Source organism: Cryptomeria japonica, chromosome 3 (assembly GCF_030272615.1).
Source record: "Cryptomeria japonica chromosome 3, Sugi_1.0, whole genome shotgun sequence".
NCBI classification, from domain to species: domain Eukaryota; kingdom Viridiplantae; phylum Streptophyta; class Pinopsida; order Cupressales; family Cupressaceae; genus Cryptomeria; species Cryptomeria japonica.
In genome coordinates, this window is record NC_081407.1 from 248,505,425 (window position 1) to 248,577,513 (window position 72,089).

Sequence of the window (72,089 nt, forward strand, 5' to 3'; positions counted from 1 at the left end):
ATATATTTTGAGTGTAGGTTGGTTATGAACAACTCTGGAAGTAATGCACCAAGATCTAAAGGAGTTGTCCTGAAACTTCCTATGAACTAGAACCCAAACTGGTACAGAACCTATGAACACCGGTCAAATGGTTATGGAGTGGAAACTAGTGGGAGAGCAACCTATTTTATTTGTCGTGGTAGCTGTCACACTGCTGCAACATGCAGAAGGAAGAATGGAAATGTGAACACCGAACTATGGAGAATACCTGGAATTGTTGGCATTTGGCATTATAACAAACAATGGGAGATTGTTGGCATTTCAATAAGGATATTGAGAAGGTTATTGATGATTATGGATATAACTGATTAAGGATGTTTACTGTCTTCATATTATTATTTTGTCATTGATGTCAAGAAATTGATTTTCTAATTTAGTATGATGTTGCCATATCTTGAGAAGTATGATTTAAAGAGTACAAAGATGTCGGTAAAAGACACAGAAAGAATATGATGAATAAGGAGATGAATAAGGTATTCAATGGGCAACTATTACCGAGTCAGACAATGATGAGATCATGATGTTTAGATTGTTTTAACATTATACATATGTTGTAAATTGTAAGGTTAATACTATACTATGTTACTGAGCAAAGAACCTAGTCGGTAAACCCTAAGGTTATCGCTATCGGTTAATGAAGGCAGAATGTCTACCAAGTGAAGTTTAGTATTTACTGAGTTGTTACTGAGTTGTAACCAAGCTGTAACATAATACATTAAATGGTTACATGCGTTATTTAATGAAGGAAGTTGATGATCTGGAACTGATTAAATGATTGGTATTTCGTGCATGAAGTTTGTTAATGAATCTATGGCAAAGGAAAATTGACATGAAGATCTATAGCTCAGATTGAACCACAATACCCTAGCACAAGTTCCAAGAAATGTATGCAAGTTCCTAGGCAGGGTAAAACATTTTCAGATCGAAGGATACATTGAACCTGGTCAAAGTTTGAAGATCTGATGGCTATGATTGATCATGGGAAATGTGATCAAGGAGATTAAGCGGTTAGCTAATTGTTTATAAATAGGGAACTATTGATAAACAAGGCATGCGAGCAAATGTATGCACAGGGATGCTACATAGTGATTACCGAGCAAAAAAGCTTGAAGACCTATTTGAATAATAGAGTATAGAAGCCCAACAGATGGACAAGATTAGTTCTATATCTAGATTGTATTGAGAAAATAAGAATCTGCTTTAGCATTTTAGATGTGAAGTTGCAGATAGATTTTTATTACTGTTATTTTGTGAAACTGATAGAAAATATCTTAACCAAGTGGACTTAACAGTCTTATTTGTAAAACCCTCTAGCAAGGTGACATTCAGATTGAGTGTTTGAAATCCTTTAACAATGTCACTTCTAACAAGGTGAAGATCCTAACAGATCTGAGGGAAATCCCTTGACCGGGTCACATCTAGCAATGTGGTTTGTAATCTTTAACAGGATTTGCTTTTAACTGAGCATACTCTAGAAGAGTATATTTCTTAGTGGGTCTGAAATCCCACAGTGGTTTTTCCCTATTTGGGTTTCCACGTTAAATATGGTGTTATGAGTTTTATGATGTTTATATGCTTTTGAGTTTGCATGTTTAGCAGTTTTGGTTATATTACTGAAATATATGTTACCGAGGTTGAATCTGATATTTTTATGGAAGATTAAGTTTGTATGATTCACCCCCCCTCTCATCTTGTTGGCTATTGGATCTATACTTACATTAAGTATCAAAACTATCAATTGGTATCACAGCTTTGGACTCCGAAATAAAAGTTTAAAGGTACTTGAGGCAAAGATCCGAAGATGTATAAGAGGGATGCACCGAAGCTGAACAAGTCAAGTTTCTCTACATGGCAGAAAAGGATGAAGCTGCACCTATCAAGAGTTGGAGAATGTGCTATATATTATTTGGAGAATGATTTGATCACATCAAGCACCTATCCATTGACAATGGAAGAGATAAAGGCAAAGCAAGAACATATCCAAGCAATGATTGAAATAACATCTACATTGACCGACTCAGAGTTTAATGATCTAGAAGGCTACAATGATGCAAAGGCTATGTGGGATAAGCTCATATTAGTATATGGAGGAGATGAACATGTTCAAAGAGCAAAAGTAGATAGACTAAGAGGACAACTTGAATCTATGAGGATGAATGAAGGTGAGAACATAACTCAGTACAGTACAAGACTAAAGGAGATTTTCAATCAAATCAAAGGAACAGGTGGAACTATTGAAGAAAAGGATATAACAAGTAAGTTGTTAAGAACCCTTCTACCGGCTTATGCAATCCGAGTCTCTACAATCAATGAATTGAGGTCTGTACCTAATATGCCAGTTTCTTTAGATGCTACTATTGGTAAGCTACATTCATTTGAGTTAAGTAACTTTGATAATAGTGGATCTTTGGTAAATAAAGTTGAATCTGCATTTAGTTCTTTTCATCTTGATGAATCTAATGATTACAATGAAAGAAAGTACAAGTACTCTGAAGGAGATCATAGTGGAGCAAGTGAAAGATTTTGTAAGAACATGGAAGAAGTACACAAACTGTATGAGGAAATCAGAAAGTAGGAAGAGTTTGAAGCACTATTAGCCAGAAGGTTAACAAGAGGCAAAGGTAAGTATAAAGGAAAACTACCTTTGAAATGTTTCAATTGTGATAAAATAGGACATATGGCTTCTAACTGTCCTGACAAAGATTCTACTGAAAAGAGAGATTACCGAGATGATAGACAGAAAGACAATCATTATACAAGACACTGAGACTTCAGAAGAAGAGATAGAAAGACATGCTTAATAGCTGACGAGGAATCCAATGATGATAAATCAGATGAAACTGATACAAAGGAAGTAGTTTATGTGGCTATCAAAGATGGATCAGATGAAGAAAGGTATGAAGAAAAATCCCTAATATCTCACATAAATACTAATGATTCTTGGATCATAGATAGTGGATTCTCACATCATATGACAGGAGATAAACACAAGTTTGTTATGTTAGAAGACTATGATGGAGGCTATGTAAGATTTGGTAATGATGCACCATGTCTGGTGAAAGGTAAAGGATCTATAACACTTATTGACAATGCAAGATGCAATGATGTTTATTGGGTTGAAGGTTTGAAATACAATTTGTTGAGTGTAGCACATCTAAACAATATAGGTTACCGAATAGAATTTCAGAAGGGAATTGTCAAATTTCATGACAAGAATGGAAAGTTAGTTGCTACCGGGACACAAACAAAAGGTAACACATTTCACCTTGACTCAACTCGGAACAAGTGTCTGTATGCAAAGATAGATGATACCTGGTTATGACATAAAAGGTTTTGTCATGTAAATTTTGATAATCTGATCAAAATAAGTAAGAAGCACCAAGTAAGAGGTCTACTGAGTCTTGAAAAACCTGAGAATGCTATGTGCCGAGGATGCCAAATGGGTAAGATGACAAGATCAATATTTACAAGTAATTCTTACACTTCTAAGGGAATTTTAGATCCTGTGCACACTGATCTTTGTGGTCCTATGAAAGTTCAAAGTTATTATGATGATAAATATTTCATATTATTTATGGATGACTATTCAAGGATGATGTCAGTTATGTTTTGAAAAGAAAAATTAGAAGCTTTTCAAATGTTTAAATGGTACAAGGCAAGAGTTGAAAATGAAACAGGAAGACAACTGAAATGTCTTAGATTAGATAGAGGAGGAGAGTTCACATCTGATGAGTTCAACTTATTCTGCAATGATCATGGTATTAAAAGACAAGTCTCTGCACTGAGAACTCCACAACAGAATGGAATAGCTGAGAGAAGAAACATATCTATTGTGGATTGTGCTAGAATCCTGATGATTGAAAAGAAAGTGCCACAAACATTTTGGAGAGAAGCAATAAGCACAATAGTTTACACCCTGAACTGAGTACAACTGAAGAAAGGTACTTTGAAGACACCATATGAAATCTGGTATGATAAGAAACCTATTGTAAGTTATTTTAAAATCTTTGGAAGTAGATGTTATGTACACAAAGATGATAGAAATGGCAAGTTTAATCAGAAAAATGAAGAAGGAACATTTCTAGGTTATTCTTCTAGAAGCAAAGCATTTAAATGTCTGATCAAATCATCTAACAAAATAGTAGAAAGTGCAAATGTGAAGATTGATGAATTTGCAAAAAGAAATGATGAAGGAAATTCCAAAGAACTAGAAGATTATGATGAATTTGTCTATGTTCAACCGACAAGTCCTACCAAGAAAACTGTTGAAGAAAATGAAGAGAATATCCAGTTACCGAGTGATGAAGAAAATCATACAGAGCCTACCGAGCCTGTATTAGCCAAGTATGTCAGAAGACATCATGCACTAAGTTAGATTATAGGAGATAAGGATGATCCAATAATGACAAGGAACAAACTGAGACAGAACACATGTCTGATATCTGAATTTGAACCGAGAATAGTGTAAGAGGCATTTAACAGTGAAGATTGGATAAATGCTATGACAGAAGAGATTGATCAAATCAAGAAGAATGACACATGGACACTGGTCCCAAGACTGAAGGACAAAAATGTAATCGGTACAAAGTGGATTTTTAGAAACAAGATAAATGAAAAAGGTGAGGTCATTCGAAATAAAGCAAGACTAGTTTGCAAAGGTTATGCTCAAGAAGAAGGAATTGATTATGGTGAAACTTTTGCACTTGTGGCTAGACTTGAAGGAGTAAGAACATTGTTGGCATATGCTGCTTTCAAAAACTTCAAGGTATATCAAATGGATGTCAAATCTGCATTTCTGAATGGAATATTAGAAGAAGAAGTTTTTATTGAACAACGTAAAGGATTTGTTGAAGACAATAATAAAGATCAGGTATGTAAATTGAACAAAGCATTATATGGTTTGAAACAAGCACCTAGAGCATGGTATGAAATATTGCACTCTTATTTGATTAAGACTGGTTTTATAAGGACAAGTGAGAATAGCAATATGTACATGAAGAATGATGAAAATGGAATACTGATCTCAGCCATATTTGTTGATGATATTATATTTTGTGGAAATGACTCTTTATGCAAGAACTTTGGAAATGAAATGAGAAAAGAATTTGAGATGTCATTAATCAGTGAGATAAAGTATTTTATAGGTTTACAGATACTGCAAAAGAAAAATGAGATTTTTATTACTCAATCCAAGTACATAAAGGAAATCTTGAAGAAATTTGGAATAGAGGATTCAAAACCAGTAAGTACTCCTATGACTACCAATTGTAAAATATCAAAGAATGATGAATCTGCATCTGTTGATGAGACACTTTACCGATCCATGATTGGAAAGCTACAATATGTTGTTCACAACAGACTAGACATAGCACATGTAGTAGGTATAGTTGCAAGATTCTCTGCAGATCCTAAGGAAACACACATGACAACAATCAAAAGAATTTTTAGATACTTGAATGGCACAGAGGATTATGGCTTAGTATATCAGAAAGGAAATGATTTTGATTTAAAAGTTTATACTGATGCTGATTGGGTAGGCAACATTGATGACAGGAAAAGAACAAGTGGAGGAGCTTTCTTTTTAGGAGAAAGACTAGTGAGTTGGCTCAGCAAGAAACAATGATGTGTTTCACAGTCAACAATAGAAGCTGAATACGTTGCTGCAACATTGAATTGTACCAACATTGCATGGATCAAACAATTGTTGGAAGGTATAAATGAGAAAGTTACCAAGCTAGTAGCTATATTCTATGAGAATACTAGTGCCATTAACATTTCAAAGAATCCTGTTATGCACTCTATGACAAAGCACATCTCTATCAAATATCATTATCTTAGAGAAGAAGCTCAAGAGAAGAAAGTGGTGTTGGAATATGTTAGCACAAAGGAACAAATAGCAGATATCTTTACCAAGCCACTACCAAGGGACACTTTTGAATATCTCAGAAGTAAGTTAGGGGTCCTACCCCTATCTTCTACTCACTGACCGAGTTCAGTGAAAGCATCAATTCGATGACTCTACAAGATATCTTTTTAGGAGTTGATGCTGATTTACACACTTTAGGATGTTTTCTAAAGGTGTACAGGAAATAATATAGGGAACATGAATTGAAGACATAAATGCTCTGACCGAGACTAAGTTGACACATAACAACATGAAATCACTTCATACAGGAAGAAATTATGTTTTAGTTCTTTACTTTTTGGAATTGTTGTCAAAGGGGGAGAAGACTAATATAAGGGGGAGAAGACTGATTGAAAAGACTGAAACTGCTGATTAAAAAAAAAGGAGGGAGAAGACTAAAGGAGCATTTTAGCATTTCAGAATCACAACAATCCAAATCTTTTTAAGGTCAAATCAATTGGTTTTTCCATCAATGCCAAAGGGGGAGATTGTTGGCATTTGGCATTATAACAGACAATGGGAGATTGTTGGCATTTCAATAAGGATATTGAGAAGGTTGTTGATGATTATGGATATAACTAATTAAGGATGTTTACTATCTTGATATTATTATTTTGTCATTGATGTCAAGAAATTGATTTTCTAATTCAGTATGATGTTGCCATATCTTGAGAAGTATGATTTAAAGAGTATAAAGATGTCGATAAAAGACATAAAAAGAATATGATGAATAAGGGGATGAATAAGGTATTCAATGGGCAACTATTACCAAGTCAGACAATGATTAGATCATGATGTTTAGATTGTTTTAACATCATACATATGTTGTAAATTGTAAGGTTAATACTATACTATGTTACCGAGCAAAGAACCTAGTCGGTAAACCCTAAGGTTATCGCTATCGGTTAATGAAGGCCGAATGTCTATCGAGTGAAGTTTAGTAGTTACTGAGTTGTAACCGAGCTGTAACAGAATACATTAAATGGTTATGTGCATTATTTAATGAAGGAAGCTGATGAGCTGGAACTAATTAAATGATTGGTATGCCGTGCATGAAGTTTGTTAATGAATCTATTACAAAGGAAAATTGGCATGAAGATCTATAGCTCAAATTGAACTGCAATACCCTAGCACAAGTTCCAAGAAATGTATGCAAGTTCCTAGGCAGGGTAAAACATTTTCAGATCGAAGGATACATTGAACCTGGTCAAAGTTTGAAGATTTGATGGCCATGATTGATCATGGGAAATGTGATCAAGGATATTAAGTGGTTAGCTAATTGTTTATAAATAGGGAACTATTGATAAACAAGGCATGTAGGCAAATGTATGCACAGGGATGCTACATAGTGATTACCGAGCACATAAGCTTGAAGACCTATTTGATTAATAGAGTATAGAAGCCCAACTGTTATTTTGTGAAACTAATAGAAATCTCTTAACCGAGTGGACTTAACAGTCTTATTTGTAAAACCCTCTAGCAAGGTGACATTCAGATTGAGTGTTTGAAATCCTTTAACAAGGTCACTTCTAACAAGGTGAAGATCCTAACAGATCTGAGGGAAATCCCTTGATTGGGTCACATTTAGCAATGTGGTTTGTAATCTTTAACAAGATTTGCTTTTAACCGAGCATACTCTAGAAGAGTATATTTCTTAGTGGGTCCGAAATCCCATAGTGGTTTTTCCCTATTTGGGTTTCCACGTTAAATCTGGTGTTATGAGGTTTATGATGTTTATATGCTTTTGAGTTTGCATGTTTAGCAGTTTTGGTTATATTACTAAAGTATATGTTACCGAGGTTGAATCTGATGTTTTTATGGAAGATTAAGTTTGTATGATTCACCCCCCCTCTCATCTTTTTGGCTATTGGATCTGTACTTACATTAAGTATCAAAACTATTAGGAATGGTATTCTATCATTGCAACAAATTGGGACACACTTCCAGAGCATGCAGATTGAGAAAGAATCCATTGGGAGACATACCAATCAACCCAGAAGGGAAGATTGATGTTGAAACCATTCAAGTGGATATGGATAAAACTTGGAAAAAGAAATTTGAAGAAAAGCCACAGGATGTACCAGTGTCTGCACCCAATGTGGAGATCCTTGAATTGACAAACTGAGCTTCGAAAAGCTTAGGGGGAACATATCGATAAAGTTCTTTTTATCGGTATTTGTTACCTATCAACCGACAAAAGAAATGAAGCGGTAAAAGGTAAAATTAAGGTTTGAGCCCTAATGGTGATGCATTTATTATGGTAGGTGGGAGCATGTTTAAAAGTGACTTTTGTCATCATTGTTACTTACCTATTTTCAAAGAAGAATTTTTTCTAGCTTGAGCAACACAACCAGAGCGATTCATCTTGCATTCGAAAGAATTCAGAAAGGAATCTTGCACAAGATTTTGCAACCACCTCAAGCTATCAGTGTGGAAGACAAAGTGGTAAACAAGCTTCTAAAGAAGTGTGTTGTGCTCGATATCGACAAACCCTAGTTCAGAGTGTTAAGGTATTTCTCGTTGAAACATTCTTATCATTTGGAATCTTCTAGTTATGGCTTCTGCATCTACAATCCCTTCTAGTTCTAATGAACCCGAGGAATCACCTGAGTTTCTTAAAAAGAAGATGAAATATAATGCTCTATCTCAAATTCCCATCAGAGTCATTGTCAAAGGTGATGTTTCAGGATATATTGATTACAAACTAGAAGACCTAGGGTCCCTAGTGATTCACTCCCAGCTGAGTCTGTTCTGTGGAGATGATAAGAAGATTAAACCTGAATACAACATAATAGAGAAGAAGAAATTACATAATGCAGTATAATTTCTCAAAGAATTTATAGAAGAACACATCAAGATTATCCTTAGTAGGGTTCATGGTGATAAGATGTACCTTGAGAAAACCCATGATATTACACCAGAGGCAATTCATGTTGTGACCAGTTTCTGCAATATTGGAGAAGTCCCCGTTCTTCGCAAGATCACCAAAACCAAAGTGACAGAGCTCATCGGTTCTGTGAGAGACCAATGGGAAATGACTATTAACACCATTAAAGATGACTTGGTGAAATATGCATGCATGATAATTGGGTATAGAGTATTCTATGCTAGCAGAATGAACTCTGTTCCTACAGCTATAGTGCACGCCGCTTATAGGATGTTCAAGGATAATGCAGAATGTGACTTATGTACCTGCATGCGGAAACAACTCATGTAGAACCTGAAGTCAATCAAATTGGACAAAAGTCTGAGGTTTAACTTTGGTCAACTGCTTGTCGGTTTATTTTCTACTTTCAAGGATATTTTTCTGGAGTCGGTAATGTTCAATGGTCAAGTGACATATCGGTTTCTAGACAAATAAAGGAGAGTCTGCAAGTAGTGGGAACTACATATCCGAAGACTCTCAACATGTATTTTGATGAGTTCAAACTAAAGTTGAACCAGAGAATAAGAATATCTAGTGATCTAGTTAAGAAATATGAAGATGACTTCTGTTTCACAATCAAAATAGATCACTGCATAATGGAAGCGGTCGAACCTAGAGAAGATGTAGTTGAGCCTATGGGCTATGAATTGGTAAATGATATACTGACAGGGTATGCCTCTACCCTACTTGCTTCACCACTAGATCCCAAGAAGAAGAGGACTGATACTTACTTAGAAAGGATCAAGCCTATTTTGGTATCGAAGCAAAAAAAGAGTAAAGTAGTGCTATCGACATTGACACCGGTTACATCTGCTGCCAGTCCTAAAGTGACCAAGAGGTCACTAGCTAAAAAGAAACTGTAGGCTATTCCACCAAAAGTATTCGAAAGGAAGAGGAAAACTAGGAATAACTCATTGGATTCATAAGGCACTGAACTGGAGGTAGAAATGAAGAAGACAAGACAATCAAGCAAGAAGACGAAGTCAACAGGTAATGTACTAGCAATCTCTGCACCGATAAATATAGATATTTCATCTTACAAACCTATGACACATTGTTAAAGGACCATAAAGAATATTAGAAGGAAAGTTCTTGATGATTTAAAAGAATATTTTGATGATTTCAATGACAGTGAAAAGGAGGATGTTGAACAAGAACTTATTAAATATTTTTGTATTAATGATCGGTCACCTACCAAAATTAAATCATTTACTTCTAAATCTTTGTATGATTCTTTGGACAACAAATGGCGCATTTCCATTGAAAAGGAACAAGACATCAGGGAGATAATTTTTGCTCAATATTTTCTAGATGCCTCAAATTCAGAATTGTTTGAGATTATTGACAAGTACAAAGGCATTTTCTTCATGCGGAGAAGAAGACTTCAGCTACTCGGAGGCAAAACTTCTGAAGTGGAAAAAGACACCCATCTGCAGGTTAAAGCTGCTGTCCAAGTGCAACAAGTATCCAAAGCTAATCGAAAAGCTCAACAAGAGCTAGACCTATCCACAACCAAACTGGATGAAGTCTTTGACAGTCTGGGTGAAAGAATAGCAGAACAAAATGACCCCATTGATATTGATGCACTGGATATTGAGGATATCACTCCAAGTAAGGAAAAAGATGAAAAGGAGAGAATGGAGAAAGAAAAGGATGTGAAAGCGAAGAAAGAGAAATAGGAAAAAGAGAAAGTAGAGAAAGAGAAACAGGAAAAAGAAAAACAAGAGAAAGAGCAAACAGAGAAAGCAAGACAAGAGGAGAAGAGGAAGGAATAAGAGAAGAAGAAGAAGGATGAAGAGAAGAAGAGGAAGGAAGAATAGAAGAAGGAGGAAACAAAGAAGAAAAAGGAAGAGGAGAAAAAGAGGGAAGAAGAATGGAAGAAAGAAGAAGAGAAGAGGAGAGTGGAAGAGGAGAAAGAGAAGGCTGCCAAGGTAGCCCAAGAAAAAGAAGAAGAGGAGAAGAAAATACAAGCGGAGATCAAGGCAAAGGAAGGAGGATAGATTCCTAAGGAAATGAGAGATCAAGCCAAGTAGGTTGATCCCACTGGTCCCACTGATTTGACTCTTGCCTATCTGACTCAATTAGTTGATGAGACTGAGCTACTGCGGAGCATTCAACTAGCATAGGAGAGATTGGAAGAACTAAGGAAAAAGAAAGAACAAGATGTCATTCAGTTTGATGTTGACACTCTTTCCAATCTAATCCTCGGTACTAACCTCCCTAGTACCGATTCCTCGCTGGCCAAGCTCAAACTTTTTTGCACAATAGTGGATGATCAGGTACAATGTTTAGAATATGTTGCCTAGGCCACTACAAAGAAAAACCATGAAAAGGCACTCGAAGTTGCCTTAGTAAAGAAAATGGATGAAGACAGGGAAAAACTGATTAAGCAAGAAGATGATATAAGTTCAACTATGGGTGAAGGTAACCTGCTCTTGAGTAAAATCTGCCAACCTCACGTATTTTGTGAAGATGCTCTGAAACAGAAGACTCAACTCCAATCAGAATTACAGAAGTATATCAACAAATTCAAACTGCCCTATGATCTGTTCATAGTATATGGACAAACTGTTCATACTCACCAGCAACATATTGCAAAGCTTGACTCAGAGATCTGCAATCGGACTTGAGATCTACAGGAGCTCCAGTTGCTTCTACTACCAAAATTGCAGGTTCTTCAGAAGTGCTTCCTGAACTTGGAGGCTATTACTATGACACAGGAGATGAGCACCATCGATGCAATGGAAGAATTAGCCTTCCAGATGAAGACCGAGAGTGAAATTTCTGCCTCAATTCTTGAGTCATGGTCTTCAGACATGAAGAATTTTATGCAAAACTTTTAATCTCTTTTTGAGAGGTTTTACTTTTTATTGTCATGAACATATACTCTGTTTTAATATTATGCAAATAGGGAAAATTTTGCATTACTTTGTCATTGTTGGCAAAGGGGGAGTAGTGTATATTAAAATTTTGGTGAGTACTAAAACTTCATGGACATACTTGTAATTTTTTGCAAAGGGAGTAGTGTATATGCTTAGGGGGAGTAATTTTCATTATGACATCTATTTTTGTTTTGTAAGCACTTAGATGTTGAAATTTTCCTAAGTCTTGCCATGAATGCCAAAGGGGGAGATTGTTGGTATTTTGATGATGTTTACTTGTAATTGTCATTGATGGACACACACTTATTTGATGTATGAGTTATTCTCAACTGATAGTTGTTCCAACCGGTATTGTATGTCATTAAATGTATAGTCTTTTTTTGTTGAAGACTGTCGATGTTTTTCCAGAAGATTCTTACCGGACAAAACATGACCAAAGACCCCAAGCGGTATGAAGACCTCAAGCGAAACGAAGACCCCGAGCAGTAGTTAATCTTTTGATCGAAACACTGTGTTCCAGTTTTACATTCTTCATTTGCTAACCAGTAATTGGTATAATTTGTTAACCAGTATAATTGTAATGTGTGATGAGTTATTGTCCACCGACACCTTGGCGGTGTTTCTGTGCCGTGTTACCAAATGTGTCTAGATGCAATGTACCTAGGAAATTGTAGTTTAATCTTATTGGACCGACATGAAATCAAGTTCCTATATGAGGACATCATGTCTAGGGTTTTAAAGTTGTTGATGTGTGTTAGAGAGAAGATTAGGTCTGTGCAAGAAAAGGTATCTCACGATAGAGATTGAGAGTGCAAAATATAGAAGACTGAAGTAATGCTGGAATGCATTAACAGGGAGTTGTCAAGGATCTAATCAAGCATTCTGTGCTACTGTCTAGATCATTCACTTGTTCATTAATAATATCTTCGACAAGTCTAAAACCCTTAACCGGGTAGGCCCAGCCAAGCCTATTGTAAATCCTCTAACAAGGTGGTTCACAGTTGTGGATCTAAAATCCTCTAACAGGGTAGTCTTTAACAGGACTTATCTCCTAACAGAGATCTGAATTCCTAATAGGATTTGTTCTGGTGAAGAACGTTGTAAGACCTTAACCGGTCTAGTTACTATTCTGCAGATAGTTGACTTGTGAGTTTTACTCACCGTGGTTTTTTCCATTTGGGTTTCCATGTAAAAAATTCTTGTGTTATGGTGATTGTGCTTCTGTGGGTGAATGCTTTATTTGATACTTGGCTTATTTTTATTTTAACTGGTTTATTGTTTAATCTGCTACACCGATCTACAGTTAAACTACTTAAGAGTTTGTTTAAGTTTTTGGGTATACTAATTCAACTCCCTCTTAGTATTCATTAGCATTTACCTTCCCATTTGTATAAGTTGGAAGTTTCATAGATCACAAGTTCAAGCAATCAAGCATTCAAGCATCCCTTTCAAGCATTGAGCATTCTCAAGTCTCCCTTCAAGTCAAGGATTTAACCATTGAAGAGGATATCCCTTTCAACATTCAATTTCACACAAGCAATTGTATCTAAAACCTCCCTTGAGGTGAATTAGATTTCAGTGTTTCATTTACATTTACTTGCAAGTACTTTCTTTCATCATTTGGTTATTCCAAAATTGGAGTTTGACTTGACGACAAACCCCCAATCCCAACCCCTTTTCCTCTCTTTTCTGTATGTAGGTTGTAGGTGTGCAACTGTATTTGTAGATTTGGACTCTATTCACAGAGGCGGAAAAACCCTTTGTTTCATAGATTGTTTGGAGGACCATGTGCACTTTCAACATGGTTTTGACAACTTTTCCTCAAATTCGTAGGGCAGCTTTGTCTCGACATATTATAGCCAGATCCAGGTGCACAACTTCATCCCACGCTTCCATTTCAAGTTATAATAAGTTCTTTGCTACTTTTACACTTAGTCTCAAAATACATAATTCAACCATTTTCCATTCTAAAAGAGGGGTTAGTTTGTCATTTCTACCTCATTATCAATTCATTTAGTATTCAATCCCTTTCCTCAAAGATTGGATCTAGTGAATTCCCTCCCTCTTTTAAATGTAATGTGGATAAAGTGTTTGAAGGGAAATCCATAGTGAAACTTTCATATCTCCTCGGAGGGAAAAAAATATTTCCTCTTGATCTCTCCATCATTCACTTTCCACCCCATTACACATCATTTGGGGGCCAAACATCAGATTATAGGCCACTTGAATGGGAACCACAAACGATCGATTCTAAATTCACTGAGACCAATTGGAGGGTGATCAAGAGAACGTATCCTGAGAAGAGTAATGTCCTTAACTTAACCAAAATAACCACAAACTTTGACAACTCCGTCATGATCATTGAAGTCTTTGAAATTAGCCAATTAGATGATCCTTTACCTTAAATACATCTAGAACTTATTGACTGGGAAACCATTGCAATCAGTAAAATCGATACCTTCCTAAACAACCATGCTATAGCCGTGTATCTCAATGTCATTGAACCCATAACACCTAAAAGAGATTCCACAAGTGAATCTAATAACACATCTTCTAGTCAGGGGGTGCCAAATCTTCCAGTCGCAAAAGTGAAATTAAAGAATTAAAAAGAAGGTCTAATGGTGAAAACCATTTTATGGCAACATTAGACCAATCAAAAGATAAAATAAAGGGCGTATCTAAGGGTGAAAACCTCTTGGAGGCACCCAAAGATGGAAGATTTGACACCATAATGTAACATTTTCAAGAGAGATCAATTATCCTGATTGAACCTATAGAAGAAGTCAACATTTGTACTCTAGAGAATCCTAAGATTCTCCACTCTGCAACATCTTTATCAGAACAAGAGAGAAATGACTACAATGACTTCTTCAAGTGAAGGCAAATCAACTTCGCCTAGTCATACGTAGATATGCCAGGAATAGATCTAGACTTCATTATGCATCAACAATAGAAAGAGAGAAAACTAAGAGGGGGGGGGTGAATAAGTTTTCATTGGATTAAGACAATTAAACTCAATTTGAGATCTGATCAAATACAACAAAAAGAAAGATAACAACAATAACAACAACACACATAACACAAATATTGTTAGACACAATGCACCACTGAGAGAGGGAGGGGGTGAATCAATGGTTCTCAAATCTCTTTCCCTTTTGCAATCCTATGTGAGCATACCGGTTGATAGATTTAACTCAATGCAGACTTATCGGTTAAGGAGGAGACTAACTTAAATGCAAACACACTCAAAAGGGGACATCACATAACACCAACATATACTAGGAAAACCCAAGATGGGAAAAACCTCGGTGAGCAATGTTGCTCGAGTCTACTGCTCCAATCCAACCTCACAATAAAAAACAGTTATAAGTTTAGGGCACCAACCCAAGGAGCTACAACTCCTGCACCAAGCTACAACTCAGTGTTCACAATGTAAGCATCAAATACATAAATAGTTATCTTGTTACAAGTGTATCTTGCAACCATTATATATATCTTACTCTGTCGGTGAGATACTTTCTCTGCTTCACCAACTCACTTCTCTGCTTCTCTTCACCTACTGCTTCACTGTTGGTAAGCCCTACTAGTTTATCTCTCTTCTATACTACTCTCACTGAATCTTCTCCTTACAACTCTGCTCTTCACCAATTCTACTCTTTGTCGATTGCCTGTTTATCTTCTCTACAACCTCCTTCACTTCTGTTCTGCCGGTATGAATACCACCAGTTCTTCTCTCTAATTGGTTGAATGCTTCAACCAGGTTGTCCCTCACTCCCACTCTCTTCACAGATGCTCATTGAGGACTTGGCTGATTTTATCTTACTTGCAGAAGTCTTTCACTTCGCAATCACACAATATTCTTCTATTCAACAACAACAAATAATCTTTGGCCTTCACACTTATACCCCAGACTTCCCGCCAAAACTCAATTCAAAACCTGGGCGATTAGGGTTGTTGGCATATGTACACTCTAATGAGACATTGTATGTGATTGAAGGTTTTGTCATTGATGGAAACCTTGCAATCCTATGGTACCGACAAAAGCATTATACCGGCATCAGTAGATCACACTCTACACCGGCACAAAGAAAAGAAGTATATCGACACAGAGGCCGATAGGATTTTGTTATATTATATTTTGTTTATTATTGTAAAAACTTTGTAAGCCGACTTGGAATATTGTAGAATGACTCTTATATATAAAAAAGATCATTGTAGTCATTTGGGAGTGAGTGAGGAAGCATTAAGGAAAAATATTAGGCAGACCTATTATGCGAAATATAGGCTAAGGGTTTATGTAAGAAGCAGAGCAACAACGGGTACTGGATCAGGCATTATAGATGCTATTGTAAAGCAGTACAAGATATTGGATTTGTATAATCCTCATTGTAAGTCAGTGAGACTTCTCATTGAGCAGTGAGCTCTAGGCAGTTGGCCTTCCTACATGTGCAGGCCCCTATTGTAAGTAATATTCTCTTATTGGCCAGTGAGTGAATATTGTGGGTCACAAATCCCACCGAGGTTTTTCCCACACCGGGTTTCCTCATTAAAATCTTGTGTTATGGTGTGCTTTTCATGTGGATGTTCTTAATTCTATTTATTGCATTATTTCTTTCATACCGGCACACTGTTATAATACGTTCTGCATGTTTTAATTCAAGAAATTCTAAACACCGGTCAGATACTAATTCACCCCCCCTCTCAGTATCTGTGGGATTCCTAACAATTGGTATCAGAGCTTGGTCCTCTATTTTCAGAAGCCTAATAGCTTGAGGAAGATCTTCACACTGGTAAAGATGGAGAATCTGATGAAGTAACTTGAAGGAGCTCTTATAGACTATGATGCAGAGAAATTGAAAAATATCAAACTAGAAGATGATTTAAGGGTAGCTTAGGATATAATTCAGGCACTTCAAGAAAATTTTACTGTTGCAAGAAATAAGAGAAGATAACTTTGTGAAAAATTGCAAAATGAGAATGATGAAAAGGAATCACTTAATGATATGATAAGCAAGTTGAAACAAGAGAACATGACAACAAAAAATGAGATGCAGGATATGACTATGAGATTTTGCAAAGAGATTGAGGATAAGAAGAAGAATGAAGAAGAATTGACCAGAAGACTAAGTGATGCAGCAAATGAGAACATAAGACTTAGCTATGAAAATGACATGTTGAAGACAGATCTGATGCATACTCAGAATGACTCAAATGAACTAATGAGACAAAAAGAAGTCTTAGAAAGAGAACTAGAAACTGTAAATTAACATAAAGAAAAATTCAAGAAAAGCTTAGAGGAACTTGGCATCTTGCTGAAGAATCAAAAACCTAAAGGTGACACTTCTGGAATTGGCTTTGAAGTTGGTGAAAGCTCCAGTACTGCAAATACTCAGGATCACAACAAACTGGTAAGACAACCTAATGTTTATAAATTCAATGGAAAATGCTTTAATTATAATAAGTATGGTCATAAAGCAAATGAATGTAGATCTAATCAGAATATCAACACACCCACCGGTCAATGTTCTAAATGCAACAAAGTTGGTCACAACTCTAAAAATTGCAGAATGAATGTGAGATGTTATGTTTGTGGAAGATTTGGACATTTATCCAATCAATGCAGAACACAAACCGTCATAGGTTATGGGAAAGCTATTCAGAAGAATAATGTAACTTGTTATGCATGTAACAAGATTGGGCATATTGAAAAATTCTGTAGAAGTAAAGGAACACCAGTAGACAACAAAAGTTCTAGCTTGAAAGGTAAAGAAAAAGTTGAAGAGGTTAAGCAAGAATTCTCAAAACAAGGGATTAGAAAAGCTGATCTAAATATTGGGAATACTCCTCCACCGGTAGAACAAATCAATGCTCCACCGGCAGGACAAAGTGATGCTTCACTGATAGGACAGAGCAGTGCTCCATTGATAGGAAGTTCTTCATCTAATTGAAGAAAGTTTCCTTGAGGGTTTGGAAATCTAATGATACATGTGCTATTATTCCCTCGGTTAGAGATAAGAAGTTGAAAATTACTTCTTACCGACAAACAATGTTAGGAGAATACTTAACCAGCATGCATTTAATGTGGTAGATGGCAAAAAAACACTATAAAATTGAGGTTTTGGCTCCATTTCATTTCACGGAGATTTCAAACCTATGAAGAGCGCAAAGATTTCGAGCTAAGGCATTTCGAGCAAGAGGCAAGAACACTCCAAGCAATCATCCATCCTAAAGGTAGTAAAAGGTATTTAATCATGGCATCCACCTCTGCAATTGAATATATAGCAAACCCTACATATATCGAAGTAATAAAAAGACCTAGGCCCGTATTTCAGTTAGTTCCTAAGGTAGCTAAGAAAGATGATACCTTAGGTGCTTTTTCTCAAATTCCCAAGGGATTTGTTTATGCTGAAGACCCCAAAATTTACATCCACTACAACATTGAGGAACTAGGAGATGAAGAGATTAAAACCATGTTTAAAATTGTGATATGTGATAAAATCGGCAATGTAAAAGATGAACACAAGATCATTGAAACCCTAGGATTTATAGAGATCCTTAACATTTCTGAATTCCCCAAGGATGTGATTAGGATAATCTTAAGTAGGGTACATGGTGAATTTTTCTGGTTAGATGCAGTCCACAAAATCACTAAGGAAGCCGTGAAAGCTGTCATAGGGTTACCGACCACCGGTAAAAGGCTAGATAAAACCAAGAAGGTATCCAATGACCTAGTTACAAAGCTAACTGGTGCAACATTCGACAAAAGGTCCCTAAGAGTTAATGATGTAACAGACATTAATGTGAGATTTATCAGCATGATATTAGGATATAAAGCTACTCATGCAAATAGACTCAATTTAGTTTCAAGTTTATGCATTAAGAGTGCTTATGATATGGTCATATATAATGCTAAGATTGATATATGTGAGTGGTTAAAAGATGAATTAATTGACAACCTTGGAAAGATTAAGAAGGACAAGAAATGAGCTTTCAGGTTTGGAAATCTGTTAGTCTGATGCTACATATAACAAAACAGGTTCCTGGTATAGGCTACAAAGAACTTGGATATGATATACTGGTAGGCAAACAGTTAATAGAACTATTAAATAACATGGGAGAAAACAAGGAAAAAAATATTCATGACTTCTTTCAAGCCATAAAGGCCAAAATGAAGAAAAGAATCAGGTTATCACAAAAGATTGTCGATAAATACAAAGATGAAATATGCTTTGTCATCAAGAAGGATGAAATCTGGATGGAAGCAGTCATCCCTAGGATAGTTTGGGTAACCGAGATGGGCTATGAAACAGATGATCATATAGTTGAAACATATGCTAAAGCACTTCTAGAAGCCCCCAGAGAACCTAAGGAAGAAATATTTGGTAGTGCAGAAACTATTGAAAGCCAAATACAATCAAAGAAAAGAGTGAAAAAGGTTGAGGTAGTTGTAAGGAAAGGTTCTAGACAAGCAAAGGCCATCAAAGAAGATGTGTTGAAGAAAACCGGTATTACAGAGGATGAGTTAGCAGCTCCACAACCTGAAACTCACCTATCATTGGTAGGTACTTCTTTGGGGAGTGACATGCCTGCAACTTTCAAAAGAGTTGTAAGGAAAAGAAATCCCTCACCGGCAACCACAACCTCACCCAGGAGGACAAGACAAAAACAACAAGCAGTGAGATCTCCGGTAAGAAAGGCTACACCAAAGAAGAAGAAACTGACACCCAAAAAGAAGAAGAGGACAAACAAAGACTTGGCCCCTCTTGATATACTGCTGAATGAAATTACAGAGGAAGGTAAATTGAAAAATATAGAGAAAATATATGACACTTTAACAACTGATGAAAAAGAACAAGTTGAAAATAGTGTTATATTGCATATGGATATGTATAAGAAGTTTTTGATGGAAGTAGTAAATGAAATTCCAGATGAACTATTTAATAGACTGGAAGCAAGAAGACAAGCAGTAGTAGAACTGGACAAGAAGGTAAAGATTGAAAAGCTACTTGATGTTTATCCGGTAAATTCACCCAAAGAAATTGATGACCTAATTGCTCAAGCCAACCGGTCAGTATTTTCTACTGTACACTAGCACATTGCTTTAATGGTTGGAAGAGTTAATGAGGTGACTGATGAAACAAAAAATGGATGGGATATATTCCTAGTTGAAAAAGAAAAACAAGAAGAATACAAGAACCCCAAACCCATAAAAGTTTATCAGAAAGATAGAGACAAGGGTAAAGGTAAAGTTGGTTGACCACCTAGTATCAAGGTTAGAGACAACTTACCCCCACCTCCTTTGATTACTCCATCGGTAAAAACAACAGCTATAGAAGATCAACCAGTAGCTGAGAGTATGGATGTAGAGGATGGTAATCCTAATCCTGAAGTCTTATATACTGTGGATGTGGATACTCAAAAGATCAACATAGTGGTAGACAAAGATACAACTGATAAGACTGACATGGCTAGTGAGCCTCCGGTAGCTGAGCAAATTGAAAACACACAGGAGAAATTGATAGAAGACAAAGAGCAAAAGGCAGAGACTCTGATTGAGACAATGCAACAAACAGAGCAAAAGGCACCGAAACAGGAACAACAACAATAGGAATAGGAACATAAGGAAATAGTGCCACTGGCAATAGGAGAAATAGAAAAACCATTGCTTAAAGAAATGCAGACACAAATAGACCTACTAGAGGTCAATACAAGCTTGGTTACTTCCATTGATGGTACTCAGAATGTTGGTTCATCATCAGCATACAAATCAACTAATGTGACTGAGGTACTATTAGATTCAATAAAAAAGATAACAAACTGTAGCTCACAAGCTTACAAGGCAATTGATGATACCATACCGATTTTGAAGGTAATTGCTCCTAACTATAATATAGACAATAAAGATTCTTTAGGACAACTTGATACACTGTGTAAATATATCACATAAAACATTGAGAAAATAAAGGAAGAGTCATTGAAGAATAAAGTAGAAATTGAAAAATAGAAATTCTTTGATGAGCAAATAAAGAAGTGTAACAGAGATTTTGACACACTTCTACCAAAATTGTGTAATTTATTGAAAGAGTACAAAACTTTGTACAAAGACACCTGTAAGACAAACTTTTTGACTGTAGATATAGACAAAAAGATGAGCAAGGTACAGGATGAGATCAATAAACTTGCAGATAATTTTGTTAACTCACCTGATACACTATCAGTTTTTGAGGAGAAGATAACAAATTTTGAAGAAGATTTACTTAAATTGGAAAGAGAGAGAGAGAGAATAGTGAATAATGCAAAACATTTGAGACTAAAACTAAGTCCAAGATTGGACTATCTAGCATCACTACGGAAGGAAGTATCTAAGGCACTAATACAGGGACAAAAAACACCAGTAGAGCATTTGCAGCATCTCATTGGTACAATGAAGAGAACAGAGACAACAATAAAGGATAGCAAGAAGTTTATGGATAGTATAAACTTGATTTTGGGAGATCTTTTTCAAATTGTAACCACCCAGTTAAAAGGTTGAAACTACAAACTCTACTGACATCTTGACAACCTTTGTCATTGATGCCAAAGGGGGAGTAGTGGGATGAGAAAATTCAATATCACATGAATCATATGCTTAGGGGGAGCACATAGAAAACAAGTATACCGACACTCAGGACACCAGCACTGACACAAAGAAAAGAAGTATACTAGCACAGAGGCCGACAAGATTTTGTTATATTATATTTTGTTTATTATTGTAAAAACTTTGTAAGCCGACTTGGAATATTGTAGAATGACTCTTATATATAAAAAAGATCATTGTATTCATTTGGGGGTGAGTGAGGAAGCATTAAGGAAAAATATTAGGCAGACCTATTATGCAAAATATAGGCTAAGGGTTTATGTAAGAAGCAGAGCAGCAACCGGTACTGGATCAGGCATTATAGATGCTATTGTAAAGTAGTACAAGATATTGGATTTGTATAATCCTCATTGTAAGTCAGTGAGACTTACCATTGAGTAGTGAGCTCTAGGCAGTTGGCCTTCCTGCATGTGCAGGCCCCTATTGTAAGTAATATTCTCTTATTGGCCAGTGAGTGAATATTGTGGGTCACAAATCCCACCGAGGTTTTTCCCACACCGGGTTTCCTCGTTAAAATCTTGTGTTATGGTGTGCTTTTCATGTGGATGTTCTTAATTCTATTTATTGCATTATTTCTTGCATATCGGTACACTGTTATAATATGTTCTGCATGTTTTAATTCACAAAATTCTAAACACTAGTCAGATACTGATTCATCCCCCATCTCAGTATCTGTGGGATTCCTAAAAAGGGTTTCCTCACCATCATCGAGGCAAACCAAATCCAATAAGATCTTATCGGATCTTGTCTGATCCGATCTTTCAGACTATCAAGCTGCACGACTCTGCCATTTACGCATCTCCTAGATCACGCCTTTCATCTCTGGTGACTTTCTTTTTACCCAAATAGCCGATCTCTTGGTCAAATCAAAAATATTTGTCATGATATTTCCTCCATTGCCTCGATCTTCTCAATATCTCTTAGCTGATGTGTAGCTGTCTTCAAGACCTCTAGACTCAAACCCCTACAATAGCTCTGCAACATGTCCCATGACTTGTGTGACCTTTTATTAAAGTCAACCAACCCTGCAAAAACCCTGCCGATGTACATTCCATCTTTATCCAAATGCATGTTCTCCACATTGACTCCATGTGGCATTCATATCGACCAACTGCCATCTTGGCACTTCATGTTTTTTTAGATAGGATCACTGACCATCCACTCTACCAGTTCCTCTTTCTTGCCAGTTTGCAAACCCTTCCGGTATCACACACTGTACCGGTAACCTCATCATGTCTGTATTCTCCTAAACTATGGGTGGAACATCTTGAGCGGTCGTCAGACAAGTCTTTCTTGCGCAAGCTCATTTGCTCATTTTCCCAAGGTGGAGAGTCATCTACATCTACACCTTGCTAATATTACCAGTGGGCTTACACACTGGTTATCACTCATGATGAAACCAGACATCAACCTTCACTAGACTCCTTCATCAGTCAAACCATTCTCCTCTGACTGTATCTTCTCAGCCGGTTTGTCTGAATGACAAAGATGTTGGCAAATGCACACTCCAATGAGAAATTGTAGGTGATTGAAGGTATTATCATTGATGGCAACCTTACAATCCTATGGCACCGGCAGGCACCGACATCGGCACCGACAGACTCTACATTGGTATACAATTCACTGATAGTGAAAAGATGTTCATCGACACCCTGGCCGACAAGATTTTGTATATTGTATTTGTATTAATTGTAAAATATTTTTGAAAGCCGACAAGGTGAATTGTAATAAGGCTCATATATAATTATGAGATCTTAGAGAACATTTGGTAAGAGAGGAATATGCGAGATAGATAATATGTGCGAATATTAAGGCAGATTGTGGAATAAGGTTTATGATTGTTGCATGAGCTTAAACTGGTACTGAACCTGACATAGTAGATGTTGATCCAGAGTAGTACATGAAATTGGATTTATATAATCCACTTTTGTAATTTAGTGTGACTTCTCTTTTATATTTAAGCAGTGAGCTTTAGGCAGTTGGCCTTCCTTCATGTCCAGGCCCCTATTGCAATAGTAATATTCACTTATTGGCCAGTAAGCGAATATTGTGGGTCACAAATCCCACCGAGGTTTTTCCCACATCAGGTTTCCTTGTTAAAAATATTGTGTTATGGTGTGCTTTCTATGTTGTGGTTGTTGTTCTTATTTACTGCATTAATTTTGGTTTACCAGTATACTGTTTTGAGATGCAATTCATTTAATAAGTTAAGAAAATCCATTAATCGGCAAGATACTGATTCACCCCCCCTCTCAGTATCTTTGGGAATCCTAACAATTGGTATAAGAGCCTAGTCCTCTATTTTAAAAAGCCTAACAACTTGAGGAATATTCTGACACTGGTATAGATGGATAATCTGAGAAAGCAACTAGAAACGTCTCTTGAAGATTATGATGTAGAAAAGTTGAAAAATATGAAACTTGAAGATGATTTGAAGGCTGTACAGGAAATCATTCAAGGATTTCCGGAGAATCTTATTATTGCTAGGAACAAAAGAAGAGAACTTCATGAGAAGATACAGAGTGATGATGATGAAAAAGAGACTCTTAATGATTTGGTAAGCAAACTGAGACAAGAGAATATGTCTTTGAGAAATGAGATGAAAGACATGACCATGAGATTTTGTATAGACACTGAAAATAGAAAGAAGAATGAAGATGATCTGGCTAGAAGAATCAATGATGCTACAAATGAAAATATAAGACTCAGTCATGAGAATGATATGTTAAAAATAGATATGATTCACTTGGAACATGATAAAACTAAACTCATGAGATAAAATAATTTCGTGGAAAATGAGTTGGCTACTGCAAATCAACACAAGGATAAATTCAAGAAAAGTTTAGAAGAACTTGATGACATGCTAAAAAATTAGAAACCTAATGGAGACACTAATGGACTTGGCTTTGAAGTTGGTGAAAGCTCCGACACTACAAACAAACATGATCATAGCAAATCGGTAAGACAACCTAGTGCTTATAAATTTAATGGAAAATACTTTAATAGTAACAAGTATGGTCATAGAGCAAATCAGTGTAGATCTAGAAACTATCAGAACACCAATGCACCCACCGGTCAATGTTCTAAATGCAATTAAGTTGGACACAATTCAGAAAATTGCAGAATGAATGTAAGATGTTATGGTTGTGGAAGAGTTGGACACTTATCTAATCAATGTAGAACACATACTGGAATAGGATATGGAAAAGCTATTCAGAAAAACAATGTGACTTGCTATGCTTGTAACAAGATTGGACATATTGCAAAATTTTGTAGAAGTAAGGCATCATCGACAAATAACAAAGGACCCAGTTTGAAAGGTAAAGAAAAGGTTGAAGAAGTAAAGAAAGAATTTTCAAAACAATGGATCATAAAACTAGATATGAATGTTAATGAAGCTATTCCTTCACTGGTAGAACATAGTATCACTCTACCGGCAGGAGATTCTTCATCTAACTGAGAAATAATCCTTTGGGGGTATGGCAACAAATTGAAAAACATGCTAGTTTACCCTCGATTGATGGTGAGAAGTTGAAATGCTTCTTTACCGGTAGACGAGTTAAGTTTTCACTTAACCGACAAACATTAAATATGACAGTTGAAGGAAATAACACTATAAAGCAAGAGTTTTGGCTCTTTTTTCATTCATCGAGCATTCAAATTTCCTGAGAGTGCGAAAATCCTGAGCGAAGGCATCCATAGCGAGAAGTGAAGCAAATCATTCAAGCACTCATACCTAAAGGCAGATTAAGGTATTTATAACTATGGCTTCCTCCTCTGCACCATAATTCATTGCAAACCCTACTGTAGTTGAAGTTGTTAAATGCCCTAGGCCCGTATTTAAAATCATTCCTGAAATTGTGAAGAAAGATGATACTCTAGGAGCATTCTCAAAAATACCTAAGGGAGTTGCTTATGCTGAGGATCCTAGAATCTACATACATTGTCATATAGATGAACTAGGAGATGATGAGATTACAAACATGTACAGGATGGTTATATGTGATGAAAATGGAAATGTTAAACCAAAACACAAGATAATTGAAATCCTAGGTTTTGTGTAAATTCTTAGTATCCCTAATTTTCTGAAGGATGTTATAAGGATTGTGCTAAGCAAAGTACATGGAAAGTTCTTTTGGTTAGATTCAATTCATAAGATAACCAAAGAAGCAGTTAGGGTAGTGACAGGCTTACCTTCCATCGGTAGCAGGCCTGACAAGACTAAAAAGATTCCAAATGACACTGTAATAACCCTAACCGACGCAACCTTTGATAAGAGATCCCTAAGAGTAAATGATGTTAAGGATATCAATGTAAGGTTCATAAGCATGATTCTTGGATACAAGGTTACTCATGCCAACATATTAAACTCTATTTCTAGCTTATGTATCAAAAGTGCCTATGACATGGTAAACAACAATGCAAAAATTGATATTTGCGAATGGTTGAAATATGAAACGATAGACAATTTGGGGAAGATAAAAGGTGATAAGAAAGGTACCTTCAGATTTGGCAACCTGCTTGTATATTTAATGTTATATATTACCAAGGAAGTTCCCGATATTGGAAGAAAGGACTTTGGTTTTGACATCTCGGTAGGAAAACAACTTCTGGACATACTCAACAACATAGGAGATGACAGAGAAAAGATCATAAATGAATATTTTCAAACACTAAAGGCTAGAATGAAAACTAGGATAAGGCTATCTCAAGCTATTGTTGATAAATATCAAAAGGAGATATGCTTTGTAATTAAGAAAGATGAAATCTGAATGGAGGCAATGGTCCCAAGGACTATTTGGGTTACTAAAATGGGATATGAGGCAGATGACAATATAATTGAAAGTTATGCAAAATCCCTCTTAGAAGACCCTAAAGAACCAACAGAAAAAGTATTTGGCAATGATGAAACAATTGAAAGCGGTATTAAATCTCAAAAAAGAATAAAGAAAATTGAGCAGATAGTGAGGAAAGGAACAAGGTAGGCTAAAGCTATCAAAGAGGATGTATTAAATAAAACTAGTATTAAGGAGAGTGACTTAGAAGGACTACAATCGGAAACACATCTTTCACCAGTTGCTACCTCCTTTGACAGTGAGATACCAACATAATTCAAAAGGGTAGAAAGAAAAAGAAAACGCTCACCGACACCTGCTCCTAAACCAAAAAGAACAAGACAGAAACAACAGGCAGTTAGGCCTCAGGCAAGGAAGTTGACACCAAAGAAGAGGAAACAAAAACAAGTTGTTCCTCCACTTGACAAACTTCTGAGTGAAATAACTGAAGATGGAAAATTGGCTAACATCAACAAGTTGTATAACACACTATCAGATGATGAAAAAGAAAGTATAGAAAATAGTGTTATTTTACATCTTGATATTTATAAGAAATTTTTGATGGAAGTTGTTGATGATATACCCAATGACTTGTACAAAAGATTAGAAGATAGAAGGGTAGCAATTATGGAATTAGATAAAAAGATCAAAATAGAAAAAAATACTTGCATTTCACCCAGTAAACTCAACTCAAGAGATTGATGAGTTAATCAGTGAGGCTAACCAGACAATATTCTCAACCGGTCACCGACATGTAGCACTAATGGCAGACAGAGTAAATGAAATATCAGAAGAAACTGTAGACAAGTGGGATATATTCTTTGTTGAAAAAGAGAAACGAGAAGAGCTTTAGAGACCAAAGACTTTTAATTTCTATCAAAAAGAAAAGGACAAGGATAAGGGGAAAGGAAAGGTAGGTGGACCTCCGAGCATAAAGGTGACAGATAACTTACCCCCACCTCCCTCTGATACTCCATCGACACAAACTGCTGATACTTCACCGGCAACAGAGAGTATGGAGACAACACATGAAAATAAAAATACTGATTCTAAAGTGTTGTACACAATGAATATCGACACACATGAAGTAAACATTGTGGTTGATAAGGAATCTAGTGAGAAAAGGGATGTGGAAACTGAGCCACTGGTAGAAGCGACAACAGTTTAAATAAATGTTGAAGATACAGTTGAAGACATTGAAATTGGGAGTGAGCAACAAACTGAACAGACAACAAATACAAGAAAGGTAGATACCACAGGTATACATACTGATGTATCTACTAAGCAACTGACATCTAATGAGACTGAAAAACCTACTGAGTCACTGGCAGTAGATAGTACTGAGGCACCATCAGAGAAACCAAAAGACACACACACATAGAGAAATAGGTAGAGCAACAAGATTCACAAGTACATACATAGACAACACCACCGGCTACATCTAATAAACCTAAACCCTTGGTAGTGGAAATGCAAACACAAACTGACCCTCCAGAGAAAGAGGAAAGTAAAGCTATTACTACCACCAACAGATTACAATTGTGAAGGTAGATGGATAGTCATCCGAAAACTCTATGACTGATTTCAGACCAACCAATGTGACAGAGGTATTACTAGATTCTATCAAGAAAATAACAGACTGTAATGCACTAGAATATAAGGCTATAGATGACACTTTACCAATTTTGAAGAGGATAGCACCTAAGTGTAATATAGAGAATAAATATTCATTGAGCCAATTAGACACATTGTCTAAATACATAACCGACAACCTACTGAAAATTGATCAAATCAATGAGGAGATATTCAAAGAGAAAATGAATAAAGAGAAGGAATTTTTTTTTGAGGAGACAATCAAGAAAAATAAGGAACATATAGATACCTTATTACCGGTACTAGGCAAGACAATTTTGGACTTCAAGAAACTGTATAGAGATACTTACAAGACAAACATTTTGACAAAAGATATAGATAAAGAGATCAACATAGCTCAAAAGGACATCAATGATATTGTTGACAACTTGATAGGTTCATCGGATTCAATATCGACAGTAGAATAGGAAATTACCGAATTTGAAGACAAAATAGAAAAACTTGAAAAAGATAAGGAAAGATTAAGGTTTAAGGAAAAAGAACTGAAGTGCAGACTAAGTCCTAAATTGGATATCCTCATCTCTTCAAGAAAAGAGATTTCTGAGGCTCTTGTTCCAGGACTTAAGACACCGAAAGAGCAAATGCACTTTCTCACCGGTACAATTCAGAGGATTGAAGCAGCACTGAAAGATAGTGAGAGATTCTACAGCAGTCTAAATGTTTCTTTAGTAGAGTTATATTAGATCGTAACCCACCGGTTATAGGAATCATAACATGAACTACACTCAATTGCCATTAAATTACAACCTTTGTCATTGATGCCAAAGGGGGAGTAGTAGATGAGAAAAAAAGATATGACATAAGAGATCACCAGCTCAGGGGGAGCACATAGTTTTGACAGTTTTGGTAAGACAATTTTGGATACACATTTTGGCTTTTTTTCTCATGAGTGTTGCCATCAATGCCAAAGGGGGAGATTGTCGGCAAATGCACACTCCAATGAGAAATTGTAGGTGATTGAAGGTATTGTCATTGATGGCAACCTTACAATCCTATGGCACCGACAGGCACCGATAGCGACAAACTCTACATCGACATACAATTCACCAACAGTGAAAAGATGTTCACCGACACCCTGGCCGACAAGATTTTGTATATTGTATTTTGTATTTAATTGTAAAATATTTTTGAAATCCGACAAGGAGAATTGTAATAAAGCTCATATATAAGCATGAGATCTTATAGAACATTTGGTAAGAGAGGAATATGCGAGATAGATAATATGTGTGAATATTAAGGCAGATTGTGGAATAAGGTTTATGATTGTTGCATGAGCTTAAACCGGTATTGAACCTAGCATAGTAGATGCTGATCCAAAGAAGTACATGACATTGGATTTATATAATCCACTTTTGTAAGTCAGTGAGACTTCTCTTTTGTATTTAAGTAGTGAGCTTTAGGTAGTTGGCCTTCCTGCATGTGTAGGCCCCTATTGTAACAGTAATATTCACTTATTGGCCAGTAAGAGAATATTGTGGGTCACAAATCCCACCAAGGTTTTTCCCACACCGGATTTCCTCATTAAAAATATTGTGTTATGGTGTGCTTTCTATGTTGTGGTTGTTGTTCTTATTTACTGCATTAATTCTGGTTTATCGGTATACTGTTTTGAGATGCAATTCATTTAATAAGTTAAGAAAATCCATTAACCGACAAGATACTGATTCACCCCCCGTCTCAGTATCTTTGGGAATCCTAACAAAAGACATGACTCTTCTTTAGCATGCCTTCTCTATCGGTCCAATGCATAACCCTGATCTCATGCACTTAAGGCATTCCCTCAATTCACCGGTGGATCTAGTGTGATCCTTCAAGTCCTTGCCTTTACCTCTTCACTTTTATCTCACCAAACTATAATGCACTCAATGCATATAGGAGATAAGCCCCACTTACTTGGTGGAGTAACACCTTATCATCTGCTCATGTGAGTTCCCTGTTTGTGCAACATATCTTCAAACAGGCACATGTGAACTGGTGTGGACACACTCACTATTGGTCATTGCTTTTGAAGATGACTGCATCTTCATCTAGTGGGAGTCCTATTGTTTTGTAGCCTCACACCATACCAGTGACCTGTTTTCAATCTTCTCTTTCAGTGTGGATGTGATTCATATAACATTTTGCCTCTTCATCATAAACAACCACTCAAACACCTCTCTATCTCATCACACAAGTCAGACACTAACTTGTGTACTAATGAATCATGAGGTCATCTTCCTTACCTTTACCAGTGTTTTGCAACTCAAGGTGATATCCAAGATATCACATCTTGTACTCCTTCACAATAGTGTTGCACATACATCTCTTCTACCGGTGGTCATCCCATACTGGTCACTAACTTGTGTACTGATGACTCCTGAGGTCATCTTCCTTACCTGTATTGGTGTTCTGCAACACAAGGTGATATCCAAGATATCACATCCTGTACTCCTTCACAACAGTGTTGCACATACATCTCTTCTATCGGTGGTCATCCCATACCGGTTGATATCAATGACAACACAATGCCAACAAATATTTTTGACATGGAAAACCCGGTTAAGGGAAAAACCATGGTGGGAACCTACCCACAATAAGATGATACTCTACAATGTTATGTGAAAATATTACAATGGGGAATGCACATGCATTAAGGCACACTTCCTAGAGCCCACTGCTCAAATTACAATGGCCCAAAAGGCTCCAACCTTGAGGGAAGGTCCACTACCTTACAAAAATATTCAAACTTCAATTCGGAAAGAATGAACTACAAAAATAGCATCTGATAATGCTTGATAATAGTTTTGGTTAAGCTCAAATGTCTACCCTTCACCAATCTCTGCTCAACACACCACACCAAAGGATGATTTCTCTTGTTCACACATTCACCATTCTCTGATAATGTATACTAAACACCATGATACCTAATTACATGAATATTGCACCCATTTATACAAATCATCAACCTTGACTGCAAGGTCGACCAAACCCATAACACCTAATTACAAATTACATCACAGAGTACATAAATCAACCACCAGACCAATACAATGACATAGATAACATAAAATGGACCTAAATCAAATATCCAAACACTTATCACGACTAGAAATCGCACCAAGACCAACCACAACATGTTACACCACCAAAATACCTCATAACACAAAGAATATCACCAGACCATGAAAATCAACAAAAAATCACACAATAATTCATGTATACCACCAAGACAAATAGAACATGACTAGGAAACACCAAAAAGAACATTAGAACCATCCATAATAGTTGCACCAACACCACTTATGCAAATCTTCATTGATTAACACATTAACATCCAAGAACACTCAACAACAATAAATCGGATAAGAAACATAGCTTATGGAGCACCAAATTATGAACCACTTGAAATGAAGATACACATGAATGTCGAAAACATTCTCCCAAATATGCAACACAAGATATGATCATACCGAAGCTCACCGGATCAAAAAGTAGACTCTGCCAGCCACTAAACATAAAAATAGAAACCTCACATGCAGTCACCGAATCAAGTGATATGATCAAGAAGACTTTCGGATATCTAAAACCAATTATCTGAAACACTAAAACACAAGAATATGTTGACATCAATGACAACATATCCTAGCAGCAACAATGTCCAACAGTCTCCCCCTTTGGCATTGATGGCAACATATGAATGTAAAAAACAATCAATGCAAAGGAATGAATCAACATCAGCAAAACCCAATAGGCTCCCCCTGTTACTACTTATGAAATTGCCATTAGTTTTTATATTCAAAGTCATGCTATATATTCTAGTCAGTTAGCACTACCGAATCATGCAGTCGGTACACATAGAGAAGTTGGTATGAACAGTCTAGTCGGTTACAGAAGAAAGCAGTCATAGAACGCAGTATACACTGAGCTGTCTACCGAGTATCCTTTTGAGACTATCGAGCAGCAAAGATGACACACCGAGTTGATATTCACTGAGTGAAACGTGTTACCAGATACATTGAACCTAAACATGCATATGAAATGTGTTACAAGGTCAAGGCACATCTAACTATTATTACATTGGAAATTGCACTAGAAGATTGTGTATGATTACAAGGACAATCTAACCAATGAAATATTTTGTTTAGTTATTCATTCAAGGAATCTTGTTTGTAAGATCGAAGCAATGAATTGGATCATCATTTTAAGAGATCTATTTATACAACATTAGTGAAGTGTATGTATGCATGAAGGAAGACTGTTATAGAGACACAAAGGTCATCGAGAAGGTTTTCAGTGAACAGTCGAAGAACAGAGTAAACAGAAGGGTTTACCGAGTTACTATATGGGTTACCGAGGTATGCTATAAGCAAGGTAATCTATTCTGAGCACATAGAATCTGCTATAACATTTCAGATGTAAAGTTGTAGGTATTTGTAATGATTTTATTGTAATATTGTGAAGTTGAAAGAGAAACCTTTAACAGGGTAATAGACTCTAATCAAGTCTATAAATTGTAAAGCCTCTAACTAGGTGCAACATTCAGAATAAATGTTGTAAAATCCTTTAGCAAGGTAGATCTAACAGATCTTATTACTCCTAACAGGTTAAGCTATCAGAAATAGCTAAATGTAGGTCTAACTGAGCATTCTTTATTATTGTAGTAGTGAAGTTGTGGGTGCCATCCCCACCGTAGTTTTTCTCTCTAACCAAGAGTTTCTGCGTAACCAAAATATATGTGCTATGGAGTGAATCATGTATGATTGTTATCTATTTGTTTTAACTTTATTTTATGTTACTGCACTATTCTGTTTATGCATAATAGTAAAGTTATTATTCAAGAAAAGTTTTGGAGTACTGATTCACCCCTCCCCTCTCAGTACATTAGCTTTCCATATTGGGCCTAACAATTGGTGTCAGAGCTTGAATCTTGGAAAAAGGTTTAACTAGCTAAAGAGAAAGATCTTATCAATGGAAGGCTATAAACAATGTCGGAGGATTGTATATGATAACAACAACTTGAAGTCTTAGTATTTGATAAGAATGATGAAATCATAACGTTAACTGGGATTCAACAAAATATGACAGATCAACTAGGGTATGCACATTATGAAGCAATTCTGAAGAATGATGAAAATCAAGCATTGAGACTTGAAGTATCAAGATTGATCAATGAACTTGAAACAGAGAAGAAATCCAAAGAAACATTGAAGAAGAGTTATGAAGTAGCAAAGATGTTGGATGAGCAACTGAATACAAGAAGACCCAACAAAGATGCAGGATTCGGTTACAAAGGAAAAGACTCTACCGAGAAAGGAATTCATACTACCAAGAGAGGAGAATCATTAAAGCAAGCTGGAAATAGGAATAACATCAAAAGAAAGAAGCCTATTTGCTACTACTGTGGAAATTAAGGTCATAGTACCAACATATGCCAGATCAGAAAAGGTAAGCAACCGAATATCACTAAGTCCAATGATTATTGTTACAATTGCAATAAATATGGTCACACATCTAATCAATGTAGGACAAAGTCTGTTAACAACTATCAGAAGGCAAAATTCAAAGGGTTTTGTAAAAACTGCAATAGATATGGACATAGTACTGAGAAGTGCTGGTTTAAGCAAAAGAACTACATGTGGTCTGCACACCGAGCAAACACTAGAGGACACTGAACTCACACAGATCCTTACCGACAATATGTAGCAGTACCATGGGATTACAATACAAGGATATGGTGTGAATGTTGTGGAAGATATGGACATATAAGTGCCAACTATTTTATAAGGTTTGGAATGAAAAAATGAAGATCATGGAGAAATCCTGGTATGGCATGTTTTCATTGTCACAAAGTTAGACACTTGGCTGGAGACTGCAGAGATCAACCTAGAAGAGACACTGAAGAGGTAAAAGAAAAATTAAAGATGATTTGGAAAAAGAAGGAAATTGTGTCAAATGAAGAAAGCACCTTACCGACCGAGTTAGGTGCACCTATTCCAAATTAATCAGAAAAGGTATGAAGGGACTGCATTCTCTGAAGGTTAAAATCATAACAGTTCCTATTCTATTATGTACTAAATCCAAAATCTGCATAGTTAAGATGCATTAGTAAGTTTGAAATTCTATCAAAAGTACTTTACAGGAAGCTTGTCAAGTCGGTAAATGAAGGAAATTTGGTTACTCGATTAAAATAAAAAAAAGGAGTAAATTGGTTAAAGGTGAACCGAGTGCATTTAATGTTTTGACCTAACCTGCACGGAGCCCGATAAGGTATTTTGTGTACTTAAAGGTGTTTTCGCTGTCATTTTCATTCACCAAGTTTTCAAGAGAGAAAAGAAAAGCAAATCAAGGTGATCAAACCTCATTCAAAGAAAATCCAAGGTATTTACATCAAATCTCATCACACTGTTGAGCTAGTTTTCCGATCTTGTCAAATTGCTATTATCTACGAAGTGTGAAACATCTGCCATTTGTAAACCGTCAAACCCTAAGGATAGTTTGCTAGTTTTATCTGAAATTTACAAATGGCACCTAATATCCAGGATCCCATAGTTGTCAAGAATGTCGAGAAGCCCTCACTGAAATACACTTTGACTCCTAAAGTCGCCTCTGAACCGGATGACAAAACTACCTTTTCACTCATCTTGGAACGAGTCTTGTTAGTCGAAGATGTTAGATTCTTCACCAAATGCCGTGTTGAAGAACTCAGTCATGTTGAGATTAGTGACACATATGATAAACTATGTACCGATGGTAAAATGGATAGCAAGTACGAGCATATCAATATCAAGGGATTAACTGAAGCCCTAGCCTATCCCCATGTGTTCAAACCCCAGTGGGTTAAGTTTGTTTTGAGTAGAGTTCATGACGATTTCATGTGGCTAGAGGAGCAACCATTCAAAATCACTAAGGAAATCATTCATGTGATCACCGGGTATCCTATCTATGATCATACATGAGCACATAAATGATATCATAGAAGGAGTTAATCAGTTTAACTGGAGTAGAATTTGATTACCGAGGACTGAAACTGAACAATGTCACTGATGCAGAACTCAAGTTTGCAATTAGATTAATTGGTTACTGTTTCTTCCAATCAGGAAGGGAAAACAGTGTACCTTGTGCAATAGTTGACTTAGCCTATAAAATAGTGAAAAAGGGTATGAAAGTTGATTTATGTGAAGTATTATTGAAAAACTTGTTTGAGAACCTGAACACAATAAGGAAGCCGAAGAAGAACAACTTGGCAAATACACTGAAATTTGGTTCACTTCTTGTATGCATGTTTTTCTACTTTAAGAAATTCTTTCCATTAGTTGGTAAAGTAGTTTGGGAGCTACATCGACCAATCACCCATCAAATTAATGACTTTATCAAGAGATTGGGAGATAATTTCAATGATATCATGGATGACTACTTCAACAAATTTCAAGAAAAGATGCACAACAGGTACAAGATTCCACCACAGCTGGTAGAGAAATATAAGGATGATATATGCTTTGAGGTAGACACTGATTACTGTTATGTGAATGCTGTAGAGCCAAGGACTCAATCTTTACCACCAATGGGTTACGAGATTGACTACAATATCACACAACAAAAAATTGATGCATATCTTTCATTGCCAAGGCATGCTACCGAACTGAGATATGGGACTTAGGAAGAAGTTAAGGAAAAGGTGAAAATGAGCATTGTAGTACCTAAAGCTACAAGAAAGGCTACAAAGATGATTAAGACATTATCTGAGAAATTCAGAGAAGAATCTTCCTCCACACCTATCAAAGGCACTCTTGCCATCACCAAAGAGGAATCAGAAGCTCAAGAGACAACAATAACATTGAGCACCGAACTACCTAAGGGTAAAGTATTGAAAAGAAAGAAAATGGACATTTCAAAGGCCCTACCGACTCCACCTCCAACAAAGAGACCTAATACAAGAGCATCAACTGCATCACCGAGTAAGAAACAAAAGAGTGTTACTATTCCCAAGGTAACCAAGACCTACAAGAAATCTACTCGGAGACTCATTTTGGCAAAAGAGTCTAGTGATACAGAATCAGAAGATGCCAACAAATTCCAGATTGGAAAAAGCAAAAAGATAAATATTCATAGTGTTGAAAACTTTTCTGCCAATCTAAAAGAATATGGTGGATTTGGTTCCTTTAGATATGTCAAGTATGAGACTAGAAATAATGATGAGAAGTGACAAATTGAAGAAGATATCATTTGTACACTTCTAAAGTTTTGCCTAGCTCCATTAGAACTAGTAAAGTCACTTCCGAGTGAACTATACTTACATATTGATAACAGGTGGAAATATGCAATGGACTCAGAAAAACAAATCAGAGAAAGAAGTCTAGTCCATCTATTTCCTGATATGTCTATAGCAGAAATTAAAGAATATTTGACAACCTACAATTCTAAATTTCTTGTCAAACAGAGAGCCTTAAAATTGATGAATGAGCTATATATCGATGTAGAAAATGAGACAAAAGCAAAATGGCAGGAAATCTTCAAAATAAAGGATGTCAGTGAACAATCTCAAGTTGAAATTGTTGATGTCACTGAGCAAGATCCTGATGTCACCGAGCAAGGTCCTGATGCTACCAAGAAAGACTTGGCTGACACTATTCAAATTGATGAAGATGTCATGGATGCAGAAGCACCAGAGCAGGAAATGATAGAAGGCACTACCTATGCAAAACTTGTATCTAGTGAATTTGTCTTAGAACAAGTTCAGCCTTATCTGTCATTCAAGCCACCTGTCTCTACCGAAGCACCTAAGGATACAACACAAGGCACCAAAGGTCACAATTCTGAAGCAGTAGAAGGTAAAACTCAAGAACAGACCTCTCAAGCACCGTCAAGCACTGACAATGTTGCAGTTGAGACCCTTGTACCGAGACACCCAAGGACACCACAATGGCTACAGGAATAGACCAAAGTGTTGCATCTACCGAGGGTCAGCAAGCCTCACAAGCTATTGTCTTGGTCCAACCAACCAAAGGTAAAGAGAAGAAGGTGAAAAAGCATAGTTTTAAAGTTGATTTGACTAAACCGATAGTGTTGCCCAATGTGGATATCACAAAATTAAAGGGGCAAGCACTTATTGATTTTGGTGAACTATGCAAAGCAAAGGCCAAACAAGAAAAATAGATGGCCATTCAAAAGAAGAATAAAGTACTTCAGAAGGTAAAGACACTGCTAACAAATATGCTACCTTCAGCAACAGTGTCAACCGATGCAACCATCCATATTCAACTGGATGAATTCCTTAATCAAATAGAAACATCTAGAGTGAATGCATTTGAGTACTTGAACAAGCTAAAAGATAAAGAGATTACTGCAAAAATGATAGAAGAGGTATAAAAAGCTCTAGCTATAGGGAAAGTCAAGCTTGTCAAATTCATTGCTGAGTTATCCCCTCAACTCAAGCATATTCTTTATTTATTTCAGAAACTTTGTACATTTTCCATATTCATTAAAGATATCAAGAATAAAACTGATGCAATTGAGAAAGAGATCATCAATCTCTCAAATAAGTTGACCACAGAGCCCAATTCAGTTCAAAATTTTTACACCAAGCTTCAACAGCTCATGGCTCAATAGTTAGAAGTCAAAAATGAAGAACATAAGATCAGGATGGATATAATGACCCTCTAGACATTATTCCTTCCTCATCTCTCATTAGTTTAGGAACAGATTAATAGAGCTACACGCCTCTCTACTACACAAGAGGGAAGCACTCTTGATGGCTTAATATCACTATTGGCTGATATTCAAGCACAAAATTCTTTAATGGAAAGTGTAAAGGATGCACTCTCAATCGCACTCACTGACACCTGGAAAAAGTATAAATCTATTTTTGATCAGTTATCACCCCCGGATGGAAATTAAGTTTTTGATGTTTGTCAAAAAAGGGGAGGAATATACTATATTTAGGGAGTGATATAGTTTTGATACAATTTTGAGTATTGTATACATGGAAGTATACCGAGCAGAGTATGCAGAGCACAAGCACAGAACTGAGCATGCAAAAATCAGAGTTATGTACAGTATAATGATAAGGAGAGTATATCTGAATATGCTATTTCATTGACTATTGTATATATTTTCAAGTATAGTCATTTTGCAAAATATATAGATTTTTTGAGTTATGACTTTGAAAGTAGTTTTTGTCAAACATCTCAACTAATGTCAAAAGGGGAGATTGTTACTACTTATCAAATTTCCATTAGTTTTTATATTCAAAGTCATGTTATATATTCTAGTCGGTTAGCACTACTGAATCATGTAGTCAGTACACATAGAGAAGTCGGTATGAATAGTCTAGTCGGTTACAGAAGAAAGCAGTCACAAAATGCAGTATACACCGAGCTGTCTACCGAGTATCCTTTTGAGACTACCAAGCAGCAAAGATGACACACCAAGTTGATATTCACTGAGTGAAACATGTTACCAGATACATTGAACTTGGATATGCATATGAAAATGTGTTACAAGGTCGAGGCACATCTAACCATTATTACATTGGAAATTGCACCAGAAGATTGTGTATGATTACAAGGACAATCTAACCAATGAAATATTTTGTTTAGTTATTCATTCGAGGAATCTTGTTTGTAAGATTGAAGCAATGAATTGGATCACCGTTTTAAGAGATATATTTATACAACATTAGTGAAGTGTATGTATGCATGAAGGAAGACTGTTACAGAGACACAAAGGTCATCGAGAAGGTTTTCAGAGAATAGTCGAAGAATAGAGTAAACAAAAGGGTTTACCGAGTTACTATATGGGTTACTGAGGTATGCTATAAGAAAGGTAATCTATTCTGAGCACATAAAATCTGCTATAACATTTCAGATGTAAAGTTGCAGGTATTTGTAATGATTTTATTGTAATATTGTGAAGTTGAAAGAGAAACCTTTAACAGGGTAAAAGACTCTAATCAAGTCTATAAATTGTAAAGCCTCTAACTAGGTGTAGCATTCAGAATAAATGTTGTAAAATCCTTTAGCAAGGTAGATCTAACAAATCTTGTTACTCCTAACAGGGTAAGCTATCAGAAATAGCTAAATGTAGCTCTAACCGAGCATTCTTTATTATTGTAGTAGTGAAGTTGTGGGTGCCATCCCCACCGCATTTTTTCTCTCTAACCAAGAGTTTCTGCGTAACCAAAACATATGTGTTATGGAGTGAATCATGTATGATTGTTATCTATTTGTTTTAACTTTATTTTATGTTACTGCACTATTCTGTTTATGCATAACAGTAAAGTTATTATTCAAGAAAAGTTTTGGAGTACTGATTCACCCCTCCCCTCTCAGTACATTAGCTTTCCATATTGGGCCTAACACCCCCTAAGATCATGCACACAAATCTCCAAAGATAAAGCAGTTTTTCACATGATTCTCTCCCCCTTTGACGACAACGCCAAAGAAATAAAATGATCAAGCTCTCTCCCCACTAGAAAGAACAATATCTCCCTCTTAGAATAAAATCATGGCTCTTAAAAAACTCACTAACTACTCTGGCTGAGTAGCAGCATCAGCTCATCAACCTAGATAAAGAGATAAGACTATGAATTCCACCATATTGATGCATCTCAATGTACCTAGTTCTCATTAGGAGGGGCAGAGACCCCTAATTTGTCCCTCAAATACACAAATGTATCTGTAGGCAAAGGCTTAATGAATATATCTGTAATTTGATCTTTTGTAGATACATACTCCATTTTTACTTCTTCATCACTAACTTTCTCCCTCAAGAAATGATACTTAATTGATATATGCTTAGTTTTAGAATGTAATACCATATTCTTGGAAAAATTAATAGCACTTGAATTGTCATAGTAAATAATAGTAGGCTCATCATACACAACTCTAATGTCTCTTTCAACATTTGTTTTATCCAAACTACTTGAGTACAATTTGTATCAACAATAATGTATTCAACTTTAGTAGTAGATAGAGATATAGCATGTTGTTTCTTGGTCGCCCATGACACCAACTTCTTCCCCCAAAAGAAATCTCCATCGGTAGTGCTCTTTTGGTCATCTACATCACTTACCCAATCAACATCAGTATAGGCACACAACATAAAATCATCATTCTTTGGATACCACAACCCATAGTCAACAGTTCCCTTCAAGTATCTAAAAATTCTTGTAACAATAGTAACATGAGTTTCTTTAGGATCAACTTGAAATGTGGCACAAAGACACACAGCTTGGTCTAGTGCGAGTTAAGTACAACAGTCCACCAACCATAGATCTATGCAAGGTCTGATTCACTTTCTTAGATTCATCATTCTTAGATAATTTTCATTACCTAACCCAATTTTCTTCAACAATTCCTTCACATAGTTAGATTGAGAAATGAAAAGACCTTTACTGGTTTGAGTAATTTGCAATCCTAAGAAGAATTTCATCTCACCTATCATAGACATCTCAAATTCCTTTTGCATATCATCAAGAAACTTCATACTAAAGTCATCATCTCCTCCAAAAATAATATCATCCACAAATACTTCAACAATCAAAATGTTATCATTTTCAACCTTAAAGTATAAGTTACTATCAATAGTACCTTTAAAAAATCTCAACTTCATCAAATACTTATCTAAACTTGCATACCAGGCTCTAGGGGCTTGCTTCAGTCCATACAATGATTTCTTCAACCTGCATACCATGTCTCCTTCATCTGATAAAGAAAATCCTTTCACTTTCTCAATGCAGACTTCCTCCTCAAGATCACCATTCAAAAAGGCTGACTTGACATCCATCTGATAAACCTTGAAATTTGTATAGGCAACAATCTAACAACTTCAATTATTGCTATAGGAGTAAAAGTTTCTTCATAATCAATAGCTTCCATCTGAGAGCATCCCTTACATACTAATCTTGTTTTGTTTCTTACCACTTCACTAGTTTCATTCCGTTTATTTCGGAACACCCATTTAGTGCCAATCACATTTTTGTCCTTAGGTTTCAGAACAAGCTCCCAAGTGTTATTCTATTCAATCTAATTCAAATCCTCCTCCATATATTTTATCCAATTCTCATCCAAGTACATGCTTCAACAACATCTTTAGGTTCAATCTTAGAAATTAAATATATCTCTTTAGCAGCAAGTCTTCTCCTAGTCATCACACCTTTGTTCTTATCACCAATAATCTGATTCTTAGAGTGATTCAATTTTACATACCTTAGATTCTTCAAATTACTCTGATTCTTGGGCTCTTGAATTCCTTCACCGACATCAAGAATATCCTGATCAACTGTCTCTACTAGATTAATCTGCTTAAGGATCTCAGTTTGTGCAAGATTAGAGACAATATCCTATTCATCAATTTCATATTCGCATGCTCTGATCTACTTGCCAAAACATTCATTAAATTTTACCTTTACACTTTCCACTACCTTTTTCAACCTTTTTGTAACACCGGTAGACCTTTCTCTTAGTAGAATATCCCAAGAAGATTCCTTCATCACATCTTGCATCAAACTTTCCTATATCCTCATCTCTTTTTATATAACATTTGCTTTTAAAAAGTCTAAAATATCTAACTGTAGGAACATGACCAAACCATAGCTCATAAGGAGTTACTGTAATCACCTTTTATATGCACTTGGTTGAATGTGTGAAAAAAAATGCTAACAACTTCCTTCCAAAAGGTTTGCGCAACATTTCCTTCAATTAGCATCATTCTAGCAACATCCAGAATTGTTTTGTTCTTCCTTTCAACAACTCCATTCTGCCGAGGGGTTCTAGAAGAAGATGATTATCTTTTAATTTAATTCCTCTCACAGAATGTATCAAACTCATTAGACATGAATTCTCGTCTATCAGATCTCAAACACTTCAACTTCAATCTGGTCTCAGTCTCCACCTTTTCTTTGAATATCACCCTATATGCTTCTTACTCTAGTAGGGCCACACAAGTTAATATGCACAAGATCTAATAGTCCATTAGATGTATACAATTTTATTTTAAATGATGTTCTTGTTTGCTTTCCCAACTGACATTCTTTACATATCGGAGATGGCTTCACAATATTAGGCAAATCGCTAATGACTTGAGTAGAACTTACCCTTATCATACAGTCAAAGTTAACATGACACATCCTCCTATGCCACAACCAAATTTCATCTATTTGAGCATTCAAACAACTTTTCTCACCGACTTTCAAGTGAAAGATATTACCTTTAGTTTTAGTCCTTGTTGCAATCTCTACACCGAAGACATTCAAAGTATTGCATTTACCATTCTTGAATTGCAAATCATATCCCTTTTCAACCATCTGTCCAACACTCAAAAGAGTATGCTTTAATCGTTCAATGTATAAAACATCATTAGTGTCATTCTTACCATCAAAAGATATAGAACCTCTACCAGAAATCACAAAATCTTTATCATCTCCAAATCTTACTATGCCACCATCGTACTTTTCCATACTCACAAATTTACTTTTATCACCTATCATATGATGTGAACAACCACTACCAATTACCCATTCATCTCTCTCCTCAATCTTAGTAGCCAAAGCTTTCTCCTCAACAATGGGGATTGTAGGATTCACTTGTACCAGATCATCTTATTTGATAGCAATAAATACAAACTCATCTCCAGAGTTATCATTATCTGATTCTTCATCTATCACAGCTTCATCATCAACATAATAACATCTCTTCCGATTTCTGTACTTCCGGTAGGGATTGTAGGGCTTATCATTCTTATCATGCTTCTCATATCTATCTTGCTTATCAAACCTATCATGTCTTTCATGCTCATCATAACTAGACATTATTTCAGGACACCTAGAAGAAAAATGTCCTATCTTATTACAAGAGAAACATTTCAAAGGTAACTTTCCATCATACTTACCAGCTACCTTAGGCAATCTCTGAGCAATTAGTGCTTCAAGCTCATCCATCTCTCTTAACTCTCTTTCATATCTTGAAACCCTAGATGAAATCTCTCTAGGATCATACAGTTGCTTCCCGGATATAGAGGCTTTAAATGCAGTCTCAGTTTTACCATGTGATTCTCCAAATTCTCTCAACTCAAATGCAACAAGGTTACCAACCGACATATCTCTTGTCATAGTAGTCACACTCCGGATCTCATCAATATAAAAAACTTTAGCTTTATAAGAAGGCGGAAAAGATATCAATACCTTAGCAGCAATCTCATCTTCCTCAAGAGTTCCACTTGCACATATGATGTTTATAATAAGCTCATTCACCTTAGCCATAAAAGTAGTTATGTTCTCATCTTCTCCCATCTTTAATGTTTTATATTTTCCCTTCAAACTTTGTAGCTTATCAACTTTTACTTGTGCATCTCCTTCATATGAGATCTCAAGCTTCTTCCATATCTCAAGTACAGTTTGAAGTCCCATTAGATTAGTCATCTGCGAATCGGTCAAAGTACTCAACAATGATTCCTTAGCCCTTATGTTATTTTTGGCTTCCTTGATCTCATCAATAGTAACCGACCCATTCAGAGGAACATTGTAAACACTCTTTGTAATCTTCCAATAATCTTCACCAAGCTGATACTTCAAATTCACTTCTATCCAGTCCTTCCAAACAGTACAATTATTTCCATCAAATCTAGGACTCTCCTTCTTAAACACATAGGTTTCCATCCCGGATCTCCTCAAGCGGTTAAGACTCTTCTGGAGGAAATAGCTCTGATACTACTTGTTGGCAACAATAAGAGGGAAAACTAAGAGGGGCGGGGTGAATCAATTTTCACCGGATTAAGACAATTAAGCTCAATCTCAGATCTGATCAACTGCAGTAAAAAGAAAGATAACAACAATAACAACACACATAACACCAATATTTTTGACGTGAAAAACCCGATTAAGGTAAAAACCACGGTGGGAGCCTACCCATAATAAGATGATACTCTATAGTAGTATGTCAAATTATTACAATAGGGAATGTGTTAGACAATTAAAATAACCAGAAGATAACTGAGAGGGGGGGGGGTGAATTATTTGTCACAGATTACAAAAACCATTATAAATTTAAACTCTAATACCGAAACCCAAAACAGTAATACTAGAATAGTAGTTAATCCAATTAAGCATAAACAATAATCACAAAAAAAAATCCATCCACACAACACCAAGATTTGTATGTGGAAAACCCAGTAAAGGGAAAAACCACGGTGGGAAGCCTACCCACAGTCAGATAATACTTCTGCAGTAAGTATGTGAATTACAATTGAGGGGCATGCCTTTGGATGAAGGCCAATAGCCTAGAGCGCACTGCTCATCACAAAAGGAGCCTCACTGACTACATATAAATCCAAACTACAATCCAGAGAAGTGTTGAACTGCAAAATATAGCATCTCTTATGCCTGAGTACAGTTCTGGTTAAGCTCAATACTGGAGGACTAAATCCTCTTACATAAACCCAATTCGATCTCCAATGATCAACCAACTCCTCTTCCTGAATGATATTACATTATTTGTACATTACATTCCTTGACCATGACCTCTTACATATAATCATGATGATCTACAATGAGATCTTTCATCTATTTATACAAAATTGTAGACCATAAACAATTAGGTCAGCCACAAGACAATAAACCGATTACATAATTATAAACCATGTTAGCCTTAGACCAAACAAATAATATAAAAACATAAGACATCCTAAAAATACATCCATAGGTCCTATCCACATGTTACATTAAAGTCGATCCATAACCTAGATCAAGCAAGACCAAGTATAGGTCCACACGCTTCAACAATGATCTCCAACCGCCAAGTCTCAAACATGATTACCAACAACAACCTAAAACTCCATCAGAAGCTGCACCAACACCACTTATGCAATTCATCAAAGATTTCTATCAGAAGCTCTGCAAGCGAAACCCTCACTGAAACCAAAAACCAATCTTCTAAGCAAGAAGAATAGTATCCAATCATTAGACCAAAACCAACCGACCAAATATGAGTTTAAGTATCATGAACAAGTGTATTCCATCACCAGACTATACCGGAGCTTGCCAGATCATGCCGGATCCAAGTTAATCAAAAATCACTCAACCTACTGGGACCAGAAGGGTGTCGGTAAAGCATCCAAACAAATAGTGTTGACATCAATGACAAAACATCAATGCAACACATAATCAATTCCACCAAATGGCCAACAATCTCCCCCTTTGGCATTGATGACAACACTAGATGTGAAATAACATCTAAGTGCCAAGAAATGCCAAACAAGTCTTCCCCTATGGAAGACAACCAACAAATATCCACATATAGCTCTGAAAAACAATATCTCTCCCCCTTTATTTTTCTTTTTCACATGAATATCACCCCCTTTGACATCAATGCCAAAAATCAGACAGAAATATCAAAGCAAAAACATAAGCCTCTGAATCACAAAGCTGACTACTCCCCCTGAGAAGTAGCATCCCACATCAGTGCAGGAATGAATAGTATCTTTGATAATGTGTGCCAGACTGATGCCAAAATGCATCAATCAAGTCTCTACCAGAGGGGCAGAAACTCCCAATTTGTCTCTCAGGTACTCAAATGATTCCTTGGACAAAGGTTTAGTGAAAATATTTGCAATATGCTCTTTAGTGTTCACATAAACCATTCTAACTTCATTTGCTTCCACCTTCTCCTTAAAAAAGTTATACTTGATAGATTTGTGCTTTGTTTTAGAATGAAATACCAGATTCTTTGATATATCAATAGCAGCAGAGTTATCACAGTGAATAACTACCGGTGCATCACAATCCACCTTTATATCCTTCAACATTTTCTTCATCCATAAAACTTGTGTATAGTTAGTAGCAACAACAGCATAATCAGCTTCAGTAGTAGATAAATAGGTACATGTTCTTGCTGATCCATGAAACCAACTTCTTTCCAAGAAAGAAAGCTCCACCGGAAGTACTTTTTCGGTCATCAACATCTCTGACCCAATCAACATCTGTATATGTACATTAAGTAAAGTTATCATCCTTAGGGTACCCCAAGCCATATTTTGATGTACCTTGCAAGTATCTAAAAATAATTTTCACCGCCATCTCATGATTTTCTCTAGGATCATTCTGAAATCTTGAAACAATACAAACAACATTCATAATGTTAGGCCTAGTCTGAGTCAAATAAAGTAGACCTCCAATCAAAAGTTTGTATCTAGAATCTCCCATACTAAATTTATTCAATAATTCCTTAGCATATTTAGTTTGACAGATAATAAAAACTTTGTCAGTTTAAGTAATCTTCAAACCTATGAAAAATTTCATTCCACCAATCATAGACATCTCAAATTTTTTCTCCATATTTTTAGAAAATTCTATGCATAACTTATCTTCACCTCCAAAAATAATGTCATCAACAAATACTTCAACAATCAGTATATCATCATTAGTGATTTTATAATATAAATTACTGTTAGCATTGCCTTTAGTAAAACCAAACTTCAAAAGATATTTATCCAACCTTGCATACCAAGCTCTAGGTGCTTGTTTCAATCCATATAAAGCTTTCCTTAACCTACAAATGATATCTGTATCATCTGATAGTGGGAAACCATTAGGTTGCTCAATATAAACTTCCTCATCAAGATCCCCATTCAAAAATGCACATTTAACATCCATCTGATAAACCTTGTAGTTTTTATAAGCAACATAGGCAAGAAATAATCTTACAGCTTCAATCCTAGCTACAGGTGCAAAAGTTTCTCCATAATCAATTCCTTCCTTCTGAGAATATCCTTTACAGACCAATCTAGCCTTATTCCTTATAAATTGACCATCCTCATTCAATTTATTACTAAAAACCCATTTAGTTCCAATAACATTCTTATTTTTTATGTCGGGGAACCAAGGTCCATGTGTTATTTTTCTCATTCTGATCTAATTCTTCTTCCATAGCTTTCAACCAATATTCATCTTTACATGCTTCAATTACTAATACCGGTTCAACTTGTGAAATTAAACATACCTCATTAGTTTCCAGTCTTCTTCTTGTCATCACTCCGCTCTTATCCCCAATGATTTGATCTTCAGAATGATTCAATCTCACATATCTAGGAGTCTTGTGACTTTTTGTTCCTCTTCCCTGTTCTTCAGTTACTGTAGAATTCTTTGATGTTGCTGGAGTAACTGGTTCAACTCTCGGTTCTGGTAAAGGTGCTACTAGTTCAGAGATAATCATTTTTGTAGACACCTAAATATGGTCAATGCTTGCGGAATCATACTTTAACATTTGCACATTGCCTTATTTTAGGGTTTTTGCGTCGCATTAACATTTCTCCTATGTCATGCACTTGGTCTTAATCATTTGCGAGCATCGAGTCCTTCTTTTGCATTCTTCATTTGTCTCGCTTTCGAATTTGGTCTTGTCGATAACAATCTTTAATCATGATTTTGGTTGATCTTGTCAATCTCTTATCAACTTGTCAATCTTGTTGTTTTACGATCGATTTGTTATCGATCCTTGTCCTCTTCACTCATGTCAATTTGGATCAATTTGTCATTGTTCCTCAGCGCATTTATCAATCAAATCATTTATCAATTCAAAATCATGATCGAATCGAAATCAAATCAATCTTACATCAAGACCTAATTGTCGTCTTTGCATTTCTAATTCATCTTCTAAGGTTTTATGATTTATTCCTTTAATCTTGATTGTCATTCTCCCCTTTAGGTTAAATAATTTATTTATTTATCCTAAGTCTTCTTGTCACAATTAAATGTTTATTTAATTGGATAATTAATTTCCTCCTAGTTTTGTGAATTAATTAATGAATGGGAAATTATTAATTAATTTACCTAATTTTCATCAATTTCCTAATTTCCAAGTCATTATTTCCAACTTAATTTTCTAATTCTCCTAAATTCCTAAAATGTCTATTTCTATTTTCAAAATCTTGTCATAAATCCTTGCATAGAAAGTTGTCATAAATTGTCATAAGTCCTTGCATAGCAATTTGTCATACACTTGTCATTTTTGCTATTCTTGATTTGAATTTCTATTCGAATCACTTTCATGCTAATCTTGTCTTTTCTCCAATTTATCTATAAATTGGATGAATTTCTTCAATCAAAATGCCCTGATCCCCAACTAATAATCACATTATCGAACTAATCACTTTGTCGAATCAATCACGCTTCAAGTATTCTTGAGCAATCATCTTGTCTAGTTGCTTTCATATCATGATCATGCACTAGTAGGTGAGATCCACAGAAAATTTATTTGAAGAAGAAAGAAGGACAATGGAGCCACATGAAGGAGATATTCAGATCTGCATTTGGTTTGCTTAGCTTTTAATCTTGAATATCTTGTTTTCATATCTCTATTGAGTGTGTTTAGGATTGTTATCATTGCATTTGAGCTTTTGTGATTGAGCTAGATTAGTATTTTGATTTGCTTATGATGATTTCCGATTTCCTATGCTACATTAATTGGTGAACCCGACGTGAACTAACCCCCTAACCATGCTTTTGAGTGCTTTTGAGATGATTTGTAGGTCAAAAACCCAAGAAACAGGGTAGTGCAGTGTTTTCTAGGAACTTCTGTGCCTGTGTCAAGCATTCTGCGCCTGTGTCAAGGACATTCTGCGCCTGTGTCAAGCATTCTACACCTGTGTCAGACATTCTGCACCTGTGTAGGACTAGAAACAAAGGTAAAAGACAGTGTTTTTCACTTGCAAATTGTTTTCTTTTGCATTCTGTTTCTATTTTTTTGGTTTTGTTGGTATTGATTCTTTGTGCAGAACCTTGACATACGCATGACAAAGACAACAAATGAAACTACTAACACGTTTTATGCAGGTTCGATAGTCAAAGACTAAACATATCAAACTTTTGACTTGGGTTTTTGCAGGTTGCCTTGAACTACAACTAAACTTTGTGTTTGTAATTAATGTTTAGGCACCTAGTATGATTTCTAAATATGATGGAATGAATGTATGTTTTCTTTGATTGTTGAGTTTGACATTGGAGTAGGAGAGTGTGCTCTCATCCTTCTTAGGGTGATCATAAATCCAGATCTTTGATACCATGCTCATGTCTTTAATTGTGTGTCACCTTTAGAGGGCCTGCCTTCCCGACCGTTTGCCTTTGCAAGCAAGTGATAATCATGAGAAGGGAATGACCCAAAGTGAGTACGGCTAGAATACCTTGGCATTCTAACTCACTATAAACAAATACCTGATGGGCAAAAGCTTTGAAGGAAGGGTTACGTGGGAATTGTAGTTACTTGGGAAGTGATGACCCTTGGACTCTTTCTCATATCAACATCTAAGTAGGACCTCATGGTCTAAATCATGCTTGCGCGACTACATTTGTTTGGTATCTTGGTGGGCTTAATGTCTCAATCATACTTGTGTGACACCAAGGAGTAATGCTTAACAGAAATCCTTACTAAACACCTTGTATTTAGAGGCCAAAAATCCTTCTAGTTTCTTGAGAAGGACAAGTTCGGATACTTGGAAGAGATACTAAGTTCGCCATGGGGAGATTTCCATGGGGATTGATGCTTGGCTGCCCTGAGAAGTGAGTGCCATGGAGGGGAGCCCGTGGGGTCAAGCATCTATGTATTCTCCTTGAATCCCATAACAAGTCTACCTCTCAAGTACCTACTATCCTTACCTACCATAAGAAATGTGTGAATGACCATGATTGTCTTGAGTCTAAGTTAAAATATCTTGTCTTCTTTACTTGTCAAAAGTTGAGTTGTGTCTCATTTCAAAAACAAGACAAATTGATTCAAAACAAGGTTAAACACAAGAACATTTCATCCAACAAAGTTCAAAACACCTTCAAACATGGTTGTCAAACATTTTTCAAAATCTTGTCTCAACATTCATCTCACTTAGATTTAGGTTCATCCTAGGTTTGCATTATGCAAAGTCATTGTCAACTACCAAGGTTAGGTTTCACTTAGGTCATACTCCTTTGCATATCAATAAGGGTCATCCATTTTGCATGTGTCCTCTTGCATTAGAGTAATACCATTGTCATACGTTCATATTTGCATACCCTAGGTCCCTTCATTAAGCTTAGGTCATTATCATATCATATTAGGGTCATTTGCATAGTAATTGTCCCTTTGCATATAGTGTCAAAACTAGGTTTTGTCATACTTGAGTAATCCAAATCTTTGATAAACCCTAAGTCATTGTTAGGAGGTCTAGACCTTATCAAACCTTTTCTCTTTTTGTCATCAATATCATTTGGTCAAACCTAGCTTAGTATCCCAACATATAGGGGAGACATTGTCATTTTGTCCTTTTGTCACTTGGTCCTTTTGTCCTTTGAGGTCTAGATATCATTTCAATTTCCTAAGGGTCTCATTTTTTAGAATTGCATTCATGAGTTTGTCAAAATCTTGAAAAACAACAAAAACATTAAGTTGCATTGTTGTCCTTTAGGTTGCATTTGTCAATCGCATTAGTTGCATTGCATAGTGACATGTTTGTTGAAATGAGGTCTCAACCTTCTTACGAAACCATGTCATCACAATTGAGAAATCAATCATGTCAATCCAATCTCTGCATGTCTCAGAACTTGGATCAAACTTTTTATGATGAAACAAGTCTCCAAATACAAAAACTAGAGGAGAAACTAGCTCAAGAAATGGAGATATTGGAACAAAAAGTGAAAAACATTGAGAAGAATAGATCACAAATGTCCAAAATGTTTCAAAAATTTCCAGGTCGAAATCCAAATATTGAGCCAATTGATGTAAGATCTCTTCTTGAACGATCAAACATACCAGCTCTCCTCTCCCAAATAGAGATGATGAAACAATTTCAAGAAAAGAGACAACATCAATTTCAACATTATGTGCCTCCACAACAAGAACAAGAAGGTGTTTACTATCAATTAGATTTTCAACCAATACAACCAATGGTTCAACCAATTGTTCAACATATACAACCAATACAACCAATGGTCCAATTTCAACAATATGTCCAACCAACTATACAATGTCCACAAATGGTTCAACCAATGGTGGAATATCAACAAGTTCAATCAACATATCAATGTCAACAACCACAACCAAACATTCAAAAACAAAGGTTGCAGCACACACCAAGCCAAGTTTTAAACATGTCGGAACAATTGAACCAAGTCCAATATCAAAACATGACATCAAACCAAAAACAAGTTCAAATTGCAGATACAACTATGTCAAAACCTCGAAAGAAAGGTGGCTTTATTGCAATGCTCTTAAGGAACCTACCAAGTGAGTTCTTTGAAGAAGATCAAACTAATACACTTATGTCTAGCAATGCCTCATCCCCCCACAAACAAATTGACTCACCAGTGGCATCTATCCCTACACCTTTAGAAGTTTCACAAGAACCTTCCATATTGTCCTCATCCAATAATACACCCAAGGATGCAATTATCCAAGGGCTATCCATAATTGATTGCCAAGATAATCCAATTCATGATGCACATCCTTGTTATGTTTCAGAAATACAAGACCCAATGCAACCATGCACTTTATTGCCATTACCTATTTTAGAGGACCCCATTCAAAGTCCCTCTTCCTAATGTTCAAGCATTGATTCCTTGCCAAAATCCATCACAAATGTTCAAAGTGCATTTCCTTCATGCCAAAACATTGATTCCTTGTCAGAATCCCCCATGCATATCCAAAATCCAACCTCATGTCAAGAGGATAATTTAGAGCATGAAGAAACATGTCTTGAAACAGATCAAGATCAAGATCCCAAAACCTTATCATCCCATCCAATTGTTGAATAGGATCTCATCTTCCCAGAAACTCATGATGATTCCCCTATTCTTGTCCATCCTATCCAAAGTCCTATTGACACTCCATTTGTCGAGCAAGATCAAGATATCCTAGTCCATCCAATCCCAAATGATCCCATTCCATTTCATAAAAAAAATGTCCTTTCAAATCCCATTGACATTCCAGATATCCCTTCCATCCTTTCCGATGATCCCATTAAAAGTCAAGAGAAAAGCACCTTTAAAGAGGATTCCAATGATCTTCCTCCTTGTCAAGATCAAATTATTCCTTTAAATCCTCCACAAGATCCTTTTGTTCCTCCATCTCCTTGTCTTAATGCTCCATATATACTCCAAGATCGCATTTCTTTTGATGATCCCATTATTTATCCCATTCCATCTCTTGAAGAGCCTGCCATTGAACCATGTCCACTACACAATCCTAGTTCCCCTCATGATCCTAATCCCCTTCATGATTCTAATGTATCAGTGCAATATGTTCATGAACCCTCGACATGCATAATGGGTTCTTCCACTTTGGTGAAATCCAATCCACTTCAAGATGTCATTATTTCTCTCATATCATATCCACCTCATAATGGACTCGCATCTTCTTCCCAAAGAAAAAAGTATCCTACAAGTCAAGATATTCATAAAGGCAAAGGAGTAGACCTTCATGAGAATGAACCCATCCATATCAAAGAAGATCTTAAGGGTCATATCTACACAACTCACTCTCAAGATGTTGGTATCCCTCCATCAAAATCAAAACATATCCCTTCGCCATCATACTTTCCATCCATCTTAGGTCCTTATATCCCTTCGTCCTCTATGCAAGGTCAGCAAAGGCACAAATCCTTGAGTAAATTTCATCCATCCAAAAGAAGTCCATTTCATTGATATCCATCCATGCATTCCTTTCCCCCTCCAAGCAATTTGGATGCCAAGTATAAACATCATAAGTCTAGCAATCCACATGTATTCAAGGATCAACATGTCCAATATAATCGACATGTCAAAAAAAAGAACAATATGATCTATAAAGAAAAAAATATATCCAAAAGGCCACAAAGGCCCATTGCTAAAAAAAAAAAGTCAAAATATATATGGGTTCCTAAATCCCTTGTGCAAGCAATGCACTCTAAGGAACCACAAAAGCATGAAAAATAAAAAACTATGTGGATCCCCAAGCAGCTCCTTGAAGCACAAAAGCCTAAAGAAACATCCAACTTGGCATCTAAAATTGCTATTCCTCCATCCAAACCTTCCAAGTCTATTCCTTCATCACCTTCTTCATCCATTTTGGGCTCTTATGTCCCAAAATCCCAAGCGATTCCTCCATCCAAATCTCAATATCCAAAATACGTCTTTCCTCCATCAGTCCATCACCCCTCAAGGTGTGTGCCAATGTCGATCTTGCCAACATTTCCATCCACTCAAGCACAATTCTTCCAATACCCTATCCATTATCCAATGCATATTTTCCATCCTTCGATCCCTTTGATCCCATCCTTTGCATAAATCCTTGCCTTAGTTTCATCTCTTTTTCCATGTCCTTATCCTACCAACGTCTTTGAGCATACTTTTAAAGGTCATGGTCCATTTTTTTCAAGGCTACTATCCAATCAAAAAGATGCTTGAGTCCTTCTTCCATCCCCTATCATGTGTCCATCTTATATTGAAAATGCTCAAAAATACAAAAAAAATAAAAAAAAGTGAAAAAAAAAAGAAAAAGAAAAAAATAAGTAAAGCAAAAATAATTCGTCCACTGGTGAAAACCTGGCAAACAGGCGCCTTGGGCAAGTACCATGATGAAAACCTGGCAAACAGGTGTGATGCGTAATCTATGAACTTCTTGCACACCACACTTGGGGGCAGGTTTCCTCCTTCATATCCTATTGCCCTTCATTATCCTATCAAACCCCTGTCATTACCCTTCATATCCTATTGTCCCTCATGTCCATTTCCTCTTTCCACCCTTGATCTTGACAAGGCTGAGGATCTTCATGAGCATCATGCATCTTGTTTGCAGCTTTTAGTCCATCATAGCTTTTGGTCTTTATCCATTTGCTTATTACAACCTTTCATCCATATTCCCTGTCTTATTGCAACTTTCTACCACTATCCCTTAGCCTATCCCGACCTTCAGTCGAAGTCCCTTATCCATTCTTGGTCTTGCTTATCATATCCATATCTTATCACTATCCCTACACTCTTTTTCATTCCTTGATCTTGTTCTGTAATAAGGATGCAAAATTTAAACATGGTTTCAAAAACCTCTTGACATGTCCCTCATGCTATGTCACTGCTTTACATTGTCATATCCAGTCTCTTGTCCCATCACGCAATAGCCCTTGAAAATTGCATCCATATTATCTCCATAATAAAAGGCCTTTGTCTTCCCTCTATCCACCAACATTTCAAAAAGCCTATTTATTCACCTGTCATAATCCTTGCCTTGCTAGACACTGGGGGCAAAAAAATAAAAAAAATCAAAAAATGTCCTAAAATAATTTCAAAAAAATTGAAAAATGTCCAGAAATAATTCAAATAAAATTGCAAAATGTCTTGAAATAAATTAAAAAAAATTGCAAAATGTCCTGAAATAAATTTAAAAAAATTGCAAAATGTCCTGAAATAATTCAAAAAAATTGAAAAATGTCCTGAAATAATTCATAAAATTTGAAAAATGTCCTAAAAAAAATCCAAAAAAATCAAATAATGTCCTGAAATAATCCAAAAAAAAATCATATAAAGTCCTGAAAAAATTAACACAAATTTTTTTTGTAAAATCTCGAAAAGCAAAACAAAAACAAAAATATCCCCTTTGTGCATAAGACAGATCGCTGAGCATACCTCCAACAACACGCAATCCAACACTGTGCTTTAAAGAAATCACGCATTAACAGATGACCTTTTCAATCAAACCAAACATTCAAACTGATTATAATTGTCTTATCAATCGAACATCAACATCAATATCATTTGTCCTTGTCACTACTATCATGGGTCTTATATAGGGTGTGGTATACTCGAAACCAGACTATGTCCTGTCTTAGACGGGGTACCGCATGTCCTGAAACCAGATAGTATGATTGTCCTATCAGCACTTTCAACTTTTGACAATGAAGATCAAGATGTTTGTTTGACTTGTTCTATCTTTGGCTTCGGTCATGTTCCTATGTTGCTCAATGATGTCACCGAGTGATTTAGAGTGACCGGGATGGTTCATGGTCCTTTCTTTTTTGTTGTGATTGCTGTTTGTCTGCAATGTGTCTATCTTTTGCAAAAAGGGTTGCATTTCAGCTCTGGCCTTCCATGCCATGATGCTACGCATCCATTTTGCTACATTAAAATAAAGGTTCTCACCTACAAAGTGCATTAGTGAAAGCAAGTTTTTCTTCATCTCTAACTGTCCTCTGTTTCATTTACTAACATTTATTCTGTTAGTTCGGATAGTCAGTTTGGTCTAGTGCTCTGATTTCTCCAAAAACATAAGCTGCATCTTGCATCCATTTGGTTAGTACATTGGCATTATATCAAACATCACATCCAACATCATATCAAGCATTTTATCCATTTCATATTATCAATGCATCAAAAACACATAAAAAATACATCCATACATGTTCCACAATAATACATCAACAGTGCATAAGTCATCCATACATGGAAAATAGCATAAGTCATAACACATTGCATCCCATCATATCGATGCATATCATATGTCACAATAATATCGGGGTACAAAATTGGACTGTCTGTCCTAAGTATGGCCTGCAGGCTGACTATATAATATCACACTACATAATGTCCACTGTTTGTCATAAGGAGCACGTGCCTCTGTCACTGGGTGCTCCCTCTATCCTCCTCATCCCTACCATGTCTCAAGGATGGTGTCCCTCCTATCCCAAGTCCTGCTAATGTATCTCTGTCCATGCTCCTGAGTCTATGTCATAACATGAAGCAATCATGCCGGTTCTCCTGCGTGATCAATGGATACTATCGACTCTGCATCACAATTGGGGCATATTTTGTCAGTTTTAGGGTTTGCTCCTACAAGTTGCATTTCCTCATTTCATGTCTAAATCAGGGTGTTTTTCATCTATTCTGACCTCTCCTACCCTTATCCCCCCTTTCTGGATCATTTGCATGCTATTTTTGACCTAAATTGAGTTCCCAGAGCACAACAACGCTTGTGTGATGAGTCCTATGCCTGTGTCACATAACCTGCGCCTATGTCCCCCTACAGAAGTGTAGAAGACCTTACACAAGCACAGAAGACCCTACACAAGCGCAGAAGTCAGTTTCTGCATCCCATGTGGGCCCCGCAATGTCCCGCAAGCAAGTCAAATTCATGAAATTGAAAACATGGGTTTTTGAGATACATACCGCTGCTCCTGCGTCGTCCGGTCGTCTATACGTGTGTACACATTCTCCGAGGTGATCTGCCCTTGGAATGTTCGCCATCTCTCTGCAAGTGTCCTTTTCCAGAGCAACAAATCCTCTTATTTGGCTAGTGCAAATGAGCAATTTTCACTCTCTTTGTCTCATTTATAGATCTTTGTCAGTGCATAGATGGATGTGCACTCTCTCCATCTCATGTTGGTCATGGTCTTTTGCGTCTTCAATTGCTTGTCCTTCGTGCATTTGGTCCCCGATTGTCAGTCTGTTTGTTCCTATCATGTTCTATCATTCTTATCGATCAATTGGCCTCTTTTCTGCATGTTTCCGGCCAATTCCTGGAGGGGGCATGCATATGTCATTGTCAGTATCTGGGGCATTTTTATTATTGTTCTTTGAAACAATGCTCAGAATCGCATTGTCTCAAAGAGGGGTAAAATGTAGACACCTAAAAATGGTCAATGCTTGCGGAATCATACTTTAACATTTGCGCATTGCCTTATTTTAGGGTTTTTGCGTCGCATTAACATTTCTCCTATGTCATGCACTTGGTCTTTATCATTTGCGAGCATCGAGTCCTTCTGCATTCTTCATTTGTCTCGCTTTCGAATTTGGTCTTGTCGATAACAATCTTTAATCATGATTTTGGTCGATCTTGTCAATCTCTTATCAACTTGTCAATCTTGTCGTTTTATGATCGATTTGTCATCGATCCTTGTCCTCTTCAATCATGTCAATTTGGATCAATTTGTCATTGTTCCTCGATGCATTTATCAATTCAAAATCATGATCGAATCGACATCAAATCAATCTTACATCAAGACCTAATTGTCGTCTTTGCATTTCTAATTCATCTTCTAAGGTTTTATGATTTATTCCTTTAATCTTGATTGTCATTCTCCCCTTTAGGTTAAATAATTTATTTATTTATCCTAAGTCTTCTTGTCACAATTAAATGTTTATTTAATTGGCTAATTGATTTCCTCCTATTTTTGTGAATTAATTAATGAATGGGAAATTATTAATTAATTTACCTAATTTTAATCAATTTCCTAATTTCCAAGTCATTATTTCCAACTTAATTTTCTAATTCTCCTAAATTCCTAAAATGTCTATTTCTATTTTCAAAATCTTGTCATAAATCCTTGCATAGAAAATTGTCATAAATTGTCATAAGTCCTTGCATAGCAATTTGTCATACACTTGTCATTTTTGCTATTCTTGATTTGAATTTCTATTCAAATCACTTTCATGCTAATCTTGTCTTTTCTCCAATTTATCTATAAATTGGATGAATTTCTTCAATCAAAATCCCCTGATCCCCAACTAATAATCAAATTATCGAACTAATCACTTTGTCGAATCAATCACGCTTTGAGTATTCTTGAGCAATCATCTTGTCTAGTTGCTTTCATATCATGATCATGCACTAGTAGGTGAGATCCACAACAAAGTTATTTGAAGAAGAAAGAAGGACAATGGAGCCACATGAAGGAGATATTCAGATCTGGATTTGGTTTGCTTAGCTTTTAATCTTGAATATCTTGTTCTCATATCTCTATTGAGTGTGTTTAGGATTGTTATCATTGCATTTGAGCTTTTGTGATTGAGCTAGATTAGTATTTTGATTTGCTTATGATGATTTCCGATTTCCTATGCTACAATTTCCACTGCTGATTCCTTGTCATAAACTCTTATTTGACTTTTGTTTAGCTCATCTACTTTGACATTACCACTCTCCATAATTCTCCACAATCTCTTGTTATAACATCTATATGCTTTACTTTCATTAGAATAACCAAGAAATATTCCTTCATCATATCTAGGATCAAATTTCCCAATGATATCACCTCTCCTGTTATAACATTTACTACCAAAAATTCTAAAATACTTAATTGTAGGTGTATTGTCAAACCATAATTCATAAGGTGCCTTACCGGTTTCTCCTTTGATATGTACTCTGTTGAATGTATAAACTACTGTACTCACTTCTCTCCAGTAGATATGAGGTAGACTAGATTCCATCATCATTGTTCTAGCAACATCCAAGATAGTTATGTTCTTTCTTCACACAACTCCATTTTGCTGAGGTGTTCGGGGAGCATAAAATTGTCTTCTTATACCATGTTTGTCACAAAAGTTATTAAGCTCACCCTATGTGAATTCTCCACTATGATCTGATCTTAAAATTTTAATCTTCAATCATGTCTCAGTTTCTACTTTAGCCTTAAAGATTTTAAACTTTTCAAATGCTTCAGATTTTTCTCAAAGAAAAGTAACCCACATCATTCTAGAATAATCATCAATGATTAGAATGAAATATCTATCACCTTGAAATTTTTTAACTCTATCAGGGCCACACAAATTATTATGAATAAGATCAAGAACATCATTTGATATCTTGTATACTCCTAAAATAGGTTCTAACCTGTTTACCCATTTTGACATTCTTTACATACTAGATTATAGGGCTTCATAATCTTAGGTATATCCCTAACTGCCTTAGTTGAACTGACCTTCACAATGCAATCGAAATTCACATGACACATCCGTTTATACCATAGCCAACTCTCATCAATCTATGTAATCAAACATGTCTTTTGACTAGAGTTTAAGTGAAATATATTACCTTTTGTTTGTGTACCGGTTGCAATCTCCAAGCCAGATCTGTTAATGATTTTGCATTTCTTATTCTTGAACTGTAATTGAAATCCCTTATCTACCAATTTTCCTACACTCAAAAGATTATGCCTCAAGCCTTAAACATAATAAACATTGTCAGTATTTTTCTTACCATTAAATGATATAGTTCCTTTTTCTTTGATCATATATGCCTTGTCATCTCCAAATCTAACTAAACCACCATCAAATTCTTGAAAATATAGAAACCTCCCTTTATCTCCAATCATATGATGTGAACAACCACTATCAATTACCCATTCATCCTTGTCTTCAATTTTAGCAGCAAGTGCCTTTTCTTCAAGTACATTCTCTTCTAGTGCCGGATCATCTTCCTTGATAGCCATGAGTACCCATTCCTTCCCATTGTCGGATCCACTAGCAAAGTCTTTTGTCAGTTCACCATCTAAATCAATAATGTCTACCTCATCCACTATGTAGCATGATTTGTCTCTGTTTTCCTTGTATTTATACTTGTTCAGATATCCAGGGTTAGGATTAAATGATCTTCTAACTCTTTTTTCAAATCTTGAATTTCTTTTAGGACATCTAAATGCAAAATGACCAATCTTATTACATGCAAAACATTTAAAATTTGATTTTCCTTCATACTTACTTCCTACCGGTCCTTTAGGCACTCTTCTAGCAAATAGTGCTTCAAGTTTCTCAAACTCATTATCTTCTCTCGTCATATCTTCCAATTCCTTTGCATATAAAGCTTTCTAGTCTTACTTATTGGTTGTAGATGTAGATGCATGAAAAGAAGGTTCAGTCTTCACATCTCCAGAAGGTCCAAATTCCTCAAGCTCATAAGCGGATAGTTTCCCAACCAAATTATCTCGGTTGATAGATGTATTAGCCATTGTTCTCAACTCATTAATAACAATAGCCTTCATTTTGTAAGCCAGTGGTAGGGCTCTCAAGACTTTAGAAACAATTTCATCTTTGCTCAAAGTTCCACCACAACACTAAATTCCCATAACAATCTCATTTACCCTTTCCATGAATGCAATAATCCTTTTATCTTCTTCCATTTTCAGGTTTTCATATCTCACCCGGTAACCATCAAGTTTAGCAATCTTCACTTTGGGGTCACCTTCATTAAGAGTCTCCAACTTATTCCATATAGCCTTTCCAGATGAGTTGTCTGTTAATCTCATTATTTGCTGATTAGAAAGTGCACACAATAGGGCTTCTCTTGCTCTACAATCATTCTCAAGCCCCTTGTCTAGGTTTTCCAGAGGAGGATTGCCAGATCCTAGATTATAGGGTATGACACCATTCTGTGTGATCTCCCAAATCTCCTTTCTAAGACATGTTAGATGAATCTCCATTTGAATCTTCCATACTATGTAATTTGTTCCATCAAGCCTCAAAATATCACTTTGAAAGATATATCTAGAAGAATTGGATGAACTTGAACTATTAGTCACCATAGGATCTTCCTCAAGCAGTTAAATTTTTTGCAAAGAGGACCAAAGCTCTGATACCAATTGCCAGATAGTTCAAATAACCGGAAGACAACTGAGAGGAGGGGGGTGAATCAGTTGTCACAAATTATAGGAATCATTATCAATTAAAAATTTAATATCAGAATAGCAGTTAATCCAATTAAGCATAAACAATAATCACAAAATAAAAGCCATCCACACAACACCAAGATTTGTATGTGGAAAACACGATAAAGGGAAAAACCACGGTGGAAAGCCTACCCACAGTCAGATAATACTACTATAGTAAGTATGTGAATTACAATTGAGGGGCTTGCACTTGCAGGAAGGACAACAACCTAGAGCACACTGCTCATCACAAAAGGAGTGTCACTGACTACATATAAATCCAGACTACAATCCAGAGAAGTGTTGAACTGCAAAAGATAGCATCTCTTATGCCTGAGTACAATTCCGCTTAAGCTTAATACTGGAGGACTAAATCCTCTTACATAAACCCAATTTGATCTCTAATGATCAACCAACTCCTCTGTCTGAATGATATTACATTATTCGCAATTACATTCCTTGACCATGATGTCTTACATATAACCATAATGATCTACAATGAGATATTTCATCTATTTATACAAAACTGTAAACCATAAACAATCAGGTCAGCCACCAGATAATAAACTGATTACATAATTACAAACCATGTCAGCCTTAGACCAAAGAAATAATAACAACACATAAGACATCCTGAAAATACATCCATAGGTCCTATCCACACATTGCATTAAAGTTGGTCCATAACCTAGATCAACCGAGACCAAGTATAGGTCCACAGGCTTTAGCAATGATCTCCAACTGCCAAGTCTCGAACATGATCACCAAAAACATCCTGAAACTCCATCAGAAGCTGCACCAATGCCACTTATGCAATTCATCAAAGATCTCTGTCAGAAGCTCTACTGGTGAAATCCTTGGTGGAACCAGAAACCAATATTCTAAGCAAGCAAAATAGCATCCAATTACCAGACCAAAACCAACTGACCAAATATGAGTATAAGTATCATGAACAAGTTGATTCCATCACCAGACTATATCAAAGCCTACCATATCATGTCAGATCCAAGTTAATCAGAAATCACTCAACCTATCGAGGCCAGAAGGGTGTCAGTAAAGCATCCAAATAGCTAGTGTTGACATGAATGATAAAACATCAATGCAACACATAATCAATTGCACCAAATGGCCAACAAAATGCACATGCATTTAGGCACACTGCCTAGAGCTCACTGTTCAAATTACAATGACCTAGAAGGCTCCAACCCTCAGGGAAGGTTCACTACTTTACAAAAAGATTCAAACTTCAGTCCAGAAAGAATGAACTGCAAAAATAACATCTGCTAATGCCTGATAATAGTTCAAGTTAAACTCAAATGTCTGACCTTCACCAATATCTACTCAACACACCACACCAAAGGATGATTTCACTTGTTCGCATATGCACCACTCTCTGATAATGTAGAATCAACACCATGATACCTAATTACATGAATATTACACCCATTTATATAGATAATCAACCTTGATTGCTAGGTCAGCCAAACTCATTAAACCTAATTAAAAAATTACATCACACGATACATAAATCAACCATCAGACCAATACAATGACATATATAGCATAACATGGACCTAAATCAAATCTCCAAACACTCATCACCACCATAAATCACACCAAGACTAGCTGCAACATGTTACACTACCAAAATACCACATAATACAAATAATATCACTGAACCATGAAAATCAACAAAAACTCACACAATAATCGATGTAGACCACCAAGACAAATAGAAAATGATTAGGAAACACCAAAAAGCACATTATAACCATCCACAATTGTTGCACCAACACCACTTATGAAAATCTTCATCTATAAACACGTTAATGTCCAAGAACACTCAACAATAGTAATTCGGATAAGAAAGATAGCTTCCGAAGCACCAAATCATGAACCACTTGAAATAAAGATACACACGAACGTCAAAAAAATTATCCCAAATCTGCAACACAAGATATGATCATACCAAAGCTCATCGGATACAAAACCAAACACTGCCAACCACTGAATAAAAAAACAGAAACCTCAAATGCAATCACCAGATCAAGTGATATGATCAAGAAGACTTTCGGATAACTGAAACCAATTCTTTGAAACACCAAAACATAGGAATATGTTGACATCAATGACAACAACATATCCTAGTAGCAACAATGTCCAACAAGATGCACCCTCACATTGCTCTTCTGGTCAAAGCATAGTTGATGAAACTATTGGATGTAGGACTCATAATTTCATACGATCAGTCGCATATCCAAACTAGGTGTCAAATATTGTACCTATGTCAAAACTAGATAAGAGTATCAAAGTGTGCACAGTCTTTAGGGACCTAAACAAGGCATGCCCAAAGGATGATTTTCCACCACCAAGCATTGATATCATTATAGATCTTATAGTGGGAAATGAAATGTTCTCTTTAATGGATGGTTTCTTAGGGTAAAACTAAATGAAGATAGCTCCTACAGATGAAGAGCAAGAAACATTCACATGCCCTTGGGGTAATTTTTGTTGGAACATCATGCCTTTTGGGCTCAAGAGTTGGGGCTACTTATTAGAGAGCTATGACCACCATTTTGCATGATATGATGCATACCTACATAGAAGATTATGTGGATGATATACTAGCAAAATCACAAACCAAAGAAGGACACCTAGAAATTCTAGACAAAATATTTGATAGGTTAGAGAAATATAAGTTAAGACTGAATCCAAAGAAGTGTTCTTTCGGGGTCACATTAGGCAAGCTTTTGGGATATATCATATCTACACAAGGAATAGAAGTTGATCCAGCAAAGGTAAAATATATAATGGAAATACAATCACCAAAGAACATCAATCAACTACATTCTTCACAAGGGAGATTGCACTCAATAAAAAGGTTCATAGCACAATTGATTGATCATTGTCATCCATTCACTCACTTATTGCACAAAAATGTTCCATTCCAATGGAACAGAAAATGTGAGGAATCCTTCACACAAATCAAAGAATATCTGATAACTCCACTAGTACTAGAATCACTGATTGAAGGAAAACCATTGTTTCTTTACATCTCAGCTACAAAAGTATCACTAGGAGCGCTCCTGACGCAACATGACAGTGAGGGAAAAGAACGAGCAATCTACTATATCAACAAAACTCTAGTTGGATATGAGTTGAACTACATAACAATGGAGAAAAAATACTTAAAAGTAGTATTCACAACCCAAAAGTTGCGGTATTATATGCTCACACATTTAGTTAAGCTGATTGCCAAGATCTATCCTCTAAAGTATCCACTTAGCAAGGTAACACTGACAAGTCGACTAGCTAAATGGGTCATGGTGTTGAGTGAATTTGAAATTGAGTATGTTGATCAAAAAACTATAAAAGGACAATCGAATAGAAACTTATATGCTTGTATTATTATTAGCCCACTATGGAAAGAGATTCCTTCACATATGCCAAGAAATGTAAAAAATGTCAGATTCACGACAATTTGATACATGCACCAACACAAGAGTTGCATCCTTTAGCAAGATCATGGTCATTTTCTCAATGGGATCTGAACTTGGTAGGAAAGATTCACCCTTCACCTTCAAATGGACACAAGTTAATCCTGACAACTACTGAATACTTTACTAAATGGATTGAAGCAATGCCTTTTACAACAATGATAGGGAAACCAATAGCTTCTTTTATTTTCAACTCTATCATCTGTCGCTACGACATTCCCATCTCCATTATCACTGATAATGAAAGATCCTTTAAGAATGAAGATGTGCAAGAACTATGTGAGCAATTCCAAATTCAACATAGATTCTCAACACCCTACTATCCTCAAGGGAATGGTCAAGATGACGCATCCAACAAAATGATCCTAAAATTTTTGAAGAAGAGAGTCAATGAAGCTGGTAAGGACTGACATGTTAAGTTGAATCCTGCTCTATGGGCTTATCACACTAGCATTTATACACCCAATGGGGAAAACCCATATTACCTTGTGTATGGTTCAGAAGCAATACTACCAATTGAAGTAGAGATACCTTCTCTAAGGGTGTCATTGAAGGGACTCATTCTAGATGAGGAGCAGAGAATATTCAGATTACAAGAACTAGAGTTGCTACAAGAGTGTTTCCAAAATGCTTCTGATCACTTAAAATCATATCATAAAAGGATGGCAAGAAGGTACAATCACAGGGTCAAGCCAAGAGTATTTCAGTTGGGAGATCTTGTCTTAAGAGAGAATCCACAAAACCAGCAAGATCGAAAGAAAAAGGAAAGATTTGAACCAAACTGGTTAGGTCTTTTTGTCATGGTTTCTGCATATGGATCTGGAGCCTACAAATTATCAACACCTGAAGGCAATTGGTTTGAAGAACCTATGAACACAATGCATATGAAAAAAAATAATGTCTGAAAAGCAAAAAATCCAAAAATCATGGAAAAGCAGAAAATCCAAAAATAGTGAAAACGCAAAAAATACAAAAACAATGAAAAATAAAAAGTCAAATATAAGGAAAAATGTAATAAAAATATATGGTGAAAACCTGGAAACAGGTGTTATCTGTCAACTGGCTCTTCCATCTATGAGTTCATGCTTTCTTTCTGCATCCATCTGCTGCATTTGTATATATCCATCATAAATCCTCTTGTACATAATCTAGCAGTGCTATGCTACCATGGCTTGGATCATCATTCTATATCGATAATAAAGTTTGTTTCTAGACTGGGGGCAAAATCCTGAACCTAGGTAGGAGTAAAATTCCACTTTGAGCTTAATCAAATAGGCAGAACAATAGTTAGGCAACACTTGTCAAGCGAAAACTGAGACACATCCAACGTTTAACACAAGATGAAATCAACAACCATCAACTATCAGTCTAAACATGACAAACACATATCAATGGATGATATCTTTTGACTAATGATTTTAATACTTTGACAATAATGGTTCAACTGTTATATCTTGATTTTCGCTATCATGATTCCTGAGTGACTCAGGGATGTCTCTGACTAGAGTAACAAGGAAGGAACATGATATTTTCTTGTCTATTGTCTATAAATTAATCGTTAATATGTGCAAATTTGTCTCAGGACATGATCATCAGAATACCATCAAGGACATTTTGGATTTGCACATAGAAATGGTTAATATTGCATATTTTATGCAAGCAACACTCAGGCCATCTTGGTTCAATTATACCTCGATTCTTGTGCTAACTTGCAATATCAAAACCTAGGAAAGTAGTTCTCAAGTCATCATGGCTCAATTATACCATCGATGTTTGCACTCACTTCCCATATTTTAAAGGCTCAATGATGATAAAAAGCAATGACCGGTCCAATTGTAGCATTGCATTTCATTCACATTTGCATATTTAAAGTAGATCACATTTCATTTTGCATGGGATCATGAAAGCTCATCTTTTTCCAAGGCCAAAATATTTAAAATGGTGTTATCTCTCTTATTAAGTGATTGAGTACATTGGACATTAACAAAAATAATCAATTCATCCATCTTGCATGATAAGTTAGTTCATTTCATCACATGTAGGCATTGCGCAAAGAGATATCATTCATTCATTCATTCAATTAGATCATTCATTACACAAAACATTCACATAGCATCAAAGAATGTATCATAGTGTGTCATCATTGCATTGCATCCATTGTCATCATTAATATGCATAAGAAAATCATAAAAAACATCATAAAAATAGGAAACATTTCATCACACATGCATCACATAGAACATAAGGCATACATCATGTAAATACTGCATCATCATATAGAAAGCATACATCCATCATCTAGAATCCATAACCATATAGAAACTAAAGCATACATCATGTAAATAGTTGCACAACATAATCATATAGAAAGTAAAAGGCATCCATAATCTCATAGGTCATATAGAGAAAATAGAATCGACTGCATCTCATGTCATCAAAAAGACTCGATGTCCAAGATACAATGATATCACAAAAATAACTGAGATACATCATAAAAATACATCATAGGAATCACTAGTATCTCATCACAAAAGGGTGTATACATCAATAATCATTGTCCCATATCAGTGTGACCATTGGGATGTAGAGTGGAACTTTGTCCTAATGTGGTAGGTCTAGTAACACCAACTTATACCCCTGTACCTGGGTCCCCAGCTGGGGGATCTATTCGAAGTGGCCTTGTCATTCCTTGGCTCTCAGACTAGCTCCGCCTTGATCTCTTGCTCATCTCTAAAAAGCCAGGAGCCCTCTAATCAACATGAACAACTATATAGTATAAACTCCAGTAGTACTCAGTCTCCCAGGTTGAATGTTGGATGGCCTTGATGGCCTCCCCCAACCTAGTCCCTGCGGACGCGATCACCTGTCTTAGCTAGTTGACACTTATCCAAGCTTGCATCTCTCTTTGTCATGAGAGAGGAAATCTGAACCTCTTCATGGGAAATCTATGACTGTGCTTATGTATGCACTTGGGACATATGTGCCTATTCATGTGCATGTAACTATGCCATCTATGCCTATGATTGTGCCTGTAACTATGCCATCTGGAGCTATAGTTGTGCTATCTGAGAATCTTTCTCTACCAGTCGACCCTCTAACTGCTGAACCTGACCCTACAAGTCATTGATCTGAGCCTGCTACTAGTGGGATGACATCCTAATGAGGATCTATTGTGGTGCCTTGGTGTGTACCTACTCAACCTAGGAGACCTCTTGCTATGGTGTCTGCTGCACCTGGTCCACTAGTCTAGACCTCCTTCATTTGACCACCCTAATCACCCAGACCATGTGTAGCACTCTAACAAGTCTAGAACTACTAGCTCCTGGCATTCCTTCCAATGTCACTACCACCATTTTGTTAGATCCTCCATCTCCATGTCCTCTATCATCATATCCTCCATCTCCATCCCCTTTACCATAATATCCTCCTCCATCTCCACCTCCCCCATCCCCTCCATCCCCATCATCTCCCCCTAAATCCTCACCTCCTCTCCCCTCTCCATCCCTCAATCATCTTGAAGACTTGCATCGTGGTCTCTCATCATCCTCATCAAAGGATGGCTTTGGCTAATCAGGACATGTCAATCTTGGAAACCTATGTGATATGAAGTGCACAACATACTCACCAGTCATCCCACTATCTATGATACCTAGAGAATTGTTGGCATATGTGCAGAGTTTGATGACATGATAAGAATGTATGTTGTCATTGATGTCAATATATTGAAGTGTGAACCGGTATGTTGAAGTAAGTAAACCGACATGTTGAAGTAAGTAAACCGGCAAGTGAACTGGTATATACAAAGTTTGTATCAGGGTTTCACCTGGTATGACTACTGGTTGGTAATCTCAGCTTCAGGGTTTCCGACCAATGCATTCCAAGTATGTGCGATTTGACCGACAACATCCGGTGATGAGTTAGCATTGAAATGAAGATTAGATCACGTTGCCACATCAACCTTGTGTGTGTGAAGAATTTCCTTGAGGATCTTGCATAAGAAGATTGATTCTATCTACCTTGGGAATGTGCAAAGTCTTAGTAAACGGTGGAGAGCGCATGATGGGTTATCAGCTTCGAAAAGCAGTGAAGAATGGACAATGCAGAACATCTTGAGATTTTTTCAAGATTGTTTTACCCTATGTAATGTATTTAAATGGTCAGGATTGGAACGACTGTATTGTTAACCTAGATGCTTAGGGTTTTAGGTTTTTGCCACCGACCTAATTTTTGTCTATAAGGTCGATGATGATTTTCATTTGAAGTTGTTGGCAAATAAATGTATGTGAGGTGATTCTTGCCAGACTAGAGAAGTGAGTAGAGATCTGTAGAGTGTGATTGTAGATGTAAAGGAACTGAAGTGGATCTACCTTAGCATTGAGTGCTATTATTAGATCAGTGTATTACCTATTGACTTCTAACAATTTCAGAAATTGGAAAATCCCTTTACCGGGTAGCTTTAATAGGTTTTTTATAAATCCTTTAACAGGGTGACTCAAAAATCATTGAGTTCTTCAAATCCTCTTGCAAGGTAGCCTTTAACATGGTTTTAACCTCTAACCAGGTATTTAGCCATTCCTTAACTGGGTGATTCCTAGTAGGATTGGTTCCTAGCAAAAACTATTGTAAAGTCTTTAACTAGACTAGGCTCCTAACAGAGCAGACTTTAGAAGAGTTCAAGAACAACTTGTGGGTATTCATCCCCACTGTGGTTTTTCCCAGTTGGGTTTCCATATGAAAAATCAGTGTGTTATGTGTGATGCTTTTTCATGTGATGATTTAGTGTTTTCTGTTAAGTGGTAAAGCATGTTGATCTAATTGTCATTGTCTTTTTGATGTATTACCTACTTAAGCATATGGGTGAAGTTGAGATGAGATATTAGGTTTTGAGAAGTTCTAAGTGTTACCAGTTTATGTCTTTTACAGTCTTATTGTATTTTACTGGTATTGTCTTGATTTAGGTTGATGATGTTGTTTGCCAGTTAGTGCAGTCTTTGCAGTTTAAGTTGTCGGAGAAATTTTTGTCTGTACTGATTCACCCCCCTCTCAGTACCTATTAGGTATTTACTATTCATCAATCATCCCACTATCTATGATACCTAGAGAATAGTCCCAATCTTGTGCCCCCAATGAAAGGTACTCCACACATGCTTGCTCATATGAGATAGTAGGCCCCCAAGTGGGCACATCATACCTCTTGTGTTCATAATGAGCTGTACCCTGAGGAATCCCCTATATCCTACCATACTATCTCAACACCCTCATACAAAAGAATTACTCAATAATGTAGGGTGTACATCCAATCAGGTATCGAGTTAGAAATACATAAGGCATCTCCACTACATCCTCTGGCCAAACCTCACAATCTTTGTAAGTTCTCCATACAACTGTGTCTAGGTCATCTAGAGTTCGCTTCCAATACTCCAATTTGCCCAGCTTTTGCTGACAATAATGCCTAGATATCCATGTGCGTAGGGCCTCCCTACATGTCTCTCTCTATCTACTAGTGGTCATGTGATGGAAAGATTCTCCCAAGCCCATATCTGCAACACTGTAACCCCTGCTGATAATGCTACTGATCCCTGATATACCACTCAGTGCAGATTGTGATACAAGTCTGCCAACATGCAAGACCCCCATGAGAATCGGGTCCCTTGTGTCACCAACTACTCAAGGATAGATAATCCCTTTGACCTATGATCAAGAAAAAGGAAGCCACCAATGCATCCAATGAGAATAGTGGGTAATATGGCATAACCTAGATCTAGCATTTCCTACCATGCAATGTCATACTCGTCGATCTCCTCATCATCAAAAACCTGCCTGAGTGTGTCAGTGCCACCCTACTCACTGAGGTCATAATAGACAAGCTCTCCAATAACAAGTATCCTGAGTATCCTGTACACATCCTTGAGAGGAATAGTCATCTCACAGGTCTATAGGTGAAAGGTGTTATGGTCATTGTGCCACCGCTCGAGTAGCACTGTCAGTAACCCCCGGTTAATCAAATATTGGGGCATGTCAAGAAGGGAAGATAATCCACACCTACCAATGTGGTCTTGCTCCACCTAGATAAGGTGAGGTATCAATATCCAGGTCTTTAGGAAGTGCTCCCAAGACTGAAGGACACTAAAGTGCTCCTGCAATCAATCATATCAGCATATTAGTAACTCAATTTATCAATCTATCTTGCTCAAGTGATATTTCTATCAAATCTCATTGAGCCCCTATTAGCGACTCTCATCTACCATGAGGTCATTATCAATCCTATCTTATCAGGCACAAAAATCAAGATAATCAGAACTGATCATCAATCTTAATCAATCAGGAGTTTTAAAAAATAAAAAATCTTCATCAATTTGATACCAAGCATCAATGGGACCTATCTTAACCTTATCATCATCATGAGAAAATCAACACGACAACATTAATCACCTTTATTAAAAACCATGACAATTTGGTGGGCTTGATGAAAATTTTATCTCATTGGAGCACTCGCAAAAATCATCTTTGTCATATTCGTGCTTTGGATACTGTGGTCATGTTTCGGCCTGTGGCTCCTCAATGGTGCTCATCATGGTGGCGTCGACGGTGCTTGCCTTGGTGTTAGTGACCCTTGCCTCGACGATGTCTACCTCAGTGTCGGCGGTGCCTATCGCGGTGCCCACGGTTGGCGTTGTGGTGCCGGTGGGTGACACCTTTGGTGCCATAAAAAATCAATTTTAAAAAAAATGCTAAAACCGATTTGAAACACGGAAAAAAACCCAGAATTTTAATGGAAATATTTTTCATACCCACATGCTAAAAATAACTAAAAATGATTTTTTTAAAATTAGCTAAATTTTACAAAAATCAACTAAAAACAAGCAAAGTAGGGTTTTCTCGGGATACGTCCCAGTGGACCGTAGGCAACGGGACGCTCATATCGCCAAACTCACTCGAACCTATGCTGGTGGTAGGGGATCACCATGTTTTTCTCGAGAGAAATTTTTCAATAAACTTGAGTGCACAAATGATGGGTGGTAAAAGTCACTTTTACCTTTTAAACTCAAATAGAGGCATTTAAGTGTGTTTTTTATATCGCTTCTTTTTAATCAAACTAATCAACTAATCAACATAGAAGGACAACGTTTTCAATTTCTTATTAGGAAATGAAACAAATCAACTTGGAAAATGTCTAAAAAAAAAATCGTAAAATCATAAAAAATAAAAAACATCATAAAATTTCAAAAATTTAAAAAAACTAAAAAATTGCGAAAAATTCAAAAAAATCTAAAAAATTATTCGATTCATCTCTCGAGGGGGCATCCTCGTATCACAATATATCAATTAGCGTCTGGGGAATCATATCGAAATCAAATCTGCATCGAATCATATCACATCAACATCATCAAAACAAATTTTCTTTGAACCAATGCGTCGTCACACATCGCTTCAAAGAGGGGCAAAATGTATACACCTAAAAATGGTCTAGAGATAATTGATTAAATACACAATTATTTAATTAATAACCCTTCCCAATTAATTAAATTCACAAGTAATTTGATTAATTTCCCTATTCATCTACTGGTAAATAAATCTAAATGATTTATTTATATAGTTCATTCAACAACCCCCCTTAGATTAATTAATTATAAATTAATTAATTTCCCCCCTCGTTTAAATGAGTTCTTCTCCCATAATTAAAATTAACAAATTCTAAATTTGTTGAGATTAATTATCATTTTCCTAATTATTTGAATTTCTAAATTTGAACAAATATGTCACATGCCTCCTAACTTCTAACCACCTAGCTTAACCACCTTATAACCTAACCCATTCAGTCTAATCCTGGGTCTAACTAACTGGTACAGAAGCTCCCTTCTAAGGTCTTCCCCCTTTTGGTTTTTGTTGGTGTTTTTCTTCTTTAAGAAGCCATTGTAAATGTAATAAGAGCCATGAGCTCATTGGTCTTATTGAGGTCCTAGTTGGGGTCCTAGGTTCTCAAGTCTTGGTTGAGGTTTCTTGTGGAGGAGAGGGTATGTGTGCCCTTGATGAGTTTGGGGTCCTTTTAGCATGGTGGTGTTCATAGGATAGCCCAATGTAGGCCTAGGAGTCAAGAAAAGAAACATTGCAAAAGTTGCTCAAAAGTTGCAAAAAGTTGCATGACAACTTTTCAAAGTTGTCAAGCAACTTTTCCACATAATAGGTCAAAAACCTTAGTTCACCATGGAGAACCCTAATTTTGGCACACAGACTGAGGAAAGGATACTATATATTGTTACAAACCCTAAAATGATGGGTTGGATGTTAGTTTTTGTATGGCCCAAGAAAAGAGACCTTGACTGTGATTGTAATTTTGT